Source organism: Cervus canadensis, chromosome 18 (assembly GCF_019320065.1).
Source record: "Cervus canadensis isolate Bull #8, Minnesota chromosome 18, ASM1932006v1, whole genome shotgun sequence".
Lineage (NCBI taxonomy): Eukaryota > Metazoa > Chordata > Mammalia > Artiodactyla > Cervidae > Cervus > Cervus canadensis.
The window spans coordinates 35973522-36038135 of record NC_057403.1 but is presented as its reverse complement, the minus strand read 5'-3'; the positions used below and the strand labels follow the sequence as shown (position 1 = coordinate 36038135).

The window sequence follows — 64614 nt, the reverse complement described above, 5'->3', positions numbered from 1 at the left end:
TTTTTACCAAAGTAAACCTCCAGTTCTGCTCACCTGGCAGACTGGACAGTGTTTAAAAGGATGCTCAGTCACTGGTCTATGCCAGCATGAAAGAACTCCAAGCACATTTAAGAAGGTTGGTCTTTTCATCATGCATCTTTTTTTTTATTGCAAAATCAGACTTAAGTTTGGGATGGAGAATAGTGTAGAATATTCTTAGTAAGGCAAATCACAACTAAAAGTAAGCTCTATTGCCCTAAGTGGATCAATGAGAAAGTCTTTTTAAAGAAATACTTATCTATCAACAGAAGAGATCAGTGTATATTTTATCTACCCCCCCTTTGTAGATTCTGCTGATCCAATCATTTCCACACTTACAGCTTTTAAACATCTCATTTGCTCAAACTCCTTACATGTGATAGATAGACTGTTGCTTCATCTGAGAAATCAAAATAATGAAGATATTTACAACTTAGCAAAATTTCACTTACTCTAGAACACTTGGGCATTCAAACTCAGTAAAAAGGGCACCTTACAAAAATAAGGGAGATTGCATGAGTTTTTCCGTTTTTTCCTTCAGTATCAGTCCCCTTCTATCCAGCCTGCCCCCCACCTGTCACTAGAGGCAGCCTTTCGGTCACAGCCTTTGTCATGCCCAGAAAGGCGCTGAAGTGTCAGTGACTGGAATGGCGCAGGGAGCACAACCTCCTGGGCTCCCTCTCCACGGTTTTCCGTGTCCCGTAGTTGTGCACAGAATTTAGCTCATGCCTTTAATGTCTTGGTCTTGACTTTAAACCGCCCCCTTTGACAATCAGGTGCTAATGATGCTATTGGAACCAGCCTGTAATGTGAATGTCTGTACTGCCTAGGCGGGAAGAAGTGCTTTCCTTCTATCAGTCCTGTTCAGGTGGGTGTCAGTTACATTTTGTCACCTCTTGTTTTGTGAATTAATAGAATTTGGAGGAAAAGAAATGATTTAAGCTACAAGTTTGGGGTTTGGCACAGTCATCAATCTTGATGACACTCTTCATACTTTAAACCAAATCTTCTCTATCATAAGAACCAATTTCCAACTGTTTTTCTCTAGTTTGGACTCCAGTGTTATGTTTTACAGTCTGGGTAACACTGTAACACTGATGGGTTCAGCGTGATAAGACCTGGGTACCCAAAGAATCTGTTTCCTTTGTGGTACCAGACCCAAGGTCTTTTAGAAACTAATGTGGCAAAACACCACCTATAAAGGCCTGTTTTGGCTGATCTGTGCAAACTCTGATTATACCCTCTTATATGTATTCTGTCCCACACAACTCTCGTTTTTTTAAGACCTAGAAAGCTAGGATAACACTTCTACAAGGAGTTAAAAGTATGTGATATTCTGTTTTTTTCCTTCCTTTTGGAATCCTGTATTTAAACAAGACTTCTTTTTAAGTATTGTTTAAAATTTAGGTCTCAAGTCTTCTGGCATTACCAGACTACCAAATCAAAACCCATGGTGTAAAACAGGGCAGTATTTGTGTTCTTAATAATGAGAAAGCTTTATGTGTACTCTGTAAGTATAATGCATAGACAACACTTTCCCTTGAGTTGCACATCAACATAGAGCATTGTACATTACAATGAAGTTTGTAACTTAAGGGTATTATATATATAAATACATATATACCTTTGTAACCTTTATACTGTAAATAAAAGAATTGCTTTTAGACTTGTTTTTTCACTTTTTAATATTAAAATAGTTTCAAACTTACAGGAAAGTTTTAAGAACAGTACAAAGGGGCTTCCCTGGTGGCTCAGTGATAAAGAATCCACCCGCCAATGCAGGAGACAGGTTCGACCCCTGATCCAGGAAGATCCCACATGCCAGTGCACCACAACTACTGATCATGTGCTCTTGAGCCCATGAGCCGGAATTGCTGAGCCCATGCACCGCCACAACTGAAGCCCGTGTGCTCTTGTTCTGCAACAGAAGCCACTGCAATGAGAAGCCTGCACACCACAACATGAGAAAGCCCAAGTGTAGCAATGAAGTCCCAGCGCAGCCAAAAATAAGTAATCTTAAAAAAAAAAAAAAAAAGTACAAAGAACTCCTGCATCCTCATCACCCAAATTTCCCGAATGTTAACATTTTGCCACATTTGTTCCATTACCCTGTCGTTTTTTTCTGACATGATGCTCATCACCCTTAAATTCTCTAGTGTGTACTTTGCAAACACAAGGACGCTCTCCTGTACTGCCACCCTAACAGCCCTCCCAATCAGGAAGTCGGCTTTGGTTCAGCACTACCACCCATCCAAAGACCCCACTTAATGGTGCCAGTCTTCCCAACAATGACTGTCTCCGTTTGCTTCCTGGCACAGGAGCCTATCCAGTATCACATGTGTTTGGTTGTCACATCTTAGCTTCTTCTGATGCCATTTTTAAACAGATTTAGGGCAACTCCAAACTCTTAAAAACTTAGTTTTTGTTGTAGTTCTACCACTGACCATCTGTGTGATGGGAGCTTAATCACTGGATCAGTCTGAGCTTTATCATACATTCAGTCACACAGAGGAAAGTGAGGTGAGAGTTTCTCAGGAATCTTGCTAGGAGATCAGTGCTCCATTTATTTTGGTATCATTCACTTTGTGTGATATCTCAGCATAATTTTGCCCTGGCCCTACCTCTCCGAAACGTTACAATCCTAAACCTTGTTTTTATTCCTCCTCCCCCACACTGTTCTTGCTCTCAACCAAGAAGCTCCTTAACAAATTGCTCAGGACCCATTCTTGGCATGAGCCAGTCTGATTTTATGAAGTTGTATGGGCTAAGCAGAGTTGACTTACTGGTCCAAGCTTGGGTTTACAACAAGTGTCACATTCTCAGTGTCATTAGAACCCAATATAGTAAAGTACTGTGTGAGAAACAACAAATTAGGCAACCACTGTAGAGGACAGTGTGAAGGTTCCTTAAAAATTATAGATTAAAAAAAATTACAGATTTACCATATGATCCAGCAATCCCACTCCTGGGCATATATCCAGAAAAGATGAAAACTCTAATTTGAAAAGGTACATGCACCCCAATATTCACAGCAGCACTATTCACAATAACCAAGTCATGGAATCAACCTAAATGGCTGGTGACAAGAGGAATGATAAAGAAGATGTGGTACATATATACAACAGAATACTACTCAGCCACAAAAAAGAATGACATAATGCCATTTGCAGTAAAGTGGATGAACCTGATGGGCCTAGAAATGATCATGTACCTTCCAGATGACTCAGTAGTAAAGAATCCACCTGCAATGCAGAAAACGAGGGTTTGATCTCTGGGTCAGGAAGATCCCCTGAAGGAGGAAATGGCAACCCACTCCAGTATTCTTGCCAGGAAAATCCCACGGACAGAGAAGCCCGGAGGACCACAGTCCATGGGGCCACAAAAGAGTCAAACACAATTTATAGACTATACAACAACAACAACGGAGATGATCATACAAAGTGAAATCAGAAAGAGAAAGATACACTACTTATATGTGGAATCTTAAAAAATGGTACAAGTGAATGTACAAGACAGAAATAGTCATAGACATAGAAAACAGTTACTAAAGCAGGAAAGGGGAATGATAAATTAGGAGTTTGGGATTAACAGATACACAAATTGTCACCTCTATACATTTATAGAGTTGCCACCCTTAACCAGCTTTGTTCACTTGAAATGATTTCAAACCATCCTTACTCTCCTCAAACCCCAAGCCTTCCACCTTCTCTCCCTCTAACAGCAGATTCTCTTTTCTAATTCACCAAGAAAACAGAAGCCATCCAAAGGTACTCTCCCAACTTGTTATCTTCTGCCCCCCCCCAGGTAGGCATCTGTCTTCTCCGCTCCCACTTTACTGTCTGCAGCCAATCCATCCACCTAGGCTTTGGTCCCATTCCCATCGGCTAGCTTTCTTTAGTGGATTCTTCCTATTGGTTTTTAAACACGCAGCGCTTCTGTTAATAACCAATCTGCTATGCTTAAGATCTCCTGGGCAGAGCCCCCAGCTTTGGAGACCTAAGAAAATCACTTTCCCAGGGAGAAAAGGAATATAAAGGAAAACAGAACTGGCTTTAGACAGAGCCACTGACATCTTAATAACAGTAACCAGGGTCTAAGACCCAGTGTGGGGTACACTGTTTACGTTAGCTCGCTCATTCATTTCCTCCAAAAGGCAGACAAGGCAGATACTAATTATTATTAGTAGTATAACTTATTAAACATCAGGAACCCAAAGCTCTGAGAAGGCAGGCTTATTGTGAGAGAAAAACCTGCCCAATAGATGTTTTATTCCAAGTGGGATTCTGGACTTGATGATTTCATTCCGGTCCGGTTCTGGCCCCGCCCCCTCGGGGGCCCCAGTCCCGCCCCGCCCCCGACACGCCCCTTGGCTCACGCCCTGGTCCCACAGCCTCTGCTGAGAGCTGCGGCCTGCAGTGCCGGCCGTGGCCGCCGGGGGGCAGCCGCACGGCTCTGGCCCGACCGCTCTGGGCCGCCCTCCTCGCTCGCCCTCGGACTCTGCTCCGGCTGCGAGCGGCCGCCCTGCCCGCGCCCAGCGCCGACCCATCGGGCTCTCCGCGCCGGACCAGCTCCTTGGCTCCCGGGGCAGGACCGAGGCCGCAAGCAGCGCCGCGGGGTGTGGGGCAGACCCAGGAGATGAAATGACAACGCCAACCCTCCAGGTACCTCGGCGCGGCCCAGCCCGGCTTACGGAGGCCGAAGGAGGCGCGGCGGGGCCTGCGGACGAGCGGGCGGCCTCCTCCTAGCCACGGCCTCGCGCCCCCGCCCCGTTGTTCTGTGCCCGTTTCTCTTTTCTCGCGCTCTGAACCGTGGGTCGCTTCGCGTTTAGAATGCCCGGCCCGCTAGACCGGGCCGAGCCCCGAGGTCGCTGTGTGTAAGCTGGCGACCCGGAGCTGCCTTGGGGATCAGCCTCACCCGGGCCTCACAAGCGACGCCCGGGAAGCTCGGGTCCGCGGTCAGGCTGCTGGATCTCCCTCCTTCTCCTCCTGCCTCCCTTCGAACAGACCCTCGTTCCTTCCCCGCTCTCCAATTTCCTCTTCTCGGCCTAAGACCCTTCATTCATTCCTTGGATCGCGTCGGGTGGTGCTGGGGTGGCGCCACCTGGATGCATGACTGACCCGTCCTCCAGGTGCTGCTGGCCCTAGGTCGGCCGGAAAACAGGAACACGCTCTTCTTGTCTCAGACCTGAGTTTGAATCTCGGTTCTGTCACTCAGTAGCATGTGACCTTGGGCTCGTTAGCTGATCTTGGAGCCTCGGGTTCCCTGTCAGTGAAATGGGGTAATGCCCTGTAGGGTTGTCGTGTTGCTCTAGATGGAGTGATTCAGGTGAAGCATTCTTAACACAGTGTCAGCTACATATTAAGTGCTCATTAAGTGGTGACAGGTGCAGTGCTTGGGGGAGTTGGGCAAGAGGTCGAGGAAGAAGAGGCATTTGGGTCGGTAATCAAAGAATGGGGGGATGGCAGATACCAGCAGCTGAGGGAGGGATAGTTACTCCAGGTGGAGAGAAAAAAGGGAACAGAGGCATGGAATACAGTGGGTTCTAGGCCAGGAGTTTGCTGGTGTCCAGAGTCAAACCTTAACGGCCACCAGTGAAGCTGTTATCACAGGGGTGGACCAACATGGCTTGCAGATCTCACCTTCCCAGGGCTTGTGAGCTAAGAATGCCTTTTCCTTTTTTTTTTTTTTTTTAAAGGAAAGATTTATTAAGGTATAACTCACATGCCGTACAATTCACCCATTTAAAGTGTTCAATGCTTTTAGTCTATTCAGAGGCTTCCCTGATAGCTCAGTTGGTAAAGAATCCCCCTGCAATGCAGGAGACCCCAGTTCAATTCCTGGGTCGGGAAGATCCGCTGGAGAAGGGGTAAGCTACCCACTCCAGTATTCTTGGGCTTCCCTTGTGGCTCAGCTAGTAAAGAATCTGCCTGCAATGTGGGAGATCTGGGTTTGATCCCTGGGTTGGGAAGATCCCCTGGAGAAGGAAAAGGCTACCCACTCCAGTATTCTGGCCTGGAGAATTCCATGGACCATATAGTCCATGGAGTCACAAAGTTGGACACGACTGAGCGACTTTCACAGTATATTCAGAGTTGTACGGTCATCGCCACAATCACTTTTAGAACACTTTCATCACTCCAGAAGGAAATGCTGCCTCCTTTAGCAGTCACAATTCTCCACCCCCCAAATGTCTATTTTTCCCAACCCTAGGCAACCACTAATCCATTCTCTGTCCCTAAGCCTTTGTCTGATCTGAGCATTTCATATAAATAGAATTATATATCAATAATATGTGATCCTGTGTGATGAGTTCTTTCATTTAAAAAAAAAAAATTATTTCATTTTTTGCCTATCCTGGGTCTTGATTGCTGTGTGGGTTTTTCTCTAGTTGCAGAGAGCAGGTGCTCCTCTGGTCGCAGGGCCCAGGCTTCTCACTGTGGTGGCTTCTGCTGTCGCAGGGCACAGGCTCTAGGGTGCGAGGGCTGCAGTAGTTGTGGCTCCCAGGCTGTAGGGCACTGGCTCAGTAGTTGTGGTGCCCATCGCATGTGAGATCTTCCTGGATCAGGGGTCAAACCCCATGTCTCCTGCATTGGCAGGTGGATTCCTTAACCACTGAGCCACCATGGAAGCCCCGGTTTTTACATTTTTAAGTGTATGGAAAAAGGGATATTTCATGATATGTGACAGTCATGAAATTGAAATTCCAGTGTCTGTAAAGTTTTATTGGAACCCATCCCTGCTCATTTCATTTACATATTATCTCTGGTTGCCTTGGGGCTACAAAGGCAGGGTTGAGTAGTTGCAACGAGATTATACGGCAGGAGAGTCTAAAATATTTACACTCTGGTCCTTTATGGAAAGTTTGCCACCTGTTAGCATGTCTTTGTCACCCTTTTCTTTCATCCCTATCCTCTGCCACACCTGTTACTAGAGATTCCACAGAGCTGACCGTTTTGTCACCTTTGCCTCCTGTTAAGCAAAACTGTTTGTAAATTGCAGCTCAGGCCTCTCGTATGTGAAAAACTATGTATGGTTGCCAGAAACAGTGACTGTGCTCTGAGGTGCACTGGGCATCTAGAAGGAGGGAGGGGGTGGGCCTGCTTTGCCACCTGAGAAGCAGAGCATTCCTAGAGTATCGCTCTGAACCGCCCCCCGCCCCTTTTCAAAAAAGACCCAAGCAAAGTGTGTAGAGTGGAAAAGTCCAAGGACCTGGGGGTGTGTTCTGGAGATGCGAAGCCCCTGGTGACAGGAGCACCCCATTTCATGTCTGTCTGAAGGGCAGCCTCGTGGAGGACAGTGAACACATGAAGTCTGTGTCTAAGCTGATCATCCAGGAAGGTTCAGGGCTCCCAGCCGTTATCTGTTTGTAAGGAGAGTAGGGCACTGAGGCTAGAAAGCAGTAGCCTTTCCTCATCTCTTCAAGCTGGTGAGCTTGTATAACATCAACCTGGCCTGACCTGTCCCAGTCTGTTAGTTCTGTAGAGCTCTCTGTGTTTTTCTGAGACTTCTTACTTTGAGATGAGAAAGGGCTGCACAGAGGCCCTGGGCCCTGCCAAGAGCTAGTCAGGAGGCTTACTGTTCACTGTGTGGCCAGTGGTTTCTGCCTGCCTGCTGTCTAGTGCTGTCTGTTTGAGGAGGAGAATTCTGGTAGTGCTTCCCAGCTTGCTGAAGCCATGGTTTCTAAAACTGGCTGTGTAGGTGTAGGGCAGCTGCCTGAGATCCAGCAGGCTTTCAGTTCAGTCCAGAGCACAGGCCTACAGGATTTAGGAGGTTCACAAAGACACTCTTGCAGAGTTCTTAGGAGGGTCTGGAAGCTCCCCACCACTGGCAGCACATAGATGCCTTTGAAGTAAGCAGGCACTTTTCCTCCTGGACCTCCAGGAAGAGATCCTCAATCCGTGTATTGAGTCACGTGGCTAAGCATCCCTTCCCTAGGAATCAACTTTAGGGAAACTGTCTTCTCTTTTCAGCCTAGAGAAGTGAGTTGAGCTAATACAAAAAAGTAGAGATCCCTTTAAGTCCATATCATAAAACTCTAGGGTTGATGAAGGACTTTCCTAGCTGGCTGGGTCCTTTCTGGCCCACAGGGTCAAGGGCAGTTTCTGGCCTCCATCTGAACAGCGCAGCAATCAGTTGGTTTTGCTGTTTGCCCTGTTGCAGGCTCTCAGTCCAGCTCTATTTCTCTTTCCCCTGAAATTGTGAAATAGAAAGTGAACACTCCTTTTTTTTTTTTAATTTTTTTAATTTTTATTTTTTTTTCTCCTTTATTTATTTATTTATTTCAGTGGGTTTTGTCATACATTGATATGAATCAGCCATAGATTTACACGTATTCCCCATCCTGATCCCCCCTCCCACCTCCCTCTCCACCCGATTCCTCTGGGTCTTCCCAGTGCACCAGGCCCGAGCACTTGTCTCATGCATCCCACCTGGGCTGGTGATCTGTTTCACCATAGATAATAAACATGCTGTTCTTTCGAAACATCCCACCCTCACCTTCTCCCACAGAGTGAACTCTCCTTTTGAGCCCTAACCTGAGATACTTGATCAGGCTTCCGCTTGACTGAGAACGCAGTTGCTTTTAACTGTATGAGTGTATTGTGAAGTGGGACAGCTGTCTTTTAAAGCTTCCTTTCAAGGCCTTTCTAGTTGATGTTGGACAAGTAGGCCAACATAAAGGTCTGCAGCTGATGGATTCCCGGGCCTGGCAATATCTCTTATCAGTGTACTCCTGCTGCCCGGAACCCAGGGGCTTTCTGGATCTCGTGGGAAGCACTGGGTTGTGTGTTTTGCCTTTCCAGAAAGCCATTGATCTGGTGACAAAAGCCACAGAAGAGGATAAAGCCAAGAATTACGAGGAGGCGCTCCGGCTCTACCAGCATGCCGTGGAGTACTTCCTGCACGCTATCAAATGTGAGTCCCCCACAGGGTCCTGCCTGGCCTCAGAGCCCCCGTGAGAGGAGGGCGGGCACACGGCGCTCACAGGGGCCCCTCCGTGGTTCCCCTTCTGCAGATGAGGCACACAGCGACAAGGCCAAGGAGAGCATTCGAGCCAAGTGCATGCAGTACCTGGACCGGGCGGAGAAACTGAAGGATTACTTACGAAACAAAGAGAAGCATGGCAAGAAGCCAGTCAAAGAGAATCAAAGCGAGAGTAAGGGGTGAGTACCGAGGTGTGGAGGACCCGGCGGGGGCCAGCACCCCCTCGAGCAGGGTCCGTTTCCTGCGTCGCCGTCATCTTGGTGCTGTCCTTTGGGGAATTCTACTTGTAATAGAGATGATGCCTGCAGCTGCCTTCACCAAGCCCTTTACAGGAAACATACATCCGTTGTCTCACTAGATCTGGATGGAAAAGCTGTGGGCAGGGCAGGGAGTCAGCCCTGGACTCCGCAGCCAGACTGTCAGGATCTAGCCTGGCGCTGCCACTTCCTAGTCGTGTGACCCTGGACAAGCCCCATGACCCTGCTGGGCCTACAGTTTCCTCATCTGTAGGAGGAAGGTAGTGGGACTTCCCTCCCAGTGTTGCCCTAAGGAGCAAATGAAATGATGCGGGAAAAGCCCAGAGAAGAGAGATTGGAGCGCAGTAAGGATCAAATAAGTGCCCGCTGTGTTATCAGAGGTTCTCATCGTCACGTGATGGACAGCAGCAGACTCAGAGAGGTTCAGGGATGGCCACGGTCACAGAGCTGTTACTTGATGGGGTCTGGACCCAGACCTGGGGGCTCTGTTTTGGGCTCTAAAGCCAGCGTTCCCTCCACAGCCTTTTACCTCACATCTGTGGTTTGAACACAAAGGCCAGTGATGTCCTGGAGGTGAAGGGAGGGTGTGCAGCCCAGAGGTGGTGGAGTAGGAGAGAGAAGGGTAATGTGTCAGCTCTGCCCCGAGCGGGGAAGCTCTGCTCCTGGGTTGAAAGGACCTGCCCAGGGGCCTGGAAGAGTTCGAAGGATGACACATGACGTGTCCGGGTCGGGCTTGGCCCTGGAGGCATAGCCATGTACTGTCCCGTTGCGAGTCCCTATGAAAGGCCAGGAGCAGCTCCCAGTGCTTGCCAGAGCACAGGGCCCTCACTGGCCTTCATGAGAGCACACACATCTCAGTTCTCTGCCCCTCGTGAAGAAGTGAGGGTGCGTGAGGAGAGTGTTTCCTGGAGGATCTAGAGAGGATTGCTGACGATGTGCAGCCCCGACATCCTTGGGGTGCCTTGCGTGCAGACCTCTCAACCACTGTCGAGCAGGGAAAGTGTCTGCTTAGCACCGGGCTGGCCATCAGAGCCTGGCCTCGCTCTCTGAGCCGCCTTGCTAGCTGCCTGTCACTCCAGCCTGTTGTCTTTTGTCTCCTTTCCCAGCAGCGATAGTGACAGTGAAGGAGATAATCCAGAGAAAAAGAAATTGCAAGAGCAGCTGATGGGTAAGCAGCTTGAGGCCCATGGTGGTGGGAGGTGGGTGTGGCAGGGACCCCCAGATGGGTCAGGCTCCAGGTCGAAGGCTCCGTCTTGGTCCTGCAGGTGCCGTCGTGATGGAGAAGCCCAACATCCGGTGGAATGACGTGGCCGGGCTGGAGGGAGCCAAGGAGGCCCTCAAAGAAGCTGTCATTTTGCCAATTAAATTCCCACACTTGTTCACAGGTAAGAGTTAAGCCACTTTAGGCCCCAGTGCACAAAAGTCAGGTTTCTGAGAGCGCCAGCTCAGGGCCCCCCTGATGCAGGCATCCAAGGGGTATGTGGCAACTCGGCTCCCTTCGCCCCTAGCAGGCGAGGCCCTGGCCCTCCTGAGTGCTCTCCGTCAAGGGAGGGTCCAGGGCCAGCTCACTGAGGTCACCTACTCCTTGGCTTCTCTCCATGTCAGAGGCACTTTCGTGACTAGAGCTTTGAATCGTTCCAGTGGTAGGCAGGGCGTCCTGCGCCAGCCAGCGTCACTTTGCTGGTCTCGGGGGTCAGGAGCCCGGGCCAGGACCAAGCTCTCAGCGGGTGATCTAGTTGCCTTGACTCCTCTGCTTCTACAGCAAAGTCGCCTTGTAGAGCTTTTTATTCCTGGCCGTGTTTACCGTGACTCCGGCCCCTCTGCTTTATTCTCTCCCTTTCCCCAGTCAGGAAGAAGCTCACTCGAGTTCATTCTTTCTCATAGGCAAGCGCACCCCTTGGCGGGGGATACTGCTCTTCGGACCGCCCGGCACTGGGAAATCCTACCTGGCCAAAGCAGTGGCGACGGAGGCCAACAACTCCACCTTCTTCTCTGTGTCCTCCTCAGACTTAATGTCTAAGTGGCTAGGGGAGAGCGAGAAGTGAGTCCACCGCCAGGCTCCGCTCCCACGGCAGCTGCAGTGGCTGCTCGTGGTCCGGCTTCCCGGCTCTTGGACTCGCCTCCCAGAGGCGCCGGGAGAGGGCTATCTTGCTAGCTTGTCAGGTGGGACGCTGTCCTGACAGAGCCAGCCGAGACTGGAAGGTCACTTGGGAGCCATGAGTCCACATGAGGGGAAAGGAGAGGCACTCACAGTAACGGTTTCAGCCAAGTGTCCTCCACTGGGGACTTCATACAGTTAACTTATTCTCCACACTGGCTCCCATTTTGCAGATGAGGAGACTGAGGCTGAGAGGAAGGGAAGGGACTTGTCCTCCATCCAGAGCTAATGAACGGGGCTGCTGGATTTGAGACTGATGCTGAGGCTTGCTCTTCCTCCCAGTGCGGGGCTGCCCGAGGACTTGTTACCACTGTTTTTCTGTCGACTCAGCCTCTCCAAGGGAAGGGCAAGAGGAGGGTGGTGCCAGGGACCTGGGCTGGGCCGGAATACCACCCGTGTCTCCCCTCACAGGCTAGTCAAGAACCTGTTCGAGCTGGCCCGGCAGCACAAGCCCTCCATCATCTTCATCGACGAGGTGGATTCGCTCTGCGGATCCCGCAACGAGAATGAGAGCGAGGCTGCCCGCAGGATCAAAACAGAGTTCCTAGTCCAGATGCAGGGTGTGTGCCAGTCCCCGGTCCCCTCCCCACTCCTCGCCCCACCTGAAGCCAGCCCCGGACTTTGATTTAGCTGTGGCTGAATCTGACTGCCCTAACGGTAGAGGGACTAGCAGAGAAGCAGGTCTTAGCTCCTTCTCATTGAGGCCTTGGCCGGCTGCCTCTCCACCCTTCCCGAGGCGGGCAGGGCTGTGGGGCTTGTACCCCAGTAAGGCTTGCCGGGGCCCTGCCGGGGGATCCGGGGACAGCTCCGGTTCAGGACACAGAGCCCCCGAGGTCCTCCCCGAGGTCCTGAAGGAGCCTGGAGTGCTGAGTCAGCATCTGTGTTTCCCTTTGTCCACAGGGGTGGGGAACAACAATGATGGGACTCTGGTGCTAGGTGCCACAAACATCCCATGGGTGTTGGACTCGGCCATTAGAAGGAGGTGAGTCTTCCCTGGAGGAGCCCAGGGCTGAGGTCTGTCTCCAGCCGTGGTCAGCCTGTAGCTGGCAGCAGGCATGTAGCTGGACCCTGTTTCTCTGGCGGCTTCTCTGAGTCTGCAGAGCCCTTAGTGAGGCCGGCTCCTGGAGGGCCCCTGAGAACCTCCGTTGAGACCATCCCGCCTTCCGCTTTCAAGTCCTGCTGTGTGCTTGGCTCTCTAGGTTTGAAAAGCGAATTTATATCCCGTTGCCGGAGGAGGCTGCCCGCGCCCAGATGTTCCGATTGCATCTGGGAAGCACTCCTCACAACCTCACAGACGCCAACATCCACGAGCTGGCCCGGAAGACGGAAGGCTACTCAGGTGCAGACATCAGTGTCATTGTGCGGGACTCCCTCATGCAGCCCGTGAGGAAAGTGCAGTCGGCGACACACTTCAAAAAGGTGAGCGGGCCCACAAGGAGCCGCTTAAGAAGTGTCACAGGAGAGGGGATGTTGGCTCTCTGGCTTCTTGGGAGACAGTGCACCTTGGGAGCTGAGGTTACGTGCGCGGTGAGTTCTTGGCCTTCAGGGGCCTGGGCTGTACCTGCTCCCATCACCCCTGCAATGCTGGCTTGAGGGCGACCACCTCAAATCGGGTGAGGCCAGAGGACAGGGCGCCGTGACCACCACCTCCGCCCCCTGCGTCAGCCCTGGACCCTGCTGCGTGTCTGAAAGCAAGGGCCACAAAACGGCACACCAAGAAGAGGAACTGCATTCACACGGTAGATGTCTGTCAGGGTCACTGCGGGCACTGCTGGCTCCCTCTGGGTGTTGGGGCGATACCTGTGACCACAGCAGACGGAAACCCTTACAGGAGCTCGTTTCTAGTGGGGAGACAGACAGCAAAGACTCCTTTCTTAGAGGGTGATGGGGGGATGGGGGAAACAGGGCAAGGGAGGGAGGGCTGGTGTTCTGCGATTTGGAGGGGGTGTGGGTAGGTTGCACTCTTAATGGATGGGGCGCCCTGGGTGAACCAAGTCAGGAGTTGAAGGATGTAAGCGTTGAGCCCTGGAGATACTTGGGAAATGTTGCCAATGGAGCAGGCAGCCTTCAGTTGGAAAAACACTTTGACGTCACTGCATTCATGGTGAGATTTGACGGAGTTGAGGAAAGGAAGCTTTCTAGACCTTTGGGTCACAGATTGCGGTTCTGGAGAACAATAATTAGAACAGCATGCTGATCACAAACCTCTGAAATCAGATTTGGAGCCACTCAGACTCCCAGGGTCCAAGAGTTTGAAGGAGCCCATCACTCAGATCAGACTGCTGATCTAGAAACCCAGGCCTTCGTCCACATCACGCTGTCACCTTCTCCTCAGGGCTCAGAAACCCAAGGTACCCCACCCCTTCCCCAGATGCCAAGGGGCAGCCCCTCCAGCCAGTCAGGCTCCTGTTTGGTTTCAGGTCTGTGGCCCTTCCCGCACCAACCCTAGCATTATGATCGATGACCTCCTGACCCCATGCTCGCCGGGGGACCCAGGGGCCATGGAGATGACTTGGATGGATGTCCCTGGTGACAAACTGCTAGAGCCTGTAGTCTGCATGGTAAGTGGCTGGCTGGGAGAGACGACTACAGAGAGCCCAGGAACCTGGGGGGTTTGGATCCAAGAATAAAATCTGCTCCTCCCCTTCCATGTTCTGGGCTGTTGTGGCTCCTCCTAGACAGAATGGTCTCTGGGGCTCTGAGGAGCTGGCGCTCCTTATACCAGACTCAGTGGGGACCCAGGCTGGAGGCCATAGTGTTAGAATTGTATCTTCAACAGGAAGAGTAAAGGCCAGGTGAGGACTGCTGCTTTGGTACCTTTGGGGTTGGCCTCCTAACCCAGAAGGAACCGGTAGCTGTCTTCAGCACTGTTGATTTGGTGCAGTTGGACAGGCAGCCACTCGGCTCACTGCTCCTGGCCTCTCCTTATCTCAGCCTTGCCGGTGGTCTTGGCTGTGCTGTCAGGCAAGATCACTGGGCCTGGTGTGGTGGGCGTGCACTTACAAAGAGCTTCTCACAGGAGTTAAGAGATAACAGGAACTTAAGATTCCCTCAACCAGAAGTAGGCTGTCTAGAAATGTCATGGGTTGCCCCAGGAGGCCTTTGGGCAGAAGCCAGCTTCTGCATTGGGACTTGGGGGTGACCTCCGAGGCAGGGCTCTTCCCACCCCTCTTCCCACCCTGGACTGCGTGTGGCTGAGACTCAGCTGGGCTTGGAGCCCAGCCCCCCTCACCTGCCCACACTTCTCTTTGCAGTCGGACATGCTCCGGTCTTTGGCCACCACTCGGCCCACTGTGAATGCAGAAGACCTCCTGAAAGTGAAGAAATTCTCAGAGGACTTTGGACAGGAGAGTTAAAAGCTTCTTCACCTGCCTGATGGTGAAGGTGGGAGGTTGATTGGGGTCAATCCACAGTACTCCCCAGGTCAGTGGCCACACAGAGCTCCCGTGCTTGTCCCAAGGCCACTGCAGCGTCCCCCTGCTGACCGGCCGTCAGTGGGGGAGCAGGAAGGAAGGGCCTCCCCGCCACGGAGCCGCAGAAGCACATTCAGTACCTGGGGGGTACTGGCTCTTCCTGCTTCCTCCTCCTCCTCCTCTTCTGGATGCTCACCATCTCCTTGTCCTGCCCCGCTCCCATGGTTTTTTTTTTAAACCATTCTTTGTTCCCCTAAATTAATGCTGCTTGGATTTTTGACTTGTTTATAAATTCAAAACCTGCCCAAGGCATCAGGGAGTGGGAGCGGCCCCCGGCCTTGGGGTTGGCGCAGTGGCCCTTCAGAACAGCTGCCCAGCGCCCCCCGCTGCCCCTCCTGTCCAGATCCAAGTATTGCTCCATGTGAAGAGAATGGCTGTTGCCCGGAGTCCCCAGCCCAGACTCTGCCTGTAAGGGCCACAAGTAGAGCCAAGCCATTCGCTCCCTGCGGGCCCTGTGTCCTCGCTGCAGGAGGAGAGGATGGTTTTGTGAGCACAAAGCTTGTAGATCAGACCGAGGGAAGGCAGTCAGGCAGGTGTCACTGCTGCCTTTTTCTAATCCCTCTGAATGTGAGAACACTGATCCCAGCCTCTGCGCCGGGTCCCTGTCCTGGAAGCGGGCTAATAAACCCTTTTCGTTTCTTGAGCCACCTGAGAGCGATCTCATCTTTGACTCCTGTTGGGCTCCCTAAAGGCCACACTTGCTTCCCCTAGAAAGACCCTCTGGTCTTTGCTCTCTTCTCTTCAGCGGAGCTGCAAGTAAACAGGAATGTCACCAGCAGCTGCAGTTCTGGGCCTGTTCTCCCATTGCGTTCACAAGACCTTTCTTCCCCCAAGGCCTTGGAAGTGGTGGGTGTGTTTCAGGGACCTGGGCAGTTCTTGTTCAACCTCCAGATGAGAGGCTGCAAGCAGAGAGGCCTGTGGTCTAGACACGGCCTGCCATTGTGCTTTGGTTTGGTCTGCTGCCAACATTTAAAAGTCAAGAGCTGACAAAAATTGAGATCTCTGGCTTCTGAAGCAGGTTAGGGAAACCCTGGCCCTGCTCCAGGATCTGCCTTCTGCGTCAGGGGACTGTGCCCTCCGGCTCACCCTCCCCACCCGGACTGCCTCACTCCGAGGCATTTCCTGTCCGGCCCCGGTGGCCCCTTGAGTTTGTGATTCCTGGTAGTGGGGCAGCCACGGCTCCAGAGCTGGTGGCAGGCCTGGGGGTACCGTCTGAGGGGCGGCAGGAGCAGCCTGGCATCCAGTTGCTCTAGCGCGCCTCCCCCTCCCAGTCCTCAGTATCTCCAACCAGAATGGCCCACGACTGATGAGATGTGGCCGCCTCTTGATGTTGTTAGCATCGCACCGTGGGGTTTCTTTGATCTGGGTAGGGGTTTCTGCTGAATTGAGCCAGCTTTTGCTCTGTTCCTTGAAGGCTTAGGCGCAGTGCTCCTCTCCAGTGCAGTGGGTCAGCCCCGCTCTCGTTACCTGGAACATCAGCAGGCCTGACCCCCAGATGGTGCTGTGCTGGGTCGGGGGAGCTGTGTCACTTGCTGGAGAGTTTCCACATCATGTTGCTGATGGACCCTTGGCCACCAGTTACCATTTGAAAATACATTCGAAAACTAACTGGCCACCCCCTCCCTGTACTGCTTCATTGTAGTCAGTTCTATTTCGTTAACTTTATTTAAATCAGAAGGCCCTTGTCTTTTTTTTTTTTCAACCTGCTTCCTTCTTGCTGCTGCTTGAATGCATTGGCAAGTCACAGGGATTACCAGAGGGCTGCTGGGGTTCATCGTCACAGTTCTCATCACAGCTGTTCTGCCTTCCCACTTCTCTCTCTACCCTGAGTGACGGGCAAACACATGTCTTGTTCGCTGCTGAGGCTGGCACAGTGGTGATGCTCAACATGGCTTAAAAGTGCAGAGGAACTTCCTTCCCTAAGCGCTTACTCTGAAATTCACTTCCTCCCTACCTGGGGATTCCATTCTTAACCCTCTGCCTACATTGATTTACACTGTGGAAGCTGACCTCTAAAACTTTCATTAGCTCAAGGTGCTGAATCATGTGTGTGGTCTTGCAGCTGATGTATCTGCCCAAGGTGGAAGAGAGTTTCTTCCTCGTAAAGGCAAGGATTTGTTGTCTTTGGGTTGTACTGTCTAGGGTTAATTGATCAAATCCATCCTTGTTTATTACAACCATAAATCTAATCTATTGTCAGCAACAGAATCTCAGGCTTTCCCCGAGGTCCACATTGAGCAGTCATTGACTTTTGGGTCTTAAGTCAGGAAGCGTCCAGCAGATACTACCAATCTGTATAACAAAGGCATGATTAAGGACTGTTAACCTCAGGGCCTGTAAGGAACCTTCAGAATGTTTTAATACGATCCTGCAAGGGAAAGGAAGCTCACTGAATCCTAATTTTCCTAAGGAGCCATGTTTTCAGTATAAAGGAGAGTTTACTACAGATTCCGCGAGGGCTGAGTCTGTCCTCACCTCAGGGCAGCGCTAGGCCCTGCTCCTCCCTGAAGTGTGATGGACACAAAGCCAGACTTGGCTGGCTTGCTTGGGCCCACACACCCCCAGACTTGGCTGTTTAGAGAAAGCACCTGGGGAGAGTGGGTCTTTCCTGGGTCGTTTCATTAACTACCATTTAAGATACATTTTCTCTATAAACAGCTTACTGGACTTCTTACTATACCTGTACTTGGATTTTGGAGGACTTCGGTCAGAGTACCTGCATGGCAAAACTCAACATAAAAATGAGATTCTTTCACCTCCTGACAAAGCTCTGACAGGATCTTAAAGCTAAAACTGCGGTCACCATGATGCTGGTTTATTTTTTCAGAGTAAGTGTGGTGACGAGGAAGCAGAAGTTCTGCTTTCTGTTTCTGCCCCGACTGTGACAGGAGGCTCATTGCTTCTTCTCAACTACAGGCAGTCCCCACTTGTTGAAACCACTTTGCACTGCTTCACTTTTATGAAAGACCTACATTAGTATCTGTTTTCAAATGGAAAGAAACTTGAAGAGGACTTTCACGTTTACAAAAAAAGGCAAAAGCTAAAACAGCATTCAGCTTCTGTTTTGCAGCAAGCTCTTACAGAAGCAGCAACACTCAAAGCAGCCAGGGGGGCACCACCAAGCTCCTTCCCCAGGAGCTACACTCAGCCTCTCAGCGTCAAGCCGCCATTGCTCTGAACTGTGTCTGGAAGCATCTGTTAGCATGATGTGTTCTAAGGTAACTGCTTCTTCCATGTATGCTATTTCAGCTTAGGAAAGGCTTCATCAGAATGTTCTTTCAGATCATGGGGAAACCTGTATTGCCCCTTTCCCAGCCCTGCTGCATGGCCTCCACCCAAAGAACGAGCCACGTACCAGCAACCTAAGAGATCTCAGCAGAAAAATCTTCCCCAGGCCTGTTAAAGGTGGAAAGCAAAAGCCCGAGACCTAAACTATATCTGAACCTTGAAAAATGTATGACTACTCAGTTACATTAATACTGTCATTGAACTGGAGATATTCTGCCCTGTGTTTTACTTCCACAGGCAGACTGGTATCTGCGAGTAACACACATAGACCCTCTGTAACATAAGAAATTGGTGAAGACGATCAACCACAACCTTAATCTGCATTTTAAATACAGCTTTCAGATGTTTGGGGGTTACATCATTATCTAATCGTGGCTTGGGGAATAGATAGCTACACTCCTCTGAAATCACATCTACTGAGTGGCTATTTATTTGCACCCCTCACCTCCCATCTCTATACAAAATTGCCAGGAAATGTCCACTCTTTTAGAGGAGATACTTTTCTTCTCAGGTTGAAAGCAATATATTGTCCATAGCTCATTTCAGAGTACACATTTTTAGCATCTTCCTCCAACTCAGTTTGGTAGCTCTGGCAGTCCGTTGTTTTCTGTCAGAGCAGAGCCAGCACCAAGTCCAGCAAGGAAGATGTGCCCAGCTCAAAGCCGGAGTGCAGTGTGTCTTGGTTAGTCATTCACCTCCATCCAGTGGATGTTTGTAAACGTCTTGCTGTCCATTTTGTCAATGAACAGGCAGCCCTGCAAGTGGTCCATCTCGTGCTGGATGATGCGGGCTGCCCACCCACTTGCCTGCCACGCCACCTGCTCTCCTCTAGGGTCCAACCCTGCAAAGGAAGGTACACCCTGCGTGAGGACATGCTGGAACTCCGTCATTCTCAACCTACTGAGACTTTCCCTGCCCCCAGCTGTGTTTACAAGAGGCAACATCAGAAGGGAATGCAGACGGCAGCCCCTCTCCATCCTAAAAACGAAGTCTGAACTCTGACTCTACCAAGTATTCAACCAGGTTCCCAATCCTGACAGGTGGGTTGCTAGGCTCACTATGGGGCTAAAATGAGAAATGATCTTCCCAAGTGGCTTGCTCAAGAAGAACCACCATCCCAACCCTCCAGCAAAGAATCCCATTCTGCAGAATATCCTGTGGAACGACAGACAGGTACTGGCTTATCACCCTGAGCTAGGCAAAGGTGGGTTCCACTTCTCCCAAGCCACCACGACAGATCTAATAGCAGCAGAGATGTGTGAGAGAGAGAGAGAGAGAGAAAAGAGACACAGGGTGAGCGACAGGGTAGAGGAGGGGTGAGCGCTCACAGCGGAGCCAGGCCCCCCTTCCAGTCCCCACCCCTGTGCCCCAGTTGAGTTGGCTCTGCTCCCACAGCACCTCCTGCCCGGTCCCATCAGCCCTGAATTTCGTCCACTCTAGGGTCTGCTCTTTCTTCATGTCGGTAGGCTCCTCAGATCAGCCATCAACGTGTCTACACTTTAACTGCAACTTGGTGTAAACTCTTCCGTGGGATCCGAACCCTCCGCCTTACACAGGTTGAAGGGGAGCACACAGGCACCCAGTCGCCGCCCCAGGGACCCCACCTTTCCGCACCTGAGATCTGCACCGCCTGGAAGCGGGGCACGCAAGCAAGGAAGCCAGCGACACTCTCGCAGCCCTCAGGGAACGTGACCAGGCGGCTGTCCAGCACCCGCAGGCTGGGGTTCACGAACACGCGCAGGGGGAAGGGCTCCATCTGACGGGCCTCGCGCACAAGCGGCGCGCAAGCGCGGAAGAGCGCCTCGGGGAACTCCAGCGCCAGTACCTGCAGCGGCACCCCGAGCTGCGGCGCGCTCAAGCCCACGCAGTGCCGGCGCCGCATCACTTGCACTAGCCGCTCCACCAGCCGCTGCAGCTCGGGTCCCGCCAGCTGCGCCGGCTCTACCGGGGCCGCCACGGCCCGCAGCGCCGGGTCCCCGACCTGGCACACGTGCGGGTACGGCGGCTCCGGCGTTCCCCGCACCAGACGCCGCACGTAGCGCCAGTAGGAGCGCCGGCGCGCCGGCCCCTGGAGTTCATCCCGGGCGGGCGTGGAGCTGTAGGTCCGGGCGCCGCCGACCGCTACCCGCTCTCCCCACAGCAGGGCCGACCCAACGCAGCGCGGCGCCCGCAGCCACCGCAGCAGCAGCCCAACTCCCAGGTGACCCATGGCGCGTGGAGCAGAGTCGCCCGCCCGGACGCGTCCCTCGTCGGCCCCCGTAGCCGCTAGGCTCCGCCGTCAGGGACGCCGGAAAGTGGTTTCCATGCGCCTTCCGGGAGCGCCGGCGCCGCTCCCAGTACACAGCCTGCCTCTCCGCGGCGTCTTTCAGCCTTAAGTCCCGCTTCTGATAGGTTTGTTGTTTTTTTTTTCCCGTTTCTGATAGTTTAACCAAGCATTTACAAGAATAGCCAAGAGGTTCACTATTTTTTAAATTTAATTGGAATATGGTTGCTTTACAGTATTGGGGGTTCTCTCCTGAATTACGCCTTTTGCAGCCTCTCCCACGCGCGGCAACACCCGTTCCCATCGGAGCTGCCTAACCTTCCCCCGACCCGCGCCCGGGGACCCGCCACATCGGCCTTGGGGGCAGGCAGCGCCTGTCAGATACCCGCACTAGGCTCGTCGGGCTGCGGGGGCCCCGCGGACTCCACCTCCTCTTGCCCCGCGTCAGGGACAGCGGGGCTGACGGGCTCCGGGCTCGGCGCCTCAGGGGGCAGTGCTGGCGCTGGAGCCGGGAGCTCCGGGACTAGCTCCTTGTCCAGACAGAAGACCGGCTCTCTCTTGGGCAGGATAAAGGCCAGAGGCTCCTGGACGACGCTGACGTTCACGTGCCCCAGGTTTCCGTACTTGGAGAGCTGAGTGGGTGGAATGCCTGATCCAGAAGGTAAAGAACATAAGTGAAAAAAACTTTTAATAAGTTTAAATATTGATGTGTCACAAGGGAAAAAAATCCCAAACACTTACTGGGAGTAACGAACACAGTCACCACATTTCAGTACGGTAAAAATCACCTTTGTGAGAGGGGACAGGGAGCTGTGCCGTAAAGCCAGACGGTGAAGGTCATCGGAACAGCAGAGTGCAGGGCGGATGGAGAAAGACAGTGCCAGGAGAGCCTGGGCAGGCACCGGCTTCCCCGGACAGGGCCAAGGAGAAGCTGGGGGAGCCAAGAGCAGCCACTCTGCTGGCGGGACCACTGCCCACTGCCCTCCCGCATGCCCTTCACCACACAGAGACAGTGGACAAAGGGATACGAAGGCAAATTACGAAAAAATACTTCATAAACACCGTCTATAAACATTTCATGGCAATGGAATCATACATTGTGGTTTCTTGTGATTGGCTTCTTTCACTTAGCCAGATATAAACATATTGAATGAGTCTATAGATAAGAAATGTCCAAAAAAAAAAAAAGAAATGTCCAGAAAGGGAGAATCGACTGCAACAGAAAGTAGGTTAGTAGCTGCCAGGGGCTAAGGGTGAGATTGGGGAATGACCACAAATGAACACCAGGGATCTTTGGGGTGATGGAAATGTTCTAAAATTAGATGGTAGCAATGGTCGCACACCTCTGTACATTTTTACTAAAAACTTAATTTTAAAAATTGGTGAATTACTTAGTATGTGAATTATGTCAATAAAATAGTTTTAAAAATCTTTTCTTCTCCATTCTCTTACCTAAGGTCTGTGCGATCTGAGCTGGAGGAAAGAGGACTTGGAGACAGCGATTTAAATAAGGAACAAGGTCTTCCAGGAAGACAGTGCAGAACTGGACAAAGAGCTCTTGCTCCCCACTGCTGAAGGCAGCCTCTTCTGCACGATGGAAGGCCAGGATTACTTTAGTTACCTAGGAGAAAAGGGCACCACCAATTACCTGTTAATCTATCCCCATCAGCAGTGACAAAGATGTGCAGCCCTCAAGTTTTCTGAAAGAACACTCCTTCCAAACAGTACATCATTATCTTGTATTTCACAACTGTGGTCAGTCTTCACAATTCTGTCACTTCAATGATGTATTCCTTACTCAACTAGTTTCATTATTGGCGCAGTTTCCAATTCCAGTGCAGGAACATCATGAAATACACAGAATACAACATTTTTGGCTCCAATGGGAGATGGACTAGAACTCTGATGGATCCAGGAAAATACCAGCAATACCATGAAAGGTTTTACTGAGTAAGGCCTCTGAAGTTCCAAAATGCTAGAACCACTAGAAAATTGTAAAGGAGCAGGAAAACAGAGCTGGAAAAGAACATACATTATTTCCACATACAAAGAACATTCATTATTTCCACATACAAATAACAGAGCAAGCCTAGCTAACATTACAGAGAGGTGTCATGGTGACAGGGTTAAGAACAGACACTCTGGGAAACTGCCTGGTGCTTCAGTGGTTAGAAATCTGTGCTTTCACTGCCAAGGGCCTGGGTTCAATCCCTGGTCACAAGCTGCAATGTCCCGCCAAACAAACAAGTAAATAACAAAGAGCCTCTGGTGCTAGATGTTCTGGGCTCTAGTTCCAGCTGTGCACTCAGTGCTTCTGTGGAGGTAAGCTCTAGATGGGTACTAGCTAATTCTATTATCTGAATTTCACTGACCCTAAAAAGCCTCACTGCTCATGCTTTCTTGCTGTTTTCAACAGAAAGACTCAATGCAAGCATGTCACAACTGCCACCTGGTTGACAGGGATTATAGGATGCCATCAACTGTAAGAAGCACCTCAACATCTAAAGATGTAATGTTTAAAAACGTGCACCATACTCAGAAATTAGTAGGATCAGTAGTGTTACTTATATTAGATGGAATTCTAAGACGGCTCTTGTGATCCCCACCTCCTGGTACCCACTCCTTTGTGTTTTCTCCTCCTCCTTGAGCGCAGGCAGAACCAATAGGATATGGCAAAGGTGAAGGATTCTGCAGTTTTCATTAACATCCCAAATCGGCTGACTGTGAATTAATGAAAAAGGAAGTTATCCTGGGTGGGCCTGACTTAATTAGATGAACCTCTTAAAAAGAGGGCTGAGGAAGAGACTTTGAGCAGGAGAGATGCGCTCCCACTGGCCCTGAAGAATCAAAAACTGTGAACTGCTCATGGAGTGGGGTGGTCTCCAGGAGTTGAGGGCCTCAGTCCTACAACTGTAAGGAACAGGAATATGCCACTGTGAATGAACCTGAAAGGAGGGGATCCCGAGCCCCAGAGGAGTCCACAGTCGGGCCAACACCTCGATTACAACCTCGTGAGCAGAAGCTCAACCCAGTTATACTGTGCCTGGACTCCTGACCCAAAGAAACTGAGACATGATAAATATGTGTTGTTTTAAGCTGCTATGTTTGTGTGAGTTTGTCATGCAGCAACAGAAAACCAATACATCACTGAAAAATTACTACAGGTGAGCCACTTCATGGAGGACGACTAACCAGACCTTTTCAACTAGAAAAACCTCTAAAACCACACTAAACCTAAGTCAGCAGGCACCCTGTCACAGACTGGTGTGTTACAAAAGTCTGGCCACCTGTAACGAAAGGAGCACCCCGCTACCGCCCCCCCCACAAAAAAAGGAGGCCCCAGTAGAGAGCCAACAGTCTGCGCTCACCTTGTCAAGGGCGTCCTCCAGGGCCCTGGTCACATCCTGCGCCAGGGCCACAGGGCAGCAGAGGCGTAGATCATTGAAGGCGACCAGAATGTTGTTGAGGAAGCAGGCAAGGGGCGGGAAATCTAAGAGCACCATGGGCGGCTGCAGGGTCCCTGGCTGAGTGACTGGAGCAGCAGCCGGCAGGGTACTGCTGCCCAGGACGGCTGGAGTCGAGATGAGGGTATAAGAGTTCATTTCATCCTGGAACTTCTCAACGGCCTCCTGAATTGCTTTCTGGAAAGTGCCGATAGCCACCTGCTGGAAAACAGGTGCCAACTGACCCCGGAAATCAGCCCCTACTCGACTGAAGGACAGCCCAAAGTACATGCACTGGCCCAGCAGAGAGTCCAGACGGCTGCCAATCCCTCGGTTAAGGTCGGTCTCCAGCACCTGCAGGAACTGTGAGACTTTCTGCAGCACCCAGCCGTGGAAGATGGCACTCTCATTCACCATGTGCTCACCCATGGCAGGAGGCAGCAGAGGGTCCTCGTCTGAGAAGATGGCACGGTACTGGGTGATAATATCGAACAGATGGACACGGCAGGCCTCGATAGTTTTTGTGATGTGGAAATAGGGATCATCATTGGGGATGGCAGTCAGGATGGAACGGAGCCAAGCATCTCGGGCCTGAAGAAACTTGACCCTCAGCTCAGCCTCAGTGAAGACATCCATTTGCCGTAGAAAGCCAATGACACGGAGGCAGGCAGGGAGCTGGATGTTGGTCCTCAGTTGTTGGATCAGCTGGCTCAGCATCAGCTGCATGGACTGGCGCACTTCATTCACAATGCCCTGACAACAGGGGGTGAGTCAGTACGCTGGGGAAGACACTCCCCGGAACCCATTCTGCTAGCCCTGAATATTGCCAACCAACATTCCCACTGCTGTCCTGACGTATGAGATGGACCTCCTAAAACTGATGCATCCAGGCTCACCAACAAAGGTTTGGTTCACTGTGGCCTACAGGCCCTGCCTGGTTCTCCTGCCCTCACCTGCGTCCTAATACTCTCCCCTTGCTCACTGCAGACCAGCCAGAATGGCTGTCTTTTTTACTTCTAAACACTCCAACTTCTTCTCTCCTTAGCCTGCTATACTTTGTCAGACACTTCCTGGTTTGGTCTCTCCCCACATCATCATGTGGCTGGATTCTCATCATCTGGGTCTCAGCTTAAATGTTACTTCTCCAGAAAAGCCTTTTCTGACCACTCTTCCTGGAGCAACCCACCTAGTCTTCTACCCCACTCCCTGGTGTATTTCACTATCTGAAAGGATATTATCTATTTGCCAGTTAACAGCTTATAGTCACAAGAGCCACAGCCTTGTCTTTGTTCACGCTACTTCCCCAGCACCTAGATCACTGCTGGCCCATGGGTAATATTTATCAGCTGACTGAATAATGAATGTATGTTTTATGATCAAGCCTGCCTGCCTTGCAGTAACTGATATGAAACATGCAAGGAGTTTCCCCAGGGTTTCTGCCTAAAGGGTCAGTGATGACCACAGAGTTACTGACCATAAGAACATAAGTTTGAGTCTTCTCTGGGCAAGTTGGCTACCTGGATGACAGGGATGGAGGAGTATTTCCTTTCTAGTCGGCGTACGTAGGCTGCCAGCTCCAGGGCCTCTTCATAATAGCTGTTCCGGACACAGGTGTCCATGAGCTGAGGGATCTCCAGGATCTCCAGGATTTCCGTGTGCCGGTTTAGAGTCAGGGTGTTCATCCGGCGATTGGAACTGATCTCCTCAGCCTCTTTCACAAAATTCCTAGTAACAGTCAGGAGAACATTTGGCGGTTTACCGCTCTGCATCCAGTTACCAAGCACTTACTATGAACTGACACTAGGCTAGATGATTAATCTGATTTAATCTTTACACCAAACTCATCAGGTACTTTTATCCCAAAGATTTTAAGCAACTTGTCTAAGATCACACAACTAGTAAGTGATTAAAGAAAAAAAAGATTTGAATCCAGATATGCCACTTAACTACTCTTGCCTGGAAAATCCCATGGACGGAGGAGCCTGGTAGGCTGCAGTCCATGGGGTCACTAAGAGTCGGACACGACTACGCAACTTCACTTTCACTCATTGGAGAAGGAAATGGCAACCCACTCCAGTGTTCTTGCCTGGAGAATCCCAGGGACAGGGGAGCCTTGGTGGGCTGCTATCTATGGGGTCGCACAGAGTCGGACACGACTGAAGCGACTTAGCAGCAGCAGTAGCAGCATGCCACTTAACAAGCCATGGCAAGGTACTTAGTCTCTCTGAACTGTTTCTTCATTGGTAAAATGGTACTATGACCTCATAAGGATGTGAGGATTAAATGAGCTGATGGGTATAAACCATTTAACACAGAATCTGATATGGAGTAAATGTTCCTTTAATAACGGCTGTTCTTATTTGCCCCAAGTAGCTTTGAACTACAACCTAACCCCCAAGTTCCCTCAGCCTCTTAATCTTCTCTGCTATTGTCCAACCTTAGTTCCTGCCACAGTCCCCCTTTCTTCTTTGTAACTGCAGAGGCCTGCTTTGTGAAGCCCCTTCTCTATTCTAGAGGACTGGAAGAATATGAAAGCTATTCTCAAATACTGAAAGACTCTAAAGAAAACACTTTTCTCATGAAAGGCTGGAAGGCAGAATTAGGGATAATGATGGAGAGAGGCAGAATATGGTTCAAAAAGGAAGTTTGGTGGGGTTTTTGTGGTTTTTTTGAGGATTATTACTGCTCCCAAATGGGATTTTCTTGTCAGTCTCCTGTCAGTGAAAGTTTTGTTTCAGATATCTCTCATCCAAGCTGTTGTATGTACATGTGTGTTGTGTGTATGTGTGATGTGTGTATGTTTATGTAAATATGCACATATATTAAACTGACAGTTGTAGGGTGTTAATTATGATATGTCAGACCCAATGATAAGTGCTTTGTATGCATTCCATTTAGGGCTCATCCCTATAAGAGGGATGTGCTGCTGGGTTCCAGTTCTGACTTAGGAACATCCTAGGGCGGTCTCAATTTCCTTATACACAAAATGGGAATGGCGTACGTACCTCGAAGGCTGCTGTGATGCTTAAAAGGATTAATAAAATGCTCAAAGGAGAAGCTGGCATATAGTAAGCTCTAAGTGTTAAGTATTCCTATCATCATAAAGACAACTATTACAGTTATTAAAAGCCCCTCTAGCTCCGGGCCCGCCGCACCTGCAGCTCTGTTGGAAGCTGGGCAAGCGGTCGAGCAGGCGGCCGAGCGACTCCTCCACATCCCCAAAGAGACGGTGGATGCGCTCGGTGCACTCGGCGCCGCGGATGAAGGTCTTGTAGTTGGCGAAGGCCAAGTCGCGCGTCTGCTGCAGCAGCTGCGCTCGCTCCTCGGCCAGGCGCTCGGGCTCCCGCCGCAGCCGCTCCAGTCCTGAGCCACTCAACTCTCTGAGATAGCGTCCCACGTCAGGCCGCTCCCGCCACTGGGCCTCCGGAAAGCGGTCCCGGAACAGCGACGCCAGGAGCCCTTCATCCTCCACCTCCCCGAGAGCAGCCGCAGTGGCTGTCGTCGTGGCCGAGGCCGTAGTTGAAGATGGAATCGTCGCCGTTGCCGCCATCTTTTCGGCAACACCGTCACTTCCTCTCCCGTCCAGGGAGGGCGCTGACTTCCTAATCTAGAACCGGAAGCGGCTGGGGCTCACTTCCAGTCTCTATGGTTTCTCGTCAGGCCGGCTTTCTTTTCCCGAGAGTCCTCCAGATTACGGGGCGCTAGCGTGGGGAACTATTAGAAAGCAGCTAGAGAGGCCGGCTTTGGGGTTGCCAAGGAGCGGCTGGCGGCTGGGCTTCCGTTTCCGCTAACTGAGGCACGAGGATCCGGCGTTCCAACCCAGCGGGAAAATGCGGCCGCTGACTGAAGAGGAGACCCGAGTAATGTTTGAGAAGATAGCAAAATAGTAAGAACGCTGGAGCAGAAGAGGGAGTGTGTGGTTGGCGGGGAGGGGCGTGGGTAGGGCGTGGGGCGCGGTGTGTGGACGAGTCCGGGCGCGGTCTCCAGTCCTCATTTTGCTCTCAGCATCGGGGAGAATCTTCAGCTGCTGGTCGACAGGCCCGACGGCACCTACTGTTTCAGGCTGCACAACGACCGGGTGTACTACGTGAGGTGAGGCGGCGCGGGGCCAGGTAGGCAGCGTGGAGCGGGTGCGGGCCTGGGTCCCACCGTACTCCCTCACCTCCTCCTGCCCTATCCCTTCAGTGAGAAGATTTTGAAGTTGGCCGCCAATATCTCCGGTGACAAGCTGGTGTCGTTGGGAACGTGCTTCGGAAAATTCACCAAGACCCATAAGTTTCGGTTGCACATCACGGCTCTGGATTACCTAGCACCCTATGCCAAGGTTTGTAGGGTGGTTTCAGCTCGCCACTAGGGATGGAGGCAGTCTAGGCAGAGGGCCACATCAGAAGGCAGAATTAGGCACATCTGCTATGCAACGGAGTCCCTGACCATGCTTAGGGTCAGTGCCAGCACCTGTAGCCGTACATCTGCTACCTGGGCGTCGTTGGTGCTGCGGGGTAGGAGCTCACCCTGGGGGGCTGCGTAGTGGTCCTTATCTCCAGCAAGAATTGAAAAGCCTATGCAAACGCAGCTCGAGACCGAAAAGCAAATGGGTGGCTATGAAGAGGAGCACAGTGGGCTACAGAAAAAGAGCTGTTAAACTTTAAGCCCATGGGAGAAATTGAAGAGTTGAGGAAAGAATCTCATGGTAGTTCTCGTCATGGAGTGAACAGTTTAAGGGAAACAGGCCTCTTTCCCTGAAAATTCATATTACAAAATAAATGATGTGTAGAAATAACAATCACTATGTTTTGTACCTGCACCTGACATAGTATTGTAGGTCACAGTACTTCAGTTTTGAGATCACAGAGTCAGGCACGACTGAGCAACTGAACATACACATGCACGCATATAATTCAGTGTAAAAGTAAAAAATCTTAGTTCATAAGAAAAAAAGAAATTAACCACAGACGTAGTAGTTAGCTAATCTACAAGGGTGTAACTGTTAGCATTTTTATGTCTTTTGGGTTTAATTCTTTTTCTTCTAGTATAAAGTGTGGATAAAACCTGGAGCAGAGCAGTCCTTCCTGTATGGGAACCATGTGCTGAAATCTGGACTTGGGCGAATCACTGAAAACACTTCTCAGTACCAGGGAGTTGTGGTCTACTCCATGGCAGATGTCCCTCTGGTGAGTAGAGATGGTGGCTGTTAAAAAATCAAGTATCTTTTCTTTCAAGAAGGATGTATTTTCAGTCTGCTTTTGAGAGGCTAAATTCTTGGCACCTTTTGAATTTTTCAAAGAATTGTATTTTTTCATCTTTGTTGTTTCCAGACCTCAATGCGTATTTATTGAATGACTTGAGTGAATCAGTGTCTCTTCTTTTGAATCCCAGGGTTTTGGGGTGGCAGCAAAGTCCACACAAGACTGCAGGAAAGTAGACCCCATGGCGATTGTGGTATTTCATCAAGCAGACATTGGGGAATATGTGCGGCACGAAGAGACATTGACTTAAAGCAAAATCGTCGCAAGGACTTGTGGCTGTGTGGAAGGGCCTAGTTTTGTTTCCTGTGTCTCTGTAGGCGCCACCGTCATGTTGAATTTTTTTCAACACTGTGACCTCTTCAGGGACTTCTTAGTTTAATATTCTCTCTTATCATGGACAAATACAGGCTGGATTCTTACTATGCAGAAATGACTCAAAAAATGAGGTTTCAGATCTTTGTGATTGTGACTGAATAGATGACTGTGTTTTATATTTGAATCAGAGGGCTTCTTGTTTTGAGTAACAGGTTCTAAATTGTTGGAACTGAGGACAAGAATAGCTTGTTATTGTTATCTATGATAACACTGTTTTCCAAACACGTGATAAGAACATAATGAATTTTCTTAAATATTTATTAATATTATGAAAAATAGATATTGCCATATCAGAAGTAGGTCAGGTTTGGGATTTTACAAATGAAATATAGATAAAATAGTAAGGGCAGTTTATTCTATGGCTTTTCTATATGATAGGTGCTGTGTGGTGTGGAAGAAAAAACTCTTGATTCAAACACCATTTCTCACATTTACTAGCTATATGGCCTTAGATGAGTCATTAAACTTCAATAAGCTTCATTTCATTCTTCTTTCAAAATACCTTAGCCATCTTCCTAAGAATAGTTTTTAGAATTCAGAATCATGATTGTAAAGCACCTAACACAGCGCTTGGCAAATGATGGTGTTGAATACATGCTAAGACTTGTTTTTGTAACACTTCTACTGAGTATTTCTGTTACTAAGAATAGGATATTATGAATATAGTTTGATTATATTACCTTGGCTTTAACAAGCGGTTTTCTTGATCTTTTTCTTGAATGGTATGATCCCAGGCTGAATGTTATTTTTATCACCTTGATTTCTATTATAAATCTTTTGGTTTTTTTAATTAAATTTTTTTTTCTTGACGTATAGTTGATGTACAATATTGTGTTAGTTCAGGTGTACAGCAGAGTGACTCATTTATATGTATATTCTTATAAGTCTTTAATTAACTCACTGGATTGGACAAAAAGCACTAATCAGAGACCCTGCAATAATAATGCAGCTCTTCCATCCTCCCCCGTGCCTTCCAAAATTACTTTTAGAATTGTTAAAGTACTTTTTAGCAAAAAAGCATATCATAGAAAAAATTTAACTTCCAGTATTGTTGTTTCTTTAGTGTATATACTGATTTAAATTCCGAAGATGACATCTCTAAAAAGAAAGCATTTTTCAATTATAGCAAAGCACTCTACAACTCCTGTTTCAGTATGCAACATATAAAACCCAGTTTATATATTTTTGTCCCATTTGTTTCAACTCTTCTCCCTTCCAAGGTTCTCTGTTAATTTCTAAATAGATATAGTAAAGGTTAAGAGGTTGCAATATGATGGGCAGTATTTTGATGGTAGCATTTAGTGCATACTTTAGAAATAATCAGTGTCAGAACTTATACATTTTATTATTTTATTGCTGTTTTGCCTGTGTAGATGAGAGCCATGGAGTACAACTTTCTAAAATTGATTTTTTTCCCAACAACTTTTTAAAGATTTGACAAAGCTTGTGTCCCAGAAGGAGAGAGCTAGGGCACTGTAGTCATTTGAGCTTAGCATCTTGGCTTTTGTGTTTCTGTCGTCATTGGGATATTGAAGAGACGCTTCAAGAAATACAGCTGCAGGATCCCAGAAAGAACAATGACAAGGCTCTGGGCTGTTGACCACCAATTCACATAGTTATAGTTTGATTGGAGAAGGAAAAAGTCAGCTGTTTTTCTCATGCGAGCAAAGTTGTAGTGTCGCCACATGTGAAAGATATTGTAATGCACCTTTCGTGTGCTCTCCTGCGGGACAGAAAATGAAATACAGGAAAGGTTCCTCTCTGCCTCTCATCTAGCCTCACCTGGGTACCCACCAGCACTAACCTCCTATAGTCACATGATTTTATGATGTGTAAAAGTTGGCTATTGAGGGTGCAGAACAAAAAAAAAAATGGGCTATTGGAGTTATTGGTAAATGGCTAGTTTTGTTGTATATGAAAAAATTACCTGGACTTCAGTTTTTAAAAATTTTTACAATGAAAAATTTCAGTGCTGAAACCAGAAAGCTGTTCCAGTGTATGTCTAGATGTAGACATATACTCAGCACATCATTGCCATTCTGGGCAGTGTCTTCTGTTCTTTGTATATGGTAAAAGATAAGAGCCTACAAATTTTTACTGAAGGGCCGGACAGTAAATATTCTAGGCTTTGCAAGCCATACAGTCTCTGTTGCAGTTACTAAACTCTGCCACCTGAGGCACAAAATCAGCCACGGACATATGTCCAGTGAGCTGTCCCCCAGTATCTGCGGGGAGATTGGTACCAGGACCTGCAGAGGATGCTCTGGTCCCATTATCGGCCCTCCATATCTTCAGATTCTCCACCTGCAGATACAGAGGGGGACCAACTGTAATTGTCAAATGAGCATTGTTTTGTTCCAGTAAAACTTCACTTAAAAAACTGGGCTTTTGTGCATCAGGGAGACTGTCAGGAAAGTGGAGAGAGATCCCAAACAGTGGGATAAAATACTGTATTGGCTGAAAAGTTTTTCTGGAAGATAGGCTAGAAAATCCTGAACGAGCTTTTTTGGCCAACTCAATATTTGCAAACCATATATCTGATAAAGGACTATTATCTAGAATATATAAAGGACTCTTAGAACTCCACCATTAAAAAAAACTAGATTTTAAGATAGGCAAAGGATTTGAATAGACATTTCTCTGAAGTAGATATACAAAAGGCAAAAAAACATGAAAAAATGTTCAGTGTCATTAGTCATTGGAGACACAACTCAAAAACCACCAGATAACACTTAGACCCACTAGGATTGCTATAACAAAGACAGTAACACATTGGCAAGAATATAGAGAAATTGCAGCTCTCAACAAACACTGTTGGTGGTATGTAAAATGTGTTACCCACAGTGGAAAAGAGCAGTACCTCATTGAAGTTAAAAAGTTATACTAGCAGAGTATCCACTTTTGTGTGTACAGAAATAGAAGTATGTTCACACAAAAATCTATATGCAGGTGCTCACAGCATCATTATTTATGATAGCCAAGAAGTGGAAATAACCCAGATGTCTACCAGCTGATAAGAAACAAAATAGGATGCATATTTACAATAGAATATTATTCATCCAGAAAAAGGAATGAAGTACTAACACATGCTACAATGTGGCTGAACCTTGAAAACATGCTCAGTGAAAGAAGCCAAACACAAAAGGCCACATTGTATGAGTCCGCTCATGTGAAATGTACAGAACAGGCAAATCTATAGAAACAGAAAGTAGATTAGTGAGGGATTACCCAGGACTGGGGGAGCATGGGGAACAGAGAGTGAATAACAGGCATGCAGTTTATTTTTGGAGTGATGAAACTTCTGGAATTAGATGCTGGTAATGGTTGCAGGACCTTGTAAACCACTAAACTGTACACTAAAAGTGGTGTGCTATATATAAATTAAAAGGCTGTGAGCCAGATTTGGCCTGTGAGCCATTATTTGCTGATGCCTGGTAGAAAACAAGTGAGGAATTTCAAGAGCTCCAAGTCACAAAATTAATTAAAGGCTTCAGATCTTTTTGCCTGCTTGGTTTTTACCGAAACAAGCTTTCACTAGTATGATATTATTCCTACTAATTCTAATCTTTCCTCCAAATTTAAACTTAGTTTCCATGGATGTTTTTCTCCCACAGAACAGTTACCTCAATTGCATCCAGAGTATCATTCAGTTGTTTTCTTTCATTCTCCTTGTGGTCCATCTCAGGCCCCTCATAGAAGACTCCAAAATTGAGGTATACTTGCACGGAACCAAAGCGGTTTTGCTGGTTTGCTAGACAAAGCTGATAAAAACCTGTACAAATTCTGAGATCATTACCAAGTTCTTGATCTCCTACCCTCCCATCCTCTAAATTTCCCTGGAGATAACTGTTCTCCCAAGTTAAGTGTGCTGCTGCTGCTAAGTCGCTTCACTTGTGTCCAACTCTGTGTGACCCCATAGACAGCAGCCCACCAGACTCTGCCGTCCCTGGGATTCTCCAGGCAAGAACACTAGTGGGTTGCCATTTCCTTCTCCAGTGCATGAAAGTGAAAAGTGAGAGTGAAGTCGCTCAGTCGTGTTCGACTCTTTGCGACCCCATGGACTGCAGCCTACCAGACTCCTCCGTCCATGGGATTTTCTAGGCAAGAGTACTGGAGTGGGTTGCCATTGCCTTCTCCTATAGACAAAACTGCAAAGATTCAGATTTTGATGTGGAAGATCCTGATCTTGAAATGTATTTTACTAAATACCATAATGTTGTTTTGCCGGATTTTAGTAACTTGAGCTCTGTATTGGATGGAAAACGTTTTCATCTTTTTTTTTTTCGTTTTCATCTTTTTCAACCTCTAATTCTCACATCTTCTAAGCAATTTCTAACCACAGGCATATTAAGAGCATATTGTTTGCCTGCTTGTACACCATTAGAGCTGGGATATCATCTTGATCTTGAAAGTAGGAGAGATGGATGCTGTGTGAATGAAAGAAACTATCCAGGAGTGACTTCCTGCAAGGTGGTCTGTATGGGGGCTGCTGGTTTGGGGTATGTACTGATGCTTATTCTCAACCGGGGTCACCTCCTGCACGTGGCGGTGGGGGAGCAGTGGGGAGGAGCAGGGTTCGAAAGATGTGTCAGTGTATTTGATTGTCTAAGTGACTGGAAGGTGCTACTGGCATATCGGGGCCAAAGATGTTAGATAATAATGCTGATATCCTGTGCTGTGAACTGAAGGATTGTCTTATGTACCTGTTGAGAAATACTGTCTTGTTTTGTGCACCTGGCTGGTACAGAGAACAGTTCAAACTGACTAGTGCTGTCTGGAGTGAGGACAGGCTCGATCTGGCTGTGGGAATTTTCTGGTGACTGGAGAGGTGCTTTGCTGTAGAATGTGGATATTTGTCATGGCCGTGCATTTCCTTATATTCTGAGTCTGCTTTTTGGTAACTGGCTCAAGTTGTTCTGATGACTGGAGTACTATCCCATAATAAATTTATTAATTGTAATTCTGTATCATAAATGGGTCTGCCTGTTTGGATCACTTTCCCATAATCTGGTTCGCTGGAGATGAAGAGATAAAATCAAGCTTCTGGAGCCTAATCAAGGACATCTGATTAATGTCCTTGGCCACTGGCAGTCTACAGGAAATCTGGTTTCTGGTGTTCAAGGTTAATTTTTTTCCCCTACGGTTTCACCATCCATATGTGGAAAAGTCAGGGCTTTTGCATCTCAGTACTTACTAATTTCAATATTTCCTCATTATTTTCCCAATTTCAAAGAAATACCCGATTATTACAATAGCTGTGAGAATGAAAACAGACCTGTCTCGTGGGTAGAGAAGTTAATCTGGCCCCGAACATTCTTAGAGGTCTGTATAAGGAAACCCTGTGGGGTATGTGCAGTGGCAGCAACATGCCGGTCATGTGACATTCCTAGTGTCCGCTGAACCTGCCGAGACACATTAAAGAGGGAGAAAAGCGCTTGCTACATCATCAGGAAGCTAACTGAATGGTAAGATTTGACGTCCAGTGGTCAGCACAGTGGTTCTGAGTCAGGGATGGTACTGCCCAACCCCCACCTTGCATTTGGGTCGAGGTTTCGCAATGATCATGTGTGCGAGTAGGGGAGGGCAGGGAGGCAGCAATGCTGAACATCCTGCCACGTTAGAAGCAGTAAGCAAGACAGAGAATTGTCCAAAATGCCAATAGCACCCCTGGTGAGAAAACATGTCTCAGACCTTGAATCTGGCCATGTAGTTCTTGGCTGAACTCACTTGGTTTTGACCTCCCCAGTGGTATACCAGACTTGGGCTTATTTGATACTTGACAGCAAGTAAGGCATTCAATAGGTACTTGTCTCCAAGCTGGGTCTTGATAAGCCCAGGCTGTGAGCTGTGTGGTAGCTACTATTCTATTACCAATTGAGAGATAAGGAAAACCTCTGATGAGTTGGTATAAAATGAATTTTAAGTTACATTGGAATAAGATCAATATAGTTTTTTAATATGTAGACAAAATTTAGAAAGTTAATAGGTTTCCAAGATAAAGAACAAAGGAAATGAACAGCTTCTAAGTTGCGGTTGAGCAGACCATCCTTGGGCACAGCATGGATTAAAGTACTTGGCTTAAAGTATTTAAGCAACAGGACCAACTACATAGAGAAACCTTGAGTCAGTGATTCTTCAATTTGCTGGAATTACCCTAAAGGCAATTACCTAAAGGCAAGACAGTAATATTGTTCCCCCAACTTCATAAAAACTGAAGCGTCTTTGAAATCTCTGGGTCTGTCTCCAAAGTCCATGTGATTTTTTTCATTCAGCTTGGTACCATATCCATATTATTATTATATTTAAAAAATGGACTCTTTCTTTCCCCTCTCATCAAATTCAAGTAAATGTGATGATCACCTCTCCAGGAAGAGGCACCCAGTTTGTCCCATGATTTCGAGCACACTGCCACAGCCCTCAATTTGAGAAGCCAAGCCATATGTTTTAGTGATTATTCGTCTATCAAGAGTTTCCATTTAACTGCAGACCCATTTCATTAAGAGGTGGGGAGTCACAGCATAATAAAGACAACTAGAACCTTGTGTTTATTTAAAACCTGACCCCTTTTATAAAAGGAAATGAACAAACAAGAAAAACAAGTCCCCAGTATTACCAGGTACCCACCTCATAACTGAAATAGAAGTAGCCAGTCTGGTGGGCAAATTGCCAGAAGCATTCTGTGCTTCCTGGAGGGATCACAATGGCAAAGTCGTGTCGATCTGCTCCACGGAAGAGGGGCTGGTCCCCATTGCTACTAAGGGGTTCTGTCTTCTGGCTCCTAGCAGAGCTCACTAGGTTCAGAACCACCAGTCCAGCCCCAAAGAGCAAAGGGAACATGCTGCTCTCTGGAGACTCCTGTGTGTGCAGCCCAGTGGAATCAAGCAATTCAGTATATGTGCTGTCGAACCAAGCAATTTAGACAACTGCTGGGGTAATGATTAACTCCACAAGTAACACTTAGGCCAGTCTCAGGGCCACACATAAGATATTCCAGAATAGAATTGGCATGAGACCCCACGTTTGGCTCACAGGAAGAATTTTTGCTTTAACTTCAAAAATTCAGTGGCTTACCAAATCTATTTAACAGGTTTCTACATAGAATCTATTACTTCAGAAGAGCGATTTCCACCCTTCCTTTGGGCTGTCATTTTTCAGTTTTTACCTGTTGGAAATAAACATTAAGCAGGTTTATTTCCAACTATCTGAATGTATGGACTTATTTCTTAGTGCACAGTCACTGGGAGATTTTTTTTCATTCATATCAAATTGCTGCTGCTGCTAAGTCACTTCAGTCATGTCCGACTGTGTGACCCCATAGACAGCAGGCCACCAGGCTCCTCTGTCCCTGGGATTCTCCAGGCAAGAATACTGGAATGGGTTGCCATTTCCTTGTCCAATCAAATTGCTAGATGATACCTATTGCTCTTGTAGGATACAAGGGGCAAAACCTGTTTCATTGGACTTCTTTCTGCCCAGTGCTACAGCATAGGAGAGCAAAGCACAGCATGGAAGTGTGTAGAAACATTTAAATGGATGAAGAGTGAGCAAGAGACAGTGGTTAAACTCCTCCACAGATAGCCCTCCTCATTCTGCTACCATCCACCTGAATGATAATAGTCACCTAAAGCTATCCAAAACCCACTGAAAGACTGTTATGTTGTTCAAACACTTGATATGTCTTCTTTTATCTGTGGCTTCTTTAGCACCCACAGGGGAAAAAGACTTATTGAACACCCACTGTCTTCATGGAGGAGAGATTTACCTGCATCTTATTCTCACATCAGCCTACAAGGGAAGTACCATTATCTACTACATTAGAAATGAAATGGACATCGAGTCCAGTGTCTAACTCACCATCTATAGGCACAGCTGGGGCCCTGAGTGGGCCTCACACTCTTACCCCTCAGGACAGTATGTCTGTCAGTGTTTGAGTTCTGACAGAGTGTACATGTTTTTATCTCAGCCATCATCTTAAGCATGAGTACCTTTTAACCAAGTATTGCCTCAGAATGCATCACAATGACTCCAAGTGGTAATACTTTTAACAGTCATCAAGTATGTGCTTTTATGAAGAATGTACTTCATAATTATGTTCAGTTCCAGCAAAGGCCAGATGACATCACAGCAGTCTGGAGGCACAGTGGCTGCAGTGTCGCTAAGGTGAAGGTCGGAGACAGTGGGATCATTTCCCAGTGACACTGGCACCTCCACTGGAGTCCCACCACTGCCCCAGTCCCGACACTGCTCACCAGTATGTGGTAAGCAGTGACATTCACCAAGACAGCCATCAGTTCGTGGTAAGTTGTCTAGTTCCATAGAAACTATAGGCAGAGGTTTTTCCGTACACATTCCATAACATTATAGTAAAAAATAACACTGAAGTTACATTTAAAAAGGGGAGGGGCTAGTGGATCTATGCATTTCTCAAATTGGAGAAACACTTACTGGAATATTTTGCTTCCTTAAGTATATCCCAGTGTCACTCTTTTACTTAGAGTGTGCCATCTAACAATGTGAGTTGAAAATAAAGAAGCTACTGGATCCTAAAGCTTGGTCTGGAGGGAGACCACGACTAGCTACCACCACATCAAGTGGAGATCAAGTTCTCACCTTCTCACTAGTTTAATTTGGGGTTAACTTAGAAAAACAGCAGTGCCAAACCCCCGAACGTGTAGTTAATAGGTAATAAAGCTGTACAAAGTTTCCAAATTTTAACTACAGGATGAATTTTTAAACTTTAACATTTGTCAAAAGAAATGGACAAAAAGGAATTCTTTTGTCCTCAGAGGTATGGTATATGAAGAAATGAGGCAGATTAAGAAGGAACTTCCACATGTCTGTACGGCACAGCTTCTAAGGATTAGAACATTCAATACAGTTTGACATTAGTTTCTTAATACAGACAGCAGGGTTTACCAAAGCTTGTTCAGCATTTTGCTACTTCTGCTTTTTCAGCTGCAATTAATCAGCTACTTAAATTTGAGAGAAGCAAGACTTTAATGAAGAATGCTACAAGTTATGGACAATAATTAGTTCTCATTTTAAAAAAAGATTACAGAAAACACTTTACTGAAATTCTTTTTTTGCTAAAAAGACAGTCTTTAAGGATCTGAGAGACAGCAAGCACAACACAGTACAAAAGGAGAAGGGAATGTTGAATTCCAGTGCAAGACACTAACACAGCACAATTAGGGAACCAGGCGGAAGCAACCATTTCACAAAGAATGGAATTAGGCATTTATACTTAATCAGGATTCTTTTAAGCTTTAAAAGTCCAGCATAAAGAAGGGAATTGGGAAGAGTGGATGGGGCCAGGGGCTAAGCTTATCTACAATCACCATTTTACCAACAAACACACTGGTTCCACCACATGAGAAGTGGAGGTTACACCTGCCTACGGAGGCCAGCAAATAGAGCAAATGCCAAGGCAGTCACGTTTCTAGGTGTCGACGTCACAATCGGCTGAACAATGTTTAAAGGGACTCTGACTCCACCAGGACTGGTCTCTCATCAACCTGGGCTCACAACAGCTGAAGTTCCTTTGCATTTGCATCAGAAGGCCAAAGCTTTACCTGGAAGAAGTTCACTCCAAATAATGCTCATGTTGCTGGTTTTAACAGGTACACGGAGTCAAAAGTGGCTCCTAATAGACTCCACCATTTCCTAGGAGAAGGTTCTACTGATTACCAGGGATTTAAATTCAAGCAAACCACTAAAGGGAAATACTAATGGTATTCTGGCACTGTACAAGCTATGTGCCTGTCATCTCTGCCAAGGACATGGGGTGGACTTGGCTTTGTTTCTCAGCTCCATGATCTCCAACTGTGATGAAGTGGAACCGGGACCTCCCCCACATGAGAGGAGGATGCCCAAAATTCTCATCCCAGCCCAGCTTTTGAAAGAAACAGCAGACTACCAGGGGCTATTATTAGGAACCATGCTCCTGTGAATTCTGTGGAAATGAAAGCCTGTTTCAGTTCATGCCAAGTCTTTTCATGGTCCGCCAGCGATCCTTAATCATCACAGCTGTTCGGTTAACAAATGGGTAGTTTTTAGAAATGGCAGCCCAGTTTCCTTCTCCATACTTCTGCACTCCAGCCTTGACCCACTCGCTTTCCTCTACAGTCCACTTCTGCAAGAAAAAAAAAGAGAAGCAAAGGATTTATCACCACCTGTTCTCTCCACTTACATTTTCATATAGTGAAGAAGTCTAGGAGAATAATCTGAACCCAAAGGAAGGATTTCTATTCTTAAAACATGATACAGATTATAAGTTAACACCATGGATTTGAACATTTACTAATTTTCAGTGTCTTACTGTTTTGTCCTCAACTACTAATCATTTCTGCATTCAGAACTTTAAACATGTATTCATGGTTGGGAAATGTGTCAGCATTCTGACCTAGATTTTTCTTCCAGAGGGTAACTATTACTTAGTTTGGATTATCTGGAAATTACAAATAAAATTTTTTACCAGGTGCATGGGTAGTCTATGCCTGTGAAATGTGGGTACTTATTTTACCTCTCTTCTACCCCTACAACCAGAAAAGATTAGAAAAGACAGTTTAAAAAATTACCTGCTTTTTTGTTGTATTGGTTGCACTCTCTTCATCTGGTGCTGCTGGAAAACATTAGAAGCAGACTCATGTCAGAGCTCACCCTTCTCAGCACAACCCACAAGAAAAAGACACAGAACATCCCCAAAGGGAAAACGTGATTCAGATTTTACAAACTTTGAGAGAATAAAGGATAATTTGTTTTTGTCCTTTGCTTGCAAGATACCAATCATTTCAGTCCATGAGAATCTATACAAAGCAAATACTTCACAAACAGGCATTCAGTAAATGTTGATCAGGATTTCAGGCTCTTTAGTAAAACCAATATAATTTTCTAAACTTAACTTTTTGTGTATATACATACACCTATATGAGTGTATGTGTGTGTGTATATATATAATTTCTGTTAACTCCTTGTTAACCACGGCTTTGAAATAACCCAGTTTTATTGTTTTTTAATTTCCAAAATACTAGATGTAAGTAAAATTTGGCTCAATTCCTCAAACAAAAGGAATGGGGTAATAATTATTGCTTCCCACTCCAACAGACCATGTGAGATCTATTCAGATTCTACCTTTTCATCATTATGGATATAGGTCAGGCTTCATAAAACAAGGTCCAAGATAATTTTTTAAAGGACCAGAGGGCTACAGGAGGGTATACAAGTGTAATGAACATGCCATCTCAGGCCAACAAGAGCCAGTTAAAAGGCTGGGTAAGGCAAAGTTGCATAAACGTGGAACCTGCTGCAGTGTCTACCTTAGCAGACATCACTGTCCCAGGAATGCTTCCTAAAGAATGAGGGAGGGTGACACAGGAGAAGGGGTACTTATAGTAGCAGATTATTTATTTTTAAATTATGAAGTATTTCCTACTATATATAGTAGAAGATTTCTGAAACTGACAAATCTGGACTGCATCAGAAGTGGATGTTTTCTAGAACTTTTATATCCTGTTTTAAACATATTTAATGCCACTTTATTCATCGTTATTTCTCCCATCTTCTGTATAACCTTGATTTTGCCAACTATGTTTTTGCCAACAAAAGCTAATTCTTAAGGACAAAACCTTTGAGACTGGCAAAAGATTACTGGTTGCTGCTGTGTTACAAAAGTCTTCAGCATCTGCAAGACTAAGGTTTAGCATGTAGATATTTTCATTAGAGTGCAAAGTATGTGGTGGGGGGGATCCTAATGCAAATGCAATGAAGCTTAGTATTCATTAAGGGAAAGTAACATTTCTCATCTTGGAAAAAAAAAACATTTACTATACAGAAACTGGTAAGAGACCATTTAGTTAAATAAGAAATGTAGGGAATGACCACTTCTACCTTTTCTAATTAAAATACTTTGGGAAGAATATCAACTACCATTAAATACAGGATTTATTAAACAAAACCAAGAATTTTCTTTAACTGTTAAGTGTTGCTTTGATAGTCTCCATTGTTTAATGGAAAAAGACATAAAACTGATTCCTCATGAATCACAATGTGGAACTTTTAAACTTTTTTCTATTTTGGAGACAAGTGGTTTCTGGAACACTGATGTGACAGTAGCATGCATCTATACTTAAGCAAGTGTCAAGGAGAGAAACCAGTGAGAATCTTCTGGCTTACCCTGAACTTGAAACAGTTCGTCCTCTTCCACCCAAGTCTCTTTTTCTTCAACCCCATTAGAGCTGTTCCACTTGCCTTTGGGTACTCTGAGGGAAGATCAATGAGAGGACAAAGTGTAAAACAAAGTCATCCCAAACTCAGCACTGAATACATCACCATCCCCTTTCAACAACCTGTTCATTTTCCTAGGGCTTTTTGTTTAGTTGGTTTGGACTCAAAAGGATTTCAGCGTTATTCTAACCTAGAAGCTGCAGATTCCTTGCCCTCTGTCATAGAGATGCTTTGTTCCTATCTTTGGGGTGTTCTCTTTTTCCTCCCCATTCCTCAAGCCCAAGCCCATGGTCCAGTACCTTTCCCCAGTGTCACACTAGCCTCTTAACTGGAATCTGTCCCCTCCAACCCCTTCTCCTTCCAAACCCACCTGAACAGTCACCCTGAACTTACAGATCCCTCCTCTATTCAGTGATGGCTTCTCACTGTGTAAACAGTTAAGACTAAATGCCCAGAGAGGGGAGCCAAGATCATCCAGTCTGGCCCATCAATTTCTCATCAGTTCCTCCTCTCCCCACCAACTACTCCTGCCACACCACCCACACACCCACACAAACAGGACGGCCTCACCCTCCTTCCTCCTATGAGCTCTGCTTTCCTGCCTCTCTATTTACTGTTCTCTCTGCTTGGGATTCCCTTCCCTGCCAAGTGAAGTCTTTCAAGGCCGTCAATTCTCAATGAAGACTGCCCGACACACACAAATCCCCTGCTCCTCTGCTTCCACTGTATTACACAACTGTTTCACGACATACCCGTAACCATAAGCACCTTGACATAAGAGGCCATTATCCTCATCTGTCTACCCCAAACACCTTGCACTGTAACACATACCCTAACAGAAGCTGGAGAGAGATTAAGCTAACAAGTGGATTATCAAAGAGCCATAAAGGAATTATACTATCAAAGATTACAATAGTAAGCAAACAAGAACCCTCCCTGTAACATGAAATTTTTAGTACCTAGGTGCAACCAAAAACAGTTCCAAAACTAAAAAATAATCCAAGTTGCTAAATAAATGAAAATTATATTCAGTCTTACCAAACATAGCACAAATCCGACCTCAGAATTATAACATCCTTTACAAAACAAACATGGAAAGTAGCTGAACTAAGTTTTGAAGAATTTATATAGGTCAAAATCACCTAAAAAACCTGACAAGAGTACAAACTGCTGTCTTCTTCCCCACTATGAAATTTTGTTGCAAATCCTGTCAGTATTTTTCAAATGAGTAATGAAAACAATTTGCTTAATAAATGCATACACTTGAAAAAAATTTTGTAAGTTTTCTATACAGTTACTTAACTGTCTGAGACAAATAGTGGACTCTTGTTTTTAAATTAGGTCATAACCTCCAAAAGGATATTTCTAAGAATAACTGATTTGAGACAAAGTAAAAATTATATGAGGTTTACCCATTTCAGGATGTTAGCTAAATAAAAATCAGGATCAGAGTTTGTATAAACGTTTCAGTATTTCCTAACTTCTCATGTTGTAGAAGGGGCTCAGACCTGGTTCTCATCTTGACTGCTAGCTGGCTGTGCAGACTCCTGGCTCACTGCGCTCCTAAGTGGTGAAGTTAGAACAACTTAATGGTCTTAGAGGGGCTGGCAGACTACAGCCTGTGGCTGCTGGCCTTTGTGCAGCCCTTGAAAAGAATGGTTTTTATATTTTTCAAAGGGTGGTAAAAAAACAGAACATGCAACAGAGACACAAGTGGCCCACAAAGGCTAAATTGTTTCCTTTCCTACCCTTTTATAGAAGTTTTGCTGGTGGCCCCTTAAATTCCAAGAACCAAGAACCATGAGGGATACGAAAGCCTAGTAGCCGTGGCCCCATCAAGGTGACAGACCCTAAGCCTGCCTTCTCTGCTTCTGATTCCACTGGCCCAGCTTCCCCCGGGTCCTGACTGCTCACCAAGCAGCAGGCTCCACCACCCTCCTCTCCTTTCCCTCAGTGTCAGTACAAAAGCTGTCAGTGATGTCTGCTCAGGCTTTCAGATTAGGTGTATTAGGTTTATCTGGGGCACAGTTAGCAAAGCAGATTGGAGCACTCCCTGTGCCTTCTCATTCCATAGTCAGGAGCCCAACACTGCAGGTAATTGATGTGAAGCCCCGCTTGAGAACCTCTGCCTGACAGAACGTAATAGGAGCTCAAAATCTGGCCCATCTACCCTCCAGACCTTTCTCCCTTCATCCTCTCTGTGCACTGTATTCTCCTGCCATACAGACTGCACGAGTTTCCAGAGCATACCAGGCTTTCTTGAGCTGTAAGAGGTTCCCACTGCCCAGAACCCCACACCTCCCAATATGCTGGATGACTTCCTACTCATTCTCCAAGGCTAGCCCCTCTGCAAGGTTGCCCCACCCACAACTCTGCTGCCCAGGTCAGCTCTTCTTCCCTGCAGCTCCCAGGGCACCTCACATAAGCTTCTTCTAGAACCAAAGTCAGGGAATCCCTTTTTTCTGTAAAACACATATAGTATCTTAATCCTTGCAGGCCTTACTGTCTTTGTTGCAACTACTAAACTCAAGGTAGCAGCCACAGACAATACATAATTCGTAAGTGTGGCTGTTCCAATAAAACTTTATTTACAAAAACAGGCAACAGGTGGACTTAGCCAAGAGGCCATGATTTGCGAACCTCTGCTTTAGAGTACCCATCATACCTCATACCCTTGACACATCCTTCCATTTATAAAGCCACTGTAATCATACGCTTTCCAGTTTCCTCATCTATTCATGGGAGCAACACCTATACTTCATAGAATTGCTGTGAGAGGCTGAGATCAGGTATCAAATGAGAATAATTGTGTGTTATTCAGCTTGCCCAGCCAATGACTGACTCACTTCCAAATGCAGATAGTGGTATATAGTGCAGATCTGTGCCCGAGTATAAATCACTTATCAGATGCCACACCCCACAGACTACCTAGCACAAGCATGCTGGGGTGTAGGTCCCCAAACAACTACAACAGAGTGCACAAGCAGAGATGGCAATGACCTCGGGAGATCAGTGAGGTGATCCCTTATAGCAGGGTGACCAGGGGAAATTTATGGAGGCGAGGCAGCTTGGTGTACATGGGTTTTTGTGTCAAGACTAACTAGGATTTAAAAATCCCAAAGCCCAGTTTTGCCACTTTTTAGCTGTATGACTTCAGGTAAGTTAGTAATGTTTCTGAACCTTCCTCACCTATAAAATGGAGCTAATAAATCACTCAGAGTGAGGAGTGTAGATATTAATTGAAAGTGCTTGGCCCACAGAAAGTATTTAGTTAACATCAGCTTCTCTTCCCTTTGAAAGACAGATGGGATTCTGACAGGTGATGGTGGAGGAATGAAGGTCCACACGTGGGGCATGAGAGGCGGCAAGAAGAGCACAGTGACAGAACGAGGGCTAAGAGAGCAAGCAGACCAGTCAGCCTAAAGGAAGGCTCCACGAGAGGGCACAAAGGTAGCAAGACTGGAAGCCAGCTTGGGGTCATGAAGTGGAGCGAAATGAAAGCACTCTAACCACTGCCCCACAGAGCCTAGCAGAATGTGAGAGATTAGTATTTACTGAATTTGCCAAGTTTCAAATGTCCATTGAACGTGCAAAACTATAAATATTCATAAATCTCTTTTAAGAATCAGAGTATAATGTGGCCCAATTCAAACAAACTTCTTGTAAGACTACTATTTAGTAGTCAAGGCACTCAGCAGTTCGCTAAAAATGGAAGCAGTGGTGCGTAGGAGGCTCTGACACCCTTCCACTCCCACCTAGTGCAATGCCTGGAAGCCCAGCACAGGCCTTCAGAACTGGCAGGATGGCTACGACGTCCCTCCCCACCCTGAGTCACACTCTAGCAGTCTGAGCAAGCCTTGGTGGTGAATAACGTAGCTGAAAGTTACTTCATTCATGGAAGCAATACCAGGCCTAACCAGGACCACCAACCAGCCCCCAAACTTCTACAAAGAAGGTCTTCATACTTGGGATTCTTCTCCCCAGGGAGGGGTTGGTTGAGGACAGTGGGCTTGGATGGTGATGCCGGTGTGACCTCCTGGGAAGAGTCGAGGCCTGGGCTCGGCTCAGTACTCTGGCTGTCCTCCTCCAAAACCAGTCTGCTTATTGTCATGCGCTTGGTCTTGGGCTGCAGTTCAGAGCCACCCTCACCCTCAGCGGGGGCAGAACTTTCGTTGTCATCTTTTCTTGTTCTCTTGTTTTTGAGGGCTGGTGATGGCGGGCACACTTTATTAGGAAAGACCATATCCTTCTGGTCCAGTTTTGAGAAGGCTGCCTCAGAATCTTGTGCACTGGACAGAGTCTTGAAAGCTGCTTTCAGAGTCCTAATCCCAATGGTGGTTGGTGTGCTCTGTAGCTGCCTACAAACAATGCAAACAGAGAAATCAGTTTGACCACTGCTGAGGCCCATCTAAGCAGCCACAACTTTTTCAAACTGTGAAGCTTCAAATTATAGACTCAGGTTGAGAACTCTTCATTTAAAAAAAGAGAAAGTGTGTGATACAGCCTTTATTTATAAGAACTTCCATTTATAAGTGTTAAGCAGAGGTTTTAAATATGATATGTAAATTGAATTATGGAGCTTAAACTTCAAGAGAACCTAAAAGGAACCAGGGCCAATGATAATGGAGACCTCTTCAGCAGATGTGCTAATTCATTACTCTGCATGGACTAAAGCAATGCTTTCCTTTAATGCAAGAGCTCTGCAGAATGTCTAACAGGTACAAGTCCATCTGGATGACCAACTGATAATCCAGCAATCTCACCTTCAAATGTAAACTCTTCTTCCAGCTGTCCCAGTCCGACCCTCATGTAAGACTAGGTCTCAATTCCGCCCTCTCTCTCCTACAATACACTTATAAGTGGGATCTTGAGAATTCTCAGTGAGAAGCATGCCAGTCTTGGAACAATGAGAAACTGCCTTTTCAAAATAAAGTTCACTGAGCACTTGGAAGAGCTCCTGTGTTTTAAGTAAACACTCTAAAGAGAAGGCAAACTGGCGGCCTGCATGCCAATCCTGGCTGGCAGATGTGTCTTGTTTAACCTTTTTTTTTTTCCCCTTAATTGGACTAACCACCAACATTCAAAAACTTCAGTTCAAATTTTTATGTGAGAAATCTCAAAAAATATTTTTTGGACATCTCACATAAAATTTTGAACTGAAGCCTGGACCGTGAACACAGCAACAATCACACAAAGCTGAGTCCCAGTCCTGTGCTCTCAACTGTATTATCCTGGGCCCACTTTGCTCCTTTACATCTCCTACAGGGCCCTCAAAGAGATCTCTGCTTTGTTAACTGGTCTCGGGGATCTGATTCACAAGTCTGAACACTGTATTAAGAGATAACATATCAACAGGGAAGTACTGAGGCAAAGACAGAGAAACAGAAGGAAAGAGCCTTTGAGGAATAAATACAGTCAGGAACTTCTGCCAAAGACCTAACATCCTGTTTTCAATATTCCCCTTCCCCCAGGGTGTGCTCTGTGAAACCCACAGTGCCTTCCTTGAGTAACCCAGTAACATGTTAGGAGGTCAAATCACCAGGAAGAACTGACTGACTCTGCTCTAAGATGATGACTATGCTTCCAACTACCTCTGTGTTTCATCCCAACATCACAAAAGTGCATCTCTCTTACCTGGCAGGTTCTCTGAGTGGTTTTTCCACAGGCTCTGGTGCTGGCTGAGGTTGTGGTTCTTTCACTGTGGCGGAGGTGGAGGACTCAGATCTCAAAGCCTTTTTGGCCATCTGAGAAAGGAAAAATACCATCAAGAAAAGGAAGTCACAGAATTTCACTAACTCTCTGCTTCTTTTACCATGAACATATTCAATACGCAAGCACATTTCACTTACAAACCCAATTTAGGCATAGACAATAGGAGGACATAAAAAGGGAGAGAACTTAAAGAATTGTCTCAGATTTCTTTCTTTTTTCCTTCCACACACAATGGCTCATAGTTTTCTATACTAAAGGAGAACTCAATCTGAGTGGTGCTAAAAGGATCTTGATGTTGCAAGAATTCCAGACAGTTATTTTGGACAACAAATTAAGTGATTTTACTTTGTGTCTCCTCTTCTATCCTTTCTAATCTAGTTTCTGAATTCCCACATAGACCTTTGGGGTCACATGCAAAAGCCAGACTTTTGGTTTTCTTTGACACTTAGGATGACCAGTGTTTCCAAGCCCCACCGTGAGGAGGTAGGGCTCTGCGTCATCCAGGTGACTCTCCAGGAAGCGCAGCATCTTCTGCTGGAAGGTCTCATAGGAGAAGTTCTGGATCACAGGGTGGGCCAGGTTCTTTTCACGGATAATGTTTAGGAGGTCATTTCTCAGCTTCTACACAAAGGACCAATAGTTGAAATATGAGAAAGGAAAACTCCAGTAAAGATTCAGTGATGATGAGTTAAGATAGCACTATCAGAACTTCCTCAGTACCATCAATGAATAGCACTGAGGGAAAAGGAAGCTTACCACAGTGAAGAACAGGTCAAAAATTACTGACCAGTCACAGTTGGTTAACTATGTAGCTATACAAAAGGGGGGGGAAAAGATGAAGAACTTAGGATCTAAAGTATTTTTCTACTTTTACATATAAAGATTTTTAAACTTTCAAAAAAGAAAACCGAAACAGGTAAAAACTCCGTATGTACTAATATAAAAAGATCTCCAAGATACATTAAGTGAAAATAGCAATTTAATGGTCAAGTATGTAGAATACGCTCACATATGTATATTGGAAGAACAGGAAGACTGAATATATGTGTACGTCTGTACATACACACATGCACACTTATTTGCCTGCATATGCACAGAATCTCTAAAGGAGAAAAAAGCATTGGTTGCCTCTAAGGAGAGGAATGAGATAGCCAAGTCAGAGATGATAGAATTTTCACTAAGCTATTTTGTTGTATTTATAAATGTTGTATTATATACATATATTAGCTTTTCAAAAATAAAATTTATATTTATATATAAAAAAAAAGAGCAGTGTACCAGCAGAGTTTTTGACACCAGAAAACAGAGGCACTGAGTCCTCAGTAAGGCAGATTCTCAAGTCTGCAGGATCAGCATTAAATTCAGATGTGTTAGTACCGGTGCTGAGCACTAGAGTTTTGTCACACACCTGGCAGAAATGGGCAAGTAAATGATTTCTGTAAGTTTTTCACATTTTTGAAAAGCCATTCTAACAGTAAATTAGCCTAGATATAAAAGACATGTTCAAGGTACTGAATATTCATATTCCTGACAGAGAACCCTTTCCCTGTTTCCCCACAAAAAGCAATGAGCTGGATATAGGTAATGGAAGCAAAAGTATATCAAATTTACCTGAGTTGTAGGGTCCTTGGACATATGTTTTTTCAAAATTTTTGAAGCCTTTTCAAATTCTTTGTTTTTGATACAAATAATGACTGCCTAAAAAAGGAGGAAAATTTTTAACTGTTGTAATAATGAAAGATATAATCAGAATATCAAATATCAAAATAAGCTCCACTGAAAAGTAAAAGGGAGTCTTATATACCCAAGAACTTTTTCACATTCTATTAAATTCCTGTTTAAAAACTAACAATTATTGTTCAACCATATGAACAACCATACACTCTCCTTCAGCATGTAAGGTACTAGATTTTCAATATTCACTTCAGTTCAGTCGCTCAGTCGTGTCCGACTCTTTGCAACCCCATGGACCACAGCACGCCAGGCCTCCCTGTCCATCACCAACTCCTGGAGTTTACCCAGACTCATGTCCATCGAGTCGGTGATGCCATCCAGTCATCTCATCCTCTGTCGTCTCCTTCTCCTCTTGCCCTCAATCTTTCCTAGCATCAGGGTCTTTTCAAATGAGTCAGCTCTTCACATCAGGTGGCCAAAGTACTGAAGTTTCAGCTTCAACATCTGTCCTTCCAATGAACACTCAGGACTGATCTCCTTTATGATGGACTGGTTGGACCTCCTTGCAGTCCAAGGAACTCTCAAGGGTCTTCTCCAACACCACAGTTCAAAAGCATCAATTCTTCAGCGCTCAGCTCTCTTTATAGTCAAATTCTCACATCCATACATAACTACTGGAAAAACCATAGCCTTGACTAGACGGACCTTTATTGGCAAAGTAATGTTTCTGCTTTTTAATATGCTATTGAGGTTGGTCATAACTTTTCTTCCAAGGAGTAAGCGTCTTTTAATTTCATGGCTGCAATCACCATCTGCAGTGATTTTGGAGCCCAAAAAAATAAAGTCAGCCACTGTTTGAACTGTTTCCCTATCTATTGCCATAAAGTGATGGGACCAGATGCCATGAGCTTATTTTCTGAATGTTGAGCTTTAAACCAACTTTTTCACTCTCCTCTTTCACTTTCATCAAGAGGCTTTTTAGTTCTTCTGCACTTTCTGCCATAAGAGTGCTGTTGTCTGCATATCTGAGGCTATTGATATTTCTCCCGGCAATCTTAATTCCAGCTTGTGCTTCATCCAGCTCAGCATTTCTCATGATGTACTCTGCATATAAGTTAAATAAGCAGGGTGACAACATACAGCCTTGATGTACTCCTTTCCTGATATGGAACCAGTCTGTTGTTCCATATCCAGTTCTAACTGTTGCTTCCTGACCTGCATACAGATTTCTCAAGGGGCAAGTCAGGTGGTTTGGTATTCCCATCTCTTTCAGAATTTTCCACAGTTTATTGTGATCCACACAGTCAAAGGCTTTGGCATAGTCAATAAAGCAGAAATAGTTGTTTTTCTGGAACTCTCTTGCTTTTTCGATGATCCAGCGAATGTTGGCAATTTGATCTCTGGTTCCTCTGCCTTTTCTAAAACCAGCTTGAATATCTGGAAGTTCACGGTTCACGTATTGCTGAAGCCTGGCTTGGAGAATTTTGAGCATTACTTTACTAGTATGTGAGATGAGTGCAATTGTGCGGTAGTTTGAGCATCCTTTGGCATTGCCTTTCTTTGGGATTGGAATGAAAACTGACCTTTTCCAGTCCTATGGCCACTGCTGAGTTTTCCAAATTTGTTGGCATATTGAGTGCAGCACTTTCACAGCATCATCTTTTAGGATTTGAACTAGCTCAACTGGAATTCCATCACCTCCACTAATTCAATATTACATTGGAATTAAAAAAAAAAAAGCTGATACAGCAGAATATGATCTACTGGATTACAGACCATTTACTCAATCTGAATAGGGCCTCCTATGGAAAGGCAAAATGGACAGGAGTCATTCCAGGCCCCCGGAACAGTTGGTTTTGTTTTTTTGGTATGCACAAGCTTTGATGTAATGGGGGAATGAGAGGAGGATATACTGGGGGGCGGAGAGCGGGGGAGGGACTTGCTGATCAGAGTTCCACCAGTGGAACTCAGGCCAGTTCAGTAGAACCAGCACAGCCTCTCATACTATAAACCCCAGGGGGCTAACTCCACAAGCAGCAAAGAAAACAGGAAAAAATTCTACATAGGATGAGAAGGTCTCCTCAGCCACAGAGAAAAAGGAGAGTCCTTCAGTCAAGAAACCTATGTTCTATGTTCCTAGAGCACACACACAGAGGGCAAATAACAGTGACTGAAAATTAAAAAGGATATTTAAAAACTTATGTGCACATTTTTTTTTTTTTTTGATGAGGAAAGCCATGAAAAAATCTGTACCACCTGGAGTTATCTAATAGGATAAAGTAGCGAATTTAAATCCAGTGTCAAAGAAACATACCTCACACACACAAAAAAGGGAAGGAAAATGGTCCACAGATATTTTCAGTTCTTCACAGGGAAGAGTTTAAGGAGATACATACAGGACAAGGGAAGGGAATTCAGAAAATACAAATTTCTGGTGCTTCTGTCCTCAACAGGCTGAGCACAACCATACAGGGCAAAGGAAACTGGTGTCACACACTTCTGAATAGCAGTTACAACACTAAGTTCTGGCTGCCAGCGGGGGGATGAAGTAAGTCTTTTCATTTTAATCAGATCATCATATTCACTTTTACATCATTATCAGCAGAAAAACTATACTAAGACTATACTTACTTTTTTGAAGAATACAAAGGTTTTACCTTTTATAAATCATTTAGGTCCTATTATGTTTTAACTCTTTTTGGGCATACTGTTCTAAACACGTGTCGACTCCTGCGGCCACCACAGTGATGCCAGAGAGCCAAGGATCTGATAAACCTCCCTTGTGCTGCACTCTGCTGCCACCTCTTTCCCGCCCCAACCCCTCATCTTTTCACCGTTTCATCTCTTCAGAATGTCATATAAATGGCATCATATAAATGGAGTCACTCAGCTTAATTTTTAAAGGATATAGCCTTGAGTTTGGCTTCTTCCCCTTAGTGTAGTGCCCTTGAGACCTGTGTCTTTCCCTTAGTATGATAATGCCCTTGAGATGCCTTTCTGCAGCCCCATCAGCAATGTGTGAAGATTCCAGTTGCTCCATATTCACACTCACACTTACTAGTGTTAGAGGAGTTTTAAAGTTCAGCCATTCTAATAGGTATGTGCCAGAATTTCCCCACTGACTAAATGGTGAACCTCTTTTCATGTTATTTGCCAACAGTATATTCTCTTTAGTTGTTTTGTTTGGGCTGTTTGTTTTCTTGTTCATTTTGAGAGGTCTTTAGATATCTTGGATACAAATTCTTTGTCAGGTATGTGATTTGCGAATATTTTCTCCCACTCCATAGCTTGTCTTTTCATTCTCTGAACAGTGTTTTTCTCAAGTTTTAATTTTGATGAAGTCTACTTCATGCTCTTGTGGAGCATGCTTTTACTGTCATATCTAGAAGCTTTTTGCCTTAAGTCCAGGACATAGTTTTTTGGGGTTTTTTTTCCCCATGTTTTCTTCTAACAGTTTTATTGCTTTACATTTAGATTATGATCCACTTTAAATCGATTTTTGTATGAGTTTTAGGTCAAGGTTCATTTATTTTTGCATATGGACATCCAGTTGTTTTAATTCCATTTATTGAAGACTATCCTTTTTCCACTGAAATACCTTCACATTAAAAATATATATATATTTATTTGGCTGCATCAGGTCTTAGCTGTGGCATGCAGGATCTTTCAGTTGCAGAATGTGGGATCCAGTTCCCCGACCAGGGATCGAACTCAGGCCCCCTGCACTGCGAGTGCAGAGTCCCAGCCACTGGACCACCAGGGAAGTTCACCTTCACATTTTTTTGTTAAAAATTGATGAGTCATGTTTGTATGGGTCTCTTTCTGGACTCTATCTTCTGTTCCACTCATCTGTCTATAGTCATGAACATTGTAGCTTTATAGTAATTCTTAAAATCGGGTGCGAGTCCTCCAGCTTTGTTCTTCTTTTACAGAACTGTCGTGTTTAGTGGGTTTTTTTACCTTACCATATGTCTTCTAGAATCAGTCTGTATCTAACAGAAAATCCTGCGGAGGCTGTGGTTAGAAGTATAGTAAATCCATAGATCTGTTGGAGAGAATTGACATCTTAACTATATTAAGTCTTCTAATCCACAAACAGGGTATTTCTTTCCATTTACTAGGTTGTGATTTCTTCATTAGCATTTTGTAATTTTTCCACATACAGATCCTACATTTTTTAAAAAATTTATTTGTTTTTGGCTGGCTGGGTCTTCGTTGCTGTGCATGGGCTTTCTTTAGCTGTAGTAAGTGGGGACCACTCTCTGGTTGCAGTGTTCAGGCTTCTCCTTGCAGTGGCTTCTCCGGTTGCAGAGCATGGGCACAGGCTTCAGCAGTTGTGGCACATGGGTTTAGTTGGCAGGCAGCATGTGGGATCTTCCTGGACCCAGATCAAACCATGTCTCCTGCATTGGCAGGCAGATTCTTAACCAGTGAACACAAGGGAAGTCCCACCTACATATTTTATTATTAGATTTATACCTAAGTATTTTTCTCTTCTTCTTTGTAAGTATTATAAATGATACTGTTTTGATCATTTCATTTCACTGCTAGCATTTCACTGATTTTGTGTGTTGATCTTATATCCTGCAGTCTGGCTAAACTATTTATTATATAGCTTTTTTATATATTCCATGGAATTTTCTATATGGATAGCCATGTGACTTGAAAAAAGGGACAGTTTTATTCCTTCTTTTCCAATCTATTATTTTTCTTAACTGCAGTGGCTAGGTCTTCTAGTATGATGTAGAACGTAAGTGAGAACAGACAGCTTTCCCTCATTTTGGATCTTAGGGTCAAAGCATTCCGTTCTTCACCATTAACTATGATGTTCCCTGTAGGTTTTTTGTAGATGTCTTTTGTCAGGTTGAGTAAGTTTCCTTCTGTTCCTAGTTTTGTCTGTGTTTTTACCATGAACTAACGTTGAATTTTGTCAAACGCATTTTCTGCTTCAATTGATATGATCATATGATTCTTTCTTTGGACTAGCAGGGTAAAGTACATTCACTGATTTTCAAATATTGAACCAGCCTTGCATTCCTGGGCTTTAGTTTCCCCATTCTGCCACATACTAACTGTATCTGCATCCAGGACTAAGCATCAGAGTAGACAAAAAAAAAAAAGTGGAATCATTTCAAGTTCTGGGAATCACAGCTCCACTGCTGAATTCTCTTCCTTTGGTTTGAGGTGCCTGCTCTCCTGCCGCTGTAATCATTACTCTGTCACTGCTGCCACCAGTGAAATACTGCCTGGGTGCTACGATAGAGAGGGAGGGAAAAAGGAAGAAAAAAGCCCCCTGAGATTTCTTCCACCCTCTCTGACCCTTAGCCGATCCCCTTTCCCGCCCTTCAGACCAGAGAGAGCCTCTCTTGGCGTTATTTCTGTTCACACCTGGAGTGTACTTCCAGTTTCAGAATCCTTCAAGTCCAGGCCTGGTGATACTAGAAAGGGGAAAAATGGTCATCTACCCATCAGCAGTTTGGTAGACCTTCATACTCTGGTCTTCTCCATTTGCTTACTGCCCTTTACATTTCTGTGTTCTCAGATAGCTGCTCCATTCATTCTGTCCAAGATTTATACTTGCATTAAGAAAGACAGAAGAGTATGCTTGTCTATCTTTCCTAGAACTGGAATACAGGCCCAACTATGTTTAATTTGTGAAACAAGAAAGGAAATGTGAATGCTTTCAAAATCTAAATTGAAAGCCTACCTCCAAAGTTTGTACTATGAGCTTTAAAAAAAGCTATGCATTAATTTGATTCCCGGTAAGTTTTTGTTTGTTGCTGTTTTTTCTTTTTTTAGGAGATGAAACTTTGCTTTTTGAAAACTTGGAAGTTTTCAAAGATAAGGATAATTTCTGCTCTTATGTATCTGTTAAGGTTCTTTTCATGTAAGCAACAGCAATGGTCTCTGGCTAACTTAAACTAAAGCAAAATTCCAAGCACAGATTTTCAATATAGCTGAGATAGGTTTATGTTGGAGGAAATGCCAGAAAGGACCTAAGAAGAGAAAGCCAAACTCACAGAAGTGAAGAAAGGCTAAAGAAGCAAACTTGGAAAGAAACCTGGATGTTAAGGAAGCACAAATGCTCAAAAACCCTTGGCAAAGCTTTCTGTTTCAAGAAATTTAAATTTTAAGACAGTGTGAGATGCACCAGTCCCTCAAATGGGGTAAGTTCCCCCCCAAAGAAAATCAAGGTGCTATTACCAAAGGTGCACAGCAAAAGCAACACACAAATGCTTCCCCAAGGACATGCCATATATGTTATTCTCCCGTGTTCACAAAAACCTGAGGCCTCTCTCTTTTAGTTATAAAAAGAAAACCAACATAGTCTCAATACCATTATCAGCTTACAGAAGCAGTTCTCAAACTTCTGGTCTCAGGATTCTTTATACTGTTCAATGTTAATGAGGACTCCAAAGAACTTTTGTTTACATGGGTTATATCCACTGATATTTACTGTTATTAGAAATATAAAACATAAAAATTCAAGATATTTATTCACTGAAAAATAACAATAAACTTATTACAGGTTAATATAAATGACATCTTTATGACAACTACTTATTTTCTAAGACAAAGTTTAATGAGAAGGGTGGCATTGTTTTACATTTTTGCAAATCTCCTTAATATCTGGCTTAATAGAAGAAAGATGGTATTCTGCTTCTATATTCATTCTGTTGTGATATGTTGTTTTGGTTGAAGGATATTAAAAAATTACAGCCTCACACAAAGTTGAAAAAGGGAGGATTATTTTAAGAACTCTTTTAGAAAATCGGGATATTCTTCTTTGACTCTGCACCAAACTTTGGCAAGTGAACTTTTTATCATTATCATTATTATTATCATTATCATTATTATATTAAAATGTCATAGTCTAGCTTGCACTTTTAATGGATCTGTTACCCTTGAATGATTTTGCAATACAATTCATTGATCATTTGGAAAATATTGGTTTACTGAGCTATGATCTTCCACGTGTTTGATACATTCATTAAAAATCTTTTCAAAATTAGTTATTAATATTACTATCATATCAGAATTAAGTATTGGAAAGATACCCAGCACATGAATGTAGGTTTTCCAAAATTCTAATTTTCACCTGAAAAGCTTGAATTTTATCTCTGGCAACACATGCTACCAACTGTTTTCATTGACATGACAAGTTCACTCTGCTCTCTTAAGAAAATGACTACCAGATTACCACATCCAAAAAACCAAAATTTGTCAATTATTTCAAATAAAAACGGTGTTCCATTACAAAAGCAGCTAGGTCAGCATGCAGCCCAATCACACAAGTACTTTTCCTGAAGAAAACCATCATGTTTTGGTATGCAATAGAAATGCTTAAGGAAAATTTCTTATTTTGTCAGATGAAATATTGAAAAAACATTTTGTTCAAGGCTTAATAAAATTGTAATTTTTACTGCTTCATGAGATATTCTTAGGTGTATTAATAAAATTAATTAGGCTTAATAAAAATAATTTTTACTGCTTCATCAAAGACATTAACTGAAACTGGCTTTTTTTTTTAAACTGTAAGCATGTGCCAATGAAGAATACAATGACTACTAATACATTTTATTATTGCTTTGGTCATGCTATGACACCAGAAATTTTACCCATCACTGCTTTTGCATCATCAATGTAAATGTCAGTAATGTCAGTGCACTGAAAACCTCAATTAACATTTTGGCATTATTATGAAGATAGTTTTGAACCCTGAAAGGTTCCCAAAGACCTGCAAAGATCCCTGGGCCGCACATGGAGAAGTTCAAACTTAACAAATAACTTATTTGATAAACTTTAAAAAATAAATTTAATAAACTTTAAGATAAATTGCTGTGATACTTTACAAAGCTTAAAAATGCAACAAAAAGCCTCACTGAGCCTAGGCATTCCAAGATATTTTCCTAAAGATGACCATTAACAGATTCTATGACAAAATAAGAAATTTAAAAAATAAATAAATCGAAGAGACAAGTGATACAATATCATTTAATAACTTGGATATTACTATGGTAGCCAGCCTCTAAGATGGCTCCCAGTGATCCCCATCTCCTGCATAGTCCCATTCCATATACTAATCCAGTTGGTCAGGTCTATGTGAACAAGAGCACATGGCAGAAGTGGTAAGTCACTTCTGAGATTAGTTTATAAAAGACTACAGCTTTCTCTTCCCTTCGATCACTACTGCTCTAGGGGCAGCAAGCTACTGTGCTCTTAAGTAGTCCTAAGGAGAGACAAGGACCTGAAGTCTTCGAGCCAACAGCCAGCAAGAAAGTGAGTCCTGCCAACAACCAGCCAGTGGAGTCAGCACAGAAGCAGACTCATCAGCCCCGGAAAACTCCGATAACTGCAGCCGTAGCAGGCAGCCTGACTATGATCTCACGAGAGACCTCCAGTTAGAAACACAGCTAAATCACTACCAGATTCCTGACCCTTGGAAACTGAGAGACAGTATTTATTTTTTTAAGCTGCTAAAGTTTTGGCTTACTTTGTTACACAGCAGTAAACAGTAATATAGTAACAAGAGATCTGGCACCTGGTGGAAAACGAAAAAGCAGAAGGGAGTCAACATAAGAAAATGGTTGACTGTTTTAAGGGAATCTAGATTTTGCTAACAAATTTTTCCTAATGAAGCGTCCACACAAGAGATCTATGAACTTAAATAATAAACATGCAGCTGAAGATGAAAGCCCACAGGCTCTTCTAGAAGACAGAACTAGAGCCCTTGGGTTCTGGAAGTTGCATTTCTGAATTAGCCGGCCACTTAAGAGTGGTTACATGAATTACCCTGAACTGGCACCATTTCTTCCCATTCAAAAGATCCTTAAGCTATTTTCCAAGTAGGCATGGATTTCTCCTCCTTTGCTAATGTCTTTTCTGGCATTTTATCTCCGACACAAACCTGACTCACGGGTACTAAAAATCTATTCTTGTAATCATTCCTCCTTGGAATGGGAATTTTCTCAGCATTCCTTGCAAGACCAAAAGTAGATCCTGCCCCAAGGTCCTTAACTGAATAAATAAAATATCGGCATCCCACAGTTTTTTTTTAACTGTTTTTTTTTTTTTTTTTTTTTTTAACAGGGTGTCTGAGTACCCAGCACACAGTCAAGGGACCAAAAGTCTTCTTTGCTAAGCAAGGTTTTATCTCCTACCTCTCTGCTCTTGAGATCTCATCCTTTTAGGAGGTGCTCTTATCTTTTCTTAACAATTTCCTTACTTTCACCACTAAGACAGTGCTGAGCTATTGTTGTTCAGTCCCCATCTCTGCATCTGCTTCCACACCCCCAGCCTTGGTTATTGGAGAAGAAAAAGATTTTTCTGACTGGTTTCCATGGCCACTTCAATGTTTTAAATATAGATAAGTTCCACTACTCAAAGCTACCTGAACCATGACATAGTTCCAGTCCCAAATTCCTAGACACTCTACAAGCTTTTTTCTTGTCAAGAACGCTCCCTGCGCCAGCCTCCTACCGTTACTGTTTTTCTAACTGGCTGATTATCTCAGCATCTCTGATTCTGTCTGCTCAAAGGGAATGTTCCCTAAGCCTCTCAGTAATTGCATGAAAGAGCACAACGCGGTCCCACATTTTCCAAGGCACCAGCTCTTCTCCTTGGTCTATAATAAACAAGGGTGATGAAATCTTAGGCCAGTTACTTTTAGCACTTTCAACATGCTGCTCTGAATGGTACAACCTCCCAAATGTCATTCTTCAATGCCAACTCACTTCCTGTGTAGTGTGGCCCCTCCTGTCAGGGCCACAAGGAAGACCATCAAAAATCACAAAAGCTGAGCATGTGCCTCAACAGTCCTTTCCAAGACTGGGCTAGGAAGAAGGGTCACCTGATGAAGTAACACCTATGTGTGTGAGTTAATGTGTTTTGAGTGTGCTCACTTGCTCTCTCTCCATCCCTGTCTGCCCTCCGCCCCACACAGGAAACATAAGCACTGATTCCTCAAAGAACTCTGATCTTTGTTAAAAGAAAAAAGAAATTAAAAATAGAGCCTTACAGCCTCCTTGACCAGTTTTCTACTGGATTCGATCACTGCCTCTGTCAGTGTAAATTCCGTTTTAATCATCTCCAGCACATTGATAGCTGATTCCAGTGGTGTGAGCTCAGCTTCCATATCAAAGGAACAGTCTAGGACAAAAAGCACAGTTTTCACTTTAACCTATTTTCTAAACAGCAGAAGAATTATGTCTCTTTCTATATGTGTATATATATAAGAAAACATGCAAATATAGTAAGACTTGTATTTAATTTGTTGATATACTGGCTACAGGCTTACAAACATGTTAAGGGTCCAAATTCAAATCCTTTAATTTCAAGCGACCTTCAGTAATTTTCAGGACAGGTAAAAAATTGTTTTTTTAACACGTGCATATGCATCTTAAATGTCAGAATCAGATACAAACAGTCAGAAACTATAGATCATTTTGCTAAACAGCTGTCAAGATCAATTTAGGAAAAGAAAAAAAAAATGTGCTCATACTTTAAAAACACTCTACTATGGAGGAAAAATGTCCATCTTCACATAATTCAATTTAGATAGCAAAAAGTTGGGGCGAGCAAGAAACAGGTGGGAGGAAATAAACACAGAAAAGCAGCCAAGAGAATACTAAGTGGAGAAAAGTAGAGCCAGAGAATAAACTCCTAGAAGGAAAAAGACCACTGTGACTGAAACATAATAGCCCACCTTAACCCTGAGTCCTTCAGTCCAGGATGTAAGTTTGAAAACAATGTAACCCTAAATAAGTAAGCTAAGAGAAGAACATAAAAAAATTGCCATACCTAAATTTTCCCCTTCTTCAATGCGCGACAGACACTGCATAACCCGCAGCAGCCGAGACACGGTATGCTCCTTCCCCAAGGGCCTGACAAGCAAAGCTGGGAAAGAAGACATCATAGACTCGGCGACCCCCAGCCGCGACACGTGGGGGCGGGGGAGTGCACAGATCCCCTTCCCAGGGGCCCCCAGCCTCCTTCCCCAGGGCCGGCCCTCACCCTGCATGATGTCCCGGATCTGCCTGAAGTCCCCGTACCGGCTACCCCGAAAGGCCCGCAGCGCCTCGTGGAAGTAGAACTTGAGCACCCAGCGGTTGACCGCCTCCTCCAGCCGCGCCTCCCCCGCGCCACGCTCCGCGGCGCCCCCAAGCCCGGGCGCGTGGCGCCCCCGCCGAGCCCGCCCGCCGCTACGGGACGCCCGCCTGCCTGCCGCCCGCCCGCTGCTGTCGCTGCTCCCGCCTCCTCCCGCCATCGCGTCTGATCGCCGCGCGCCCTCCCCGCCCTCCCTGCCGGGACGCTTCCTCGACTGTGACGCCGCTGGGTCACGCACGACGCCCGGGCCGGAAGCGGAGCCCGCCGTCCCGGCTCCCGCGGCCATGATACGGACGGCGTTCCGAGCCGCCCGCGGGCTTCTGGGAGGAAAAGAACCGGAGGCTCCCAGCCTCCCTCTCGGACCCCGTAGATCCCAGTGTGCTGGCCGCAATGCCTGCTGGGACTTGAAGTCTACGTTGCCAAGACGGATACTCTAACCACGGTTTGAGGTTGTCAAGTCCGAAATTACGGAACCTTAGAGACGCGGAGCTATGTGTAAACTGTTGAAAAATAACGTGCATCTTATTAAGCATTTTAAAAATCGTGAAATGTAATGTGCAGGGAGGAAACTTTATTCTAAAGTTTACGTTTTAACAAGTAAAGCAAAAGGCCAGTGTTAACCCAGCAGGGGGTCAAGAAATAGAATATGGTCTGCACCCCAGAAATCTCTAAGCATGTAAGACATATAATCTTTAAAAAAATTTTTCTTTTTAAAAATTTTCTGTTTAAATTTTTTTGTTTTTTTTCTTTTTAAATTTTTTTCCAAGACATCATTTTTTAAAATCACAAAAGTAGCACATTTAGAACAATTAGAAAAAATAAAAGGTGAAAGTTTAAATCAGCTGTTAATATTAACATTATCCCACATGAAAAGAGAAGTTGACATTTAGGTTTATAGCTTTCCAATGTCTTGTATACCTATTTCGCTGTGTTTGTATGTATGTGTGTGTGTGCGTATATACAAAATTGAGATTATACTATGCATATTTTATATAACCTTCAATTTGCATCCAACATGTAATGAACATCTTTGCATGTCATTGGTTTTTTTTTTTTTCCTATGGTATCTTTAGCAGCTACATAACATTTTACCAATGAACCAAAGTCTCATTTATCTAAACAACTACTGTAAGGGGGCTTACCTGGTGGCTCAGATGGTAAAGAATCTGCTTGCAATGCCTGAGAAATCCCATGGACAGAGGAGCCTGGCAGGCTACAGTCCCCAGGGTCACAAAGAATCCGACACAACTGAGAGACTATCACTTTCACCACCATAAGTTATTCAGTTTATTTCAAAATTTTGTAATTCTAGACTATCTCAGTATTAGAAAAATCCTTTTAAATTGCACAAATTGTGCATTGCACAAATTCATAATTATTTCCTTAGGATAATTTCCTTAAAGTAGAATTATTGAGTCAAAGAATATACAGTAGAACACTGATCAGAATTTCACTCATCACTCTTCCCTTTTACTTTTGAACATGATGCAGACTTCTTAAAATGACTTTTAAAGCCTGAAGAAGTAGCCTATTTGCCAACTTCATTTGGGGCTCGTGTTTCGTGTGTGTGTAGGTTAAATCCCGTTTGTGCTGTGTCCTGAGCACCCCATACTTCCCCCTTCCTGAACTACGCTCTCCGCAGTTAGCTCATCTGCGGCCTGGCACTCTGTCTTCTTGTTTAGCGTGCATCCAAGAGCCTAGCCCAGGGCCTGCCACGTGAGGTTGGGTAGAATTGAGCAGGAACATGAGTAAGGCTTTTGATGCATGTTGGAAAACTGTATCACCAGTGTGTTATTTTTACTGAAATTTAATTCTGTGTCCACCAGGAAACTATATTTACTCAAACAGGGACATTCTTGTAACTGCCTCCCATTTCTTAAATATTTGTGTTATGATTTTCTAGCTACAGAGCTGCTGACTGCATAATCTTATGACTTTACAGGATACATACCCTGAGTTATTTTCTCCTATCCTTGTAGACAGGCCTGGAGAGGTCCATCTCTCCTTTTCCAAATCTTTTCTTGTCCAACCCCAGTTCCAAATCCACTGCCAGCTTGGGGTTACACAAGCTGGGTTCCTGAACCTTACTTACTTCTTTGCATTTCTGTGTTGGGTTGCCACGTTGACCTTGGAGAGCCTTCTTCATTGCGTATATCACTATCTTCCACATCTACCATATCTTCCACAGGCAGGAGAGTTAGTGAATAGGGGACATTTGCAAAGGACTAGGTGGGCTGTGGGTATAGGTAGCAAGTGGGGACATAGGATGTGAGCCACCTATAGGTGTCTCTGATGCACTTGGAATTCATCGCACATCATCAGGACTAAATAGAGAAATCCCAGTTCTGGTGGGTGCCTGTGCCCCTTCTCTGGGAGGCCCAGTAACTAGTCTAGCTTCAAACGTTTTTCTACTAACGCCACTGGACCAGAATCAGCAGAGATCTATTTTGGGGCCACTAAAGGAGAACTCAGGAAGGCAAGTGGCAGCATCATTGAGGATGTGACATGACATGCTGGATCCTTGAATGAATTAGACTTGGACCTTAATCTGTTCAGTGTCCTGGTCTGACAAAATCTCCTTATGGTGAACATTCCAGAATAGGGGAAGAGGCCTCTCATTCTGTCAGATCTTTGGTGACTGTGGCTGCTTTGTGATCCCAGCCTGCCTGCTTTATTTATTTATTTTTGGCTGAGTTGGGTCTTCATTGCTGCACGGGCTTTCTCTAGTTGCAACAAGTGGGGGCTACTTTCTGGTTGCAGTGCACAGGCTTCTCATTACGGTGGCTTCTCTTGTAACGGAACTCAGGCTCTAGGTGCGCGGGCTTCCGTAGTTTCAGCTCATGGGCTTAGTACCCCCACAGCATGTGGGATCTCCCCAGACCAGGGATCAGACTGGTATCCCCTGCATTGCAGAGCAGATTCTTAACCACTGGACCACCAGGGAAGCTCCAGCCTACCTGCTTCTAAGCAGGAGCCAAATTACCTGCCTCAAATCCTGGCTGTTCGATTTGCTAGATGCGTAACCTTGAGCAAGTTACTTAACCATCTCTGTGCTTCTGTTTCCTCATCTGTCAAGCACAAATAACAGAGGTACCGCATGGGAGTTGTATAAAAATTAAATGAATTAGTATTTTCAGTGCCCTTGGTGAGGGGTCTGGCTTGTAGTGAGGACTCAGTAAGTGTGAGCTACTTTTATTAACTTATCCATTCATTGCCTGCCTGCCTGCCTGAAAAGCCTTTCCTTTTCTTTTATATCAAAAATCTTCTCATTTTTTTTCTTTTTTTTAAAGTTAATGTATAACACATAAATTGCATAAATATTAAGGGAAAAGCTTGATGATCTTTCTCATTTTTCAAAGTCCCACTATCATGTGGTTGTCCCAGCATGACTCTCTTCCTGACCACAAATACCCAAATCTCACCTAAGGAATCTGATTAGAGGAGTTTCAGGACTTCTTGCCCTCTCAGTGGGCACCAGCAGGAGGCAGTGTGGTACAGGGGAGAAGCCATGGTCCGCATGTGAAAGTCACTCAGTTGTGGTCAACTCTTTGAGACTTCATGAACTATATAGTCCATGGAAGGGTAGCCATTCCCTTCTCCAGAGGATCTTCCCAACGCGGGGGTTGAACCTGGGTCTCCCACATTGTAGGCAGATTCTTTACCAGCTGAGCCACCAGGGAAGCCCCATAGTTAGCATGTTAAGGACCAAATAGGCTTATCCTGGCCCAGTGACGTTATAGGCATACCTCAGAGATGCTGCAAGTTTAGTTCCAGTCCACTGCAATAAAATGAGTCACACGAATTACCTTCAATTTGTTTAAAAAAAAAAAAAACTCAACATCTGTGACCCACAATAAAATGAGGTATACCTATACTGGCTTGGCTAAGACCTTAACCTCTGGAAGCCTTGGTTTCCCAATCTTCTAAAGACACCAGACTACCAAATGGACCTTTCAGAGGGTTGTAGTGAAGAGGAAATGAGATAAGGCCTGTAAACAATGCTTGATACACTCCAGTTAAATTATTATAGTAATAGTAACATTTTAACAAATAATAATACCTTGAGTGCTGTGAAATAAGCAGTGTCAGCCAGGCTGGTGAGAGTAAATCAGTACAGCTTTTCCAGAGAGCAACTCAGAAAAAGAAAAAGGAAAAAAAAAGCCATACAAATTCCATTGTTTAGAAATTTACTCTATGGAAATAATCATGAATGAGAGCACCAAGATTTAAGTACAAGGACTTTCATCACAGCATTACTTGTTATGTAAAAAAAAAGTAGAACTGAAAAGATCTGATAATAAAATTGTTAACTAAATCATTGTGTGTTCATAGTAAGGAATTTTTATTGGTAATAAAAGTTGTACCTCACCATAAAATAAACCAATAATTATGGACCC

General features: G+C 45.3%; 5 protein-coding genes and 1 long non-coding RNA gene across 14 annotated transcripts; 3 read left to right on the top strand and 3 right to left on the bottom strand.

Moving 5' to 3' along the window:
• The first annotated feature begins 4510 nt into the window (after nt 1-4510).
• Nucleotides 4511-15531, top strand: VPS4A (vacuolar protein sorting 4 homolog A). Of its 2 annotated transcripts, none has more exons than XM_043435313.1 (11): nt 4511-4679; nt 8820-8931; nt 9032-9179; nt 10367-10425; nt 10523-10642; nt 11142-11298; nt 11827-11975; nt 12316-12397; nt 12615-12834; nt 13836-13976; nt 14670-15531. In XM_043435313.1, the coding sequence occupies exons 1-11, from the start codon at nt 4659-4661 to the stop codon at nt 14769-14771; spliced, it is 1311 nt and encodes a 436-aa protein (XP_043291248.1). In that variant the 5' UTR covers nt 4511-4658; the 3' UTR covers nt 14772-15531. The 2 variants fall into 2 exon arrangements, with proteins under 2 accessions (XP_043291248.1, XP_043291247.1); XM_043435312.1 differs by having other exon boundaries at nt 10364-10425.
• A 2948-nt stretch (nt 15532-18479) lies between these two features.
• Nucleotides 18480-27463, bottom strand: COG8 (component of oligomeric golgi complex 8). Of its 3 annotated transcripts, XM_043435307.1 has the most exons (6): nt 27038-27457; nt 25400-25607; nt 23808-24635; nt 21892-22060; nt 20915-21088; nt 18480-19017 (listed from the first exon to the last, which is right to left on the bottom strand). In XM_043435307.1, the coding sequence occupies exons 1-6, from the start codon at nt 27430-27432 to the stop codon at nt 18860-18862; spliced, it is 1932 nt and encodes a 643-aa protein (XP_043291242.1). In that variant the 5' UTR covers nt 27433-27457; the 3' UTR covers nt 18480-18859. The 3 variants fall into 3 exon arrangements, with proteins under 3 accessions (XP_043291242.1, XP_043291243.1, XP_043291241.1); XM_043435306.1 differs by lacking the exon at nt 18480-19017 and having other exon boundaries at nt 20633-21088; nt 27038-27463; XM_043435308.1 differs by lacking the exons at nt 20915-21088; nt 21892-22060.
• Nucleotides 20965-23534, top strand: LOC122420302. The gene is made up of 2 exons (XR_006263256.1): nt 20965-21100; nt 21897-23534. It is a non-coding gene; the product is annotated as an uncharacterized LOC122420302 (long non-coding RNA).
• NIP7 (nucleolar pre-rRNA processing protein NIP7) lies at nt 27444-38627 on the top strand. 5 transcript variants are annotated; one of them, XR_006263255.1, is made up of 6 exons: nt 27444-27768; nt 27888-27974; nt 28068-28206; nt 28913-29053; nt 37601-37800; nt 38459-38627. XR_006263255.1 is itself a non-coding variant. In XM_043435317.1 (5 exons), exons 1-5 carry the CDS (start codon nt 27713-27715, stop codon nt 37697-37699), a joined length of 522 nt encoding a protein of 173 aa, XP_043291252.1. In that variant the 5' UTR covers nt 27444-27712; the 3' UTR covers nt 37700-38627. The 5 variants fall into 5 exon arrangements, 4 of the variants coding, with proteins under 4 accessions (XP_043291252.1, XP_043291253.1, XP_043291250.1 ...); XM_043435317.1 differs by having other exon boundaries at nt 37601-38627; XM_043435318.1 differs by lacking the exons at nt 37601-37800; nt 38459-38627 and adding an exon at nt 37207-37577.
• On the bottom strand, nt 30840-36755 carry TMED6 (transmembrane p24 trafficking protein 6). Its single transcript, XM_043435314.1, has 4 exons — nt 36128-36755; nt 34779-34905; nt 33127-33275; nt 30840-31226 (listed from the first exon to the last, which is right to left on the bottom strand). The coding sequence occupies exons 1-4, from the start codon at nt 36338-36340 to the stop codon at nt 30993-30995; spliced, it is 723 nt and encodes a 240-aa protein (XP_043291249.1). The 5' UTR covers nt 36341-36755; the 3' UTR covers nt 30840-30992.
• On the bottom strand, nt 38278-60518 carry TERF2 (telomeric repeat binding factor 2). 2 transcript variants are annotated; one of them, XM_043435309.1, is made up of 10 exons: nt 60125-60518; nt 59912-60007; nt 59130-59260; nt 49049-49135; nt 47912-48058; nt 47360-47469; nt 45691-46083; nt 41675-41760; nt 40081-40124; nt 38278-39635 (listed from the first exon to the last, which is right to left on the bottom strand). In XM_043435309.1, the coding sequence occupies exons 1-10, from the start codon at nt 60501-60503 to the stop codon at nt 39477-39479; spliced, it is 1632 nt and encodes a 543-aa protein (XP_043291244.1). In that variant the 5' UTR covers nt 60504-60518; the 3' UTR covers nt 38278-39476. The 2 variants fall into 2 exon arrangements, with proteins under 2 accessions (XP_043291244.1, XP_043291245.1); XM_043435310.1 differs by having other exon boundaries at nt 40081-40121.
• Nucleotides 60519-64614: the final 4096 nt, after the last annotated feature.

Excerpts from the sequence above, each read along its gene's own strand:
- VPS4A (XM_043435312.1), top strand. The coding sequence starts at position 4,659 with ATGACAACGCCAACCCTCCAG. Across the intron at positions 8,932-9,031 it reads CTTCCTGCACGCTATCAAAT|ATGAGGCACACAGCGACAAG; the intron begins GTGAGTCCCCCA and ends CCCCTTCTGCAG. Across the intron at positions 10,643-11,141 it reads ATTCCCACACTTGTTCACAG|GCAAGCGCACCCCTTGGCGG; the intron begins GTAAGAGTTAAG and ends TCTTTCTCATAG.
- COG8 (XM_043435307.1), bottom strand. The coding sequence starts at position 27,432 with ATGGCGGCAACGGCGACGATTCCATCTTCAACTACGGCCTCGGCCACG. Across the intron at positions 24,636-25,399 it reads CCTCCATCCCTGTCATCCAG|GGCATTGTGAATGAAGTGCG; the intron begins GTAGCCAACTTG and ends CCCTGTTGTCAG. Across the intron at positions 19,018-20,914 it reads ACTGCCCCCTGAGGCGCCGA|GGTTGGACCCTAGAGGAGAG; the intron begins GCCCGGAGCCCG and ends CTTCCTTTGCAG.
- NIP7 (XM_043435315.1), top strand. The coding sequence starts at position 27,713 with ATGCGGCCGCTGACTGAAGAGGAGACCCGAGTAATGTTTGAGAAGATA. Across the intron at positions 27,975-28,067 it reads GACCGGGTGTACTACGTGAG|TGAGAAGATTTTGAAGTTGG; the intron begins GTGAGGCGGCGC and ends CTATCCCTTCAG. Across the intron at positions 29,054-36,934 it reads CCATGGCAGATGTCCCTCTG|GATACAAGGGGCAAAACCTG; the intron begins GTGAGTAGAGAT and ends TTGCTCTTGTAG.
- TMED6 (XM_043435314.1), bottom strand. The coding sequence starts at position 36,340 with ATGTTCCCTTTGCTCTTTGGGGCTGGACTGGTGGTTCTGAACCTAGTG. Across the intron at positions 34,906-36,127 it reads ACTTCTATTTCAGTTATGAG|GTTCAGCGGACACTAGGAAT; the intron begins GTGGGTACCTGG and ends GTGTCTCGGCAG. Across the intron at positions 33,276-34,778 it reads CTTCTCTACCCACGAGACAG|GTTTTTATCAGCTTTGTCTA; the intron begins GTCTGTTTTCAT and ends GAATTTGTACAG.
- TERF2 (XM_043435309.1), bottom strand. The coding sequence starts at position 60,503 with ATGGCCGCGGGAGCCGGGACGGCGGGCTCCGCTTCCGGCCCGGGCGTC. Across the intron at positions 60,008-60,124 it reads GATCCGGGACATCATGCAGG|CTTTGCTTGTCAGGCCCTTG; the intron begins GTGAGGGCCGGC and ends CTTCTTTCCCAG. Across the intron at positions 49,136-59,129 it reads GAAAACTGGTCAAGGAGGCT|GCAGTCATTATTTGTATCAA; the intron begins GTAAGGCTCTAT and ends CTCCTTTTTTAG.